Below are 58,005 nucleotides of genomic sequence, written 5' to 3'. Positions count from 1 at the left end.
ACAAAATATATACAAATCAGATACAAAATATACAAAAGACATTGTATAAAATTTGTATGAAAATTATATTTAAGTTGTATGGTATTGCAGATGTATTTTAACAAGTAAAAAAAATATATGAAAGTTGTAAATAAGTGTATACTTCATAATTAATTGTATGGAATTTATTTTTAGTATGTATGAAAGTTGTAGATAAGTTTATAAATAAGTTGTATATTATATAGTTAGTTGTATAAAATTTAGTTTAAATTTATATGATGTTGTAGATGTATCAAATTTATACGAAATTTATTTTTAATTTATATGCTGTTGTACCATACAAATTTATTATTTCTCTGTTCTACTTACGTTTCAACTCCAACTAATCTCGAGACCATTGATATATATATTATGTTTGCGATATTCACCGCCGTAATTTAAGTTGGGTACATGGCTATTGTTGGGTCCTTCACATTCTTAGAATAATTATACCTTTTGTGATTATCTGAACATATATAAGAAACAAACAAAAAAAAGATTTGTTGAATGATGAGGGACAAAGATGGAATCTTGACAGCAGTGATTTTGTGTTTTGTAGGCACTAGTTAACTAATAAGAAAGAAATAAAGAGGAAAGTATTTGCCCACGGCGCATACTGTTGCTTTTTCTTTTCAACAATTTAACGAGATCAATCATGAATAGGGAATTTTGGGTGGGGAGAGAGGTAACAGAGAATAGGAAAATTAAGGGAAGGAGAGAAAAAAAAAATTGTGTAACTAATTTTTTTAATTTAAGGTATTAATAATAGATTATATATAAATAGTAAAAAAAGTTTAGGGCGGGTAATATACAAAATATGAATAATTTTAGTAAATAAATTTTAAATATTGTATAAGAAGGAAAAAATAAAAAAAAAAAATAGAAAAAAGAGGAAGAAGAAAAAGAAAGAAAGAAAGAGACAAAACGAAAGAATCCTAAGCAAAACGACTTCTCTTTAAGGACGTCCAAGTTCTCTTTCTGGGTCGGTTTAGACCTGGATTCGGAGGCCAAATTTGGATCTCCACCGCCCCCTCCAACTCATCTTCGATTCTCCGCGTTCCTCCTTGCGATTCCGTGCCGCTACCGCCACCGCTATGGAAACTCCTGGTTCAAACCTAGACGTTGTTTCGTGTTCAAGCTCAACTCAGACTTCAATGAAACCTCCACCTCCGAAATTTCTAAGCAATTCGGACCCAAATTCGTCGCAAGAGAAGTCCAAATCAGACACCCCTGTTATTCCTCAAAGCTCTACAGAACCTTCTGGAAGTGGTGATGAGTCCAGCTCGAGCTCTGTTTCCTCCCAAAGTAGTAGTAAAGACATCAAGCAAGAGCAACGATCCTGTGCTGCTGCAGTTCCCTACACCATTCCCACGTGGAGTGGGCGTCCATGTCATCAGTTTTATCTTGAAGTGCTTAAAGATGGCTCCATCATTGATCAATTTGACGTGTACGTAATTCTGCAGACTTCAATTTTTTCGTTCCTCATAAGCTTTTTCTTCTGCTACGCTGGTATTTAAGTGCCATGCTTGTTACATTATCAACTGAATTGGAAAAAGGAGAAATTTACTGTGTCCCCTCCAGCTACAAGTTTTGTGAATAAATTGAATCTTTTTCTAGATACATATTTGCAAAAATTGAATCTTTTGGTAGAAACTACTTGAAGGTGTTATGGACTTTCTAATCAAGTGCTATTTTATTTTTGTTAGTTACTTATAATAAAACTATTTAAATTTGGTAGCTAGAACATTCTGTAAGTATTTCTGCAGCTCTCTTACTATTCATCCTCTCATATGGAAAGGATGGTTCATTTGCATTGTCTGTGAAATTCTGTTAGACTTCACTATTTTTATTTACTAGACTTTTATTTTCTTTAAGGGTATCTTATCACCTTTCTACTGTTATCCAGGCACAAGAAGGGGGCTTACATGTTTGGTCGTGTTGATCTTTGCGATTTTGTCCTTGAACATCCGACCATCTCTCGCTTCCATGCTGGTATTCATTCTTCACTTCTACCACTATATACATGACTCTCTTTGCAGTTTTGGTAACCTTCCTTTTAAGATTTATCACTAGAGTTAATTCTGTAACCACATTCTCTTTGCAGTTTTGCAGTTCAGGGGAAGTGGCAATGCTTATCTTTATGACCTTGGCAGTACACATGGGACATTCATTAACAAAAATCAGGTACTTTAATGTATCTTGTTATACTTTCTTTGTTATTCCATTTAGCTCGCAATATATTACAGCTAAGGATGTTCAGATGAATAAAGAATCTTTTATAAGAAAAAAAAATTAATAAATAATTGCATGTCTTCAGCTTATGCTTCATGATTTGATTTGGTTTGTTGCTCTATGTTCCGCAGCTCTAGTTTTTAATCAATTTAAGCACTTCTCAAACTCCTTTTTAATCCACTACTAATGCCAATTGATTGTAATAAAAACAGAAATCTAGGAGAAGTTTGTGTGGTAACTTGGTGCTTCAGTGGAAAAAGAAATTGCCGATAATTGATATCTATTCAATTATTTTTTTCCGGCGATTAGATGTTACCCTGTCATTTTTAATGGAGTGATTTCATTTTAAAATCAGTAAAGAGCATATTCTAATGGCTGCCCATTTGCAAATTACTAGGTGGAGAAGAGAAATTATGTGGAGCTGCATGTTGGTGACGTCCTTCGATTTGGAAAGTAAGTCATAGCTCCTGCTTGTTTACTCCCGTGAAAAGAAAAATTGCATCCTCGTTGAATCCAACAAAAAGATCTCGCCGAATCCGTGTGCAATGTTTGCTTAGAACATAGATCTTTTCTTCTTTTATTATTGAACTCAGTATTCTTTAAAATTTTCTGGTCTTCTCATAGTATTGGGTTTTTATGTTTTTCATTGTCCTGGTTACTTTAAAAGGTCTTTCTTTGTTTTATCTTCATAATTGGAAGCAACAGGTTTTCTTATTAGTGGTGTTATAATGTTTTGTCATCATTCTGATGTTCTTCACTTTTTACAGCTCGTCACGGTTATATATATTTCAAGGACCAACTGACCTGATGCCACCGGTATGACACTTGTGCTACTGCATCTCCTTTCTCTTGCTTTGTTTTCTCTTTATTTCCTTAAGCATTTTATACAGTTACTCCTGCTTGTCTTGCTTGTGCAATGTAGTATTTTTTGTCAAGGAGTTCTACGAGAAATGATCAATGAACCAAATGATACGTACTTAACTACTCTAGGGAAAAAATTAAAGAAAAAGAACCCTCCCATTAGAATTAATGTCCTGTTTCAAAAGCATTACTTTGTTTTTATTTTGAAGGAAGCTGACCTGAAGAGGATAAAACAAGCTAAGATCCGGGAAGAGGTGCAAGACATGGAAGCATCACTTCTCCGTGCAAAACTGGAAGCATCTCGTGCCGACGGGATCTCATGGGGAATGGGTGAAGATGCTATCGAGGAGAACGAGGTCAGTTTGTTTGTCTCATTTTCCTTTAAGGTATTTGGGGATACATTGCTTTTTGGATAACAGTTATGAGTCGTTTTGCTCTTCGCCTTATTACAGATAGATTTCTAGGAGATGTTTACCCCATAGTAAAGTATACACATAACGATGAATTCTCCACCTACAGGCTTTTATCGTTGACTTCTCTCTTTTTTTCTAAAAATTTCCTCTCTTTGTGGTGCTGGGCAGAGGTGCAAAGTCCAATTCCCAAACAAGTCATTGTTTTTCTTCGTTTTAAAAAAAATGTTTATGTATCAAAAATATTCAGCGACACCTTCGACAATGTAAAGACACATAGTCAACTTATGATAAGTAATACTTTCAAGGAATGAGAGTCATTGGGTTGAGCAAATAGCTGACTGCTATGATTGCTTTCACCTGTTATAGATGAAATATACTCTTCATCCGAGTGTTGGTCCCTTGCACGCTGCACAATTTTCCTGCTATTATTTGTTTTTTTGAATTCTTATAGAATGCAATGCATCCTGATAGAATGCTAATAAATTGATTTTGATGCTAGGATGAAGTTGACGAAATAACTTGGCAAACTTACAAGGGACAACTTACAGAGAAGCAGGAAAAAACACGTGAAAAAGTTGTGAAAAGACTTGAGAAGGTAGCAGTTTACTTAAGTTCTCTATGTTACTGTTTCCTTCATGTACTAGTGAATTTTTATATTAGCTATTGTAGATCGAGGGAATGATATTCATAATAGAGGTTGACTGGCAGTATATAAATCATCTGGTCTTAATAATTTGCTTAATCACTTTTTCTTTTATCAGTAAAAAATAATTTTATTCAGCAAAAATGCACCATGAAAGTTGTTTGCTGTCTCTTTGTATCTGTTCATATCCGAATAATGGTTATTACTCCACCCCCACCAAAAAAAGGAAAAAAAAAAAGTAAAGAGCAAAAGTCAGGCAGATCACATTGTTGAAGATGTTTTACACTTTTAAGTACCGAAGACATCAGTGTTCTTAAATATTCCTGTCATGTTATGTCTTGAGGTAAGTTTTAAAAGCTTGATTCACACTGGCATCAGGAAAGGATAAAAGTGGACAAATAACTACATTCCTCTGTTTTTTTGCTTTACCTTTTAATGTTGTTTTCCCCTTCTTTATGTTGTATTATTTTTTTGCTGCTATTCTTCCCAAATAGATAATGCTAAAAGGATATCCAACTTGTAGATGGAGGATTTATGTTGAGGAGTTTGTATGACATGTCCTGCCAAGATCTTAATAATTAGCCTAGAGAAGCTGAGAGTTTCTTTATTCCATGTATAACAATCATGACTAGGCGTGAAGTGTAGAAATGTGTCTAGGTCCGCCTTCACTGTATAAATTTGGCATTACTTGGTGCTGCTTTTCTGGTGAGTAGAATCTACCTATGCAAATTTATCTTGGAGTTGCTTTGATCTCTTGGCTGACCTAGATGAGCTGAATTGATTGAATGTTTTTGGTTGGGAACTTAGTTAGTACTAGGCAATAGCATCCAGGGTGTAACCTGGTGGTAAATAAAGTGGGTGCAAACCTTGGAAACATTCAAATCCCAACAAAGACAAAAACACTAGCTAATTTTTTCCCATCCGCTTAAGCCTTAGTGGATAGAGTTTACCAATACTTGTGCCAGTAGGAGGTAGCAGGTACCCGGAGGAATATGTGAGAAAGCACAGCAGAAAATATATTATTGCTTATTTTTCTATGTTACAATAAGCCCTATTTATATTTATACATAACAAATAACTTACTCCTATTACATAAGGGACTAAGACTAATTACATATATTCACATAACTACTCTAACACTCCCCCTTAAGCTGGTGCATATAAATCATATGTACCGAGCTTGTTACATATGTAGCTAATACGAGGACCAGTGAGGGACTTGGTGAAAATATCTGCAAGTTGATCAGTCGACTTTACAAACTTCGTAGAAATATCTCCCGAGAGTATCTTTTCTCTGACAAAGTGACAGTCAATCTCAATGTGTTTAGTTCTCTCATGGAACACTGGATTTAATGCAATATGAAGAGCAGCTTGATTATCACACTCAACTTATCTGGCTCATCTCACCAAATTTCAACTCCTTGAGTAACTGTTTGATCCAAATTAGCTCACATGTCGCCATAGCCATTGCTCGATATTCTGCTTCTGCACTAGACCGAGCAACTACATTTTGTTTCTTGCTCTTCCAAGACACCAAATTACCTCCTACTAAGACACAATATCCAGATGTAGAACGTCTATCAGATGGTGATCTTGCCCAATGAACATCTGAGTATCCAACGATCTGCTCATGACCTCGATCCTCAAACAATAAACCTTTGCCTGGAGTTAATTTTATATACCGAAAAATGCGTACAACTGCATCCCAATGACTATCACAGGGAGAATCCATAAACTGACTCACAACACTCACAGGAAAGGAGATGTCAGGTCTAGTCACTGTGAGGTAGTTTAATTTACCAACCAGCCGCCTATATCTTGCAGAATCGATCGCTAAGAGGCTCCCCCTGTCCTGGCAGAAGTTCAGAATTCGGATCCATCGGAGTGTCAACAGGTCTATAGTCTGTCATTCTTGTCTCCTCAAGAATGTCTAAGGCATACTTCCGTTGTGAGATCACAATACCTGAACTAGACTGAGCGACCTCAATACCCAAAAAATACTTTAATCTGCCTAGATCCTTGGTCTGAAAGTGCTGAAAGAGATGTTGCTTTAACTTAGTAATACTATCCTGATCATTGCAGTAATGACAATATCGTCAACATAAACGACTAGATAAATACAGAGATTTGAAGTAGAATGCCGATAAAACACAGAGTGATCATCTTCACTATGAGTCATGCCAAACTCCTTGATAATTATGCTGAACTTACCAAACCAGGCTCGAGGAGACTGATTTAGGCCATAGAGGGACCATCGCAACCGACATACAAGGCCACTAAGACCATTTTTTCATTAAAAATATCCACGTGCACCTAGAATAATCATCCATGAAACTGGCAAAGTAGCGGAATCCCAAGGTAGAACTGACTCGACTAGGACCCCAAACATTTGAATGGACTAAAGTAAAAGGTGACTCTGCTCGATTATCAAGACGCCGAGGGAAATGGGAGCGCGTATGCTTACCGAGCTGACATGACTCACACTCTAGAGTGTACAAGTGAGATAAACCAAGTAACGTTGAAGTTTTGACAAACTGGGATGTCCCAACCGTTTATGTAATAAATCTGGTGAATCAGTAACAATACAAGTTGTTGAAGGAAGACAAGATGTGAGTCCATGTGATTTAGCAAGGATAAGGTAATAAAGTCTATCTGATTCACGTCCGGTACCAATGATCCGTCCCGTACTGCGTTCCTGTATAAAAACAAGGTCATCAAGAAATAAAACATCGCATTTAAATGATTTGGCTAAGCGACTAACGGCGATGAGATTAAAAGGACTACTTGGAACATAAGATGATACCCTCATTTTTTGTGATGCTGATGTGACCCAAGTAAAGTATCTAAGAGTGATCCTCATAATTTTCGAAGCTATCTCTGAACTCCATATCAACTGGAGGAAAAGTCAGATTTTTCCAGTCAATGAGGTATCTAATATCCAACTTTTGGCAGGAATTCTGGGAGGTGAAATTGGTTTTATCCCAACCATTTATTTGGGGATGCCTTTGGGTGCTAAAAGCAAATCCAAGGATATGTGGAATGGAGTTCTGGAAAAATGTGAGAAAAAGCTAGCAAGATGGAAATCTAACTACATTTCTTTGGGTGGTAGATTGGTCCTCATTAACTCTGTGCTAGATGCCCTTCCCACATATATGTTGTCCCTATTTCCTATACCTGCCAATGTAGAGAAAAAACTGGACACCTTGAAAAGAAACTTCCTCTGGCATGGAAACAAAGAGAAGAAGGGCTTTCATCTAGTCAAATGGAAAACATTGACCCTCAACAAAAAGAAGGGAGGTCTGGGGGTCAGGAACTTGAGAATGCAGTATAAAAGCCTATTGATGAAGTGGCTTTGGAGATTTACCAGGGAGGATCAAGCTTTGTGGAGCAAGGTAATAAAGGCTAAATATGGAAAGGAAGGATTCTGGATGACTAAGCAGGTAAACAATGCTTATGGTACCAGCTTGTGGAGAACAATATGAACCTGTGGACAAATTTTGCTGACAAGCTTCAATTCAACGTAAGAGATGGAAGGAAAACTCTTTTTTGGGAAGATAACTGGTTAGGATTTGGTTGTCTTATGAATCTTTTTCCAGACATTTATGCCCTGAATCAACAACATAGAGCTACAGTACATGAACTTCGGGGTACACATGCATGGAATCTCACCTTCAGAAGACCTTTACATGATTGGGAGTTGCCCAGAATTACAGATTTCTTTAACACTCTGGAGCTATGTAATGGACTGCAGGAGGGAGATGATATACTTAGTTGGAGCCAAAACAGCAGTGGGGTGTACACAGTCAGCTCAGCCTCTAAACCAAGATAGTGGACAAGTCAATCTATGGCCTTGGAAACACATATGGAAAGTCAAGATACCATACAAAGTGGCATGTTTTTCTTGGCTGGTAGTTAGAGAAGCAGTTTTAACACATGATAACCTGAGGAGAAGGGGAATGTCAATCTGCTCGAGGTGTTACTTATGTGGCCAAGAGGTAGAGACAATCAACCATCTGTTTCTACATTGTAGAGTGACTAGTCAGTTGTGGGACTTATTCATCAACCTCAGAGGCATTAGATGGTCAATGCCAGGAAGAACACCTGAACTATTGCCAAGCTGGAATGAAGGGGGGAAGTGCACTGCTTCCAACAAAGACAGATGGAAAATTGTCCCTGCAACTATTTGGTGGACAATATGGAAGGAGAGGAACGCAAGATGTTTTGAGGATTCAACTAGTTCTATTCAGAAAATCAAGATGAATTGTATTCTTCTTTTTTGTTTTTGGTGTAAAGCAGAATATAGTGACGACTTAGAGTCAATTCTACAGGTCCTAGATTCCTTGTAAGAAGAGCAATGATTGTAATAGGGAGCTTGTAGGCTTTTGTAAACTCTTTCTTTTGGCTTCCAGCACTTCCTTTGTGCTGAAGATTGATTAATACAAATATACATGTTACATTATCAAAAAAAAGGACTACTTGGAACATAAAGAACTGAATCTAACGGTAAGGAAGGAAGTGGGCTTGCTTGACCTATTGCAGTTGCCATGGTTTGAGACACATTGGCCATTGTGATTGTTGGAAGAGATTGAGAATACGAAATACTAGTGAAAAGAGATTTGTTACCAGAAATATGATCAGATGAACCTGAATCAATGATCCAAGAATCGGAGGATGAAGACTGAGAGACACAAGTCACGCTATTACATGTTTGAACGACGGAATCTGTCTCTGAAGATGTCTGTTTACAAGCTTTATACTTAAGGAACTCAATATAATCTGGTAAAGAAACCATCCAACTATTCATAGTATTAGATCCCATGTTGCTACAATTAATTTCTCAAATTCTTGACTAAAAGTTGTAGGGTTAACTTGAAATAGTGAAAATCAGTAACCTTTTTGAAAACTGAAGATATAATCTGGGAAAACACTGTTCATAGCAGAGAAAAGGAGCACCATTTTACTCCGGAAACACTGTAGCTCGCGCGGAAAATTCCAAAGTTGTTGGAATCTGTCGGAAATAGTACTGATGGACTCGGAAATTCTATGCGACCAGGCTGTCTTGAGGAAGCTTGGCCAAAAATTGGCCGGAGAAGCACGCGCCGGCGCGTTTGACAGACGCGCCGGCGGAATCGCAGATCTGGGTGGCGCGTGGGGCGTCTGTTGCCGGAGAATCTTTTTGGGGTTTGGTTGCCGGAGGTTTCTGAGTCTAATGGTGGTGTTCGTTTGTGCACAACACTCACCAAATGTGAGATGACACAAATCAGTCGCTTAGGTCACCGGAAAATTGCACGGTGACTGAGTTATTTCTTCCACGATGTCGCTGGAAGGACGCACAACGATCTTTTCTCACTAATGCTCTGATACCATGTGAGAAAGTACGGGAGAAAATATATATTATTGCTTATTTTTCTATGTTACAATAAGCCCTATTTATATGTATACATAACACATAACTTACTCCTATTACATATATTCACATAACTACTCTAACAGAATAATTGAGGTGCGCAAAAGTTTACGTAGACACCACTATTATTAAAAATAAAAGGTAGTAAGCAATATTGAAGTATGGGTTGAAAAGTTAGTTTAATGAGAACATGACATCAAAGTTCATATTTGATTAGTTAAATGTATTTGAATTATTGAAATTTGTGCAAGTTGTATAAGATAATGTTATTAGTGGATTGGAATGATGTCAATTACTTTTTGTCGTAGTCATATAAATTGGGACTGATGGAGCCCATCATTAGGACATCTTCAGGAAGCTAATCCATTGCAATTTTATGCTCTTCTTATTATAACTCCTTTGGTTTCAGATTGCTCATATGAAAAAAGAGATAGATGCTATTCGGGCTAAGGATATTGCTCAAGGTGGATTGACACAGGGACAGCAAACTCAAATCGCTCGTAATGAACAGAGGATATCAGAGGTTGATAGCTCCTCCTCATTTTCTCTCTATTTTTGACCTTAGTACTCCTATTTTTTATTCTCTTTGGCGATGTATATCACATGTTCATTTAACTCTAGTGTTTTTGACCTAGCAATTTCTTAAGGTAGCTAAGGCAATTCCTTTAATCCGTGTGCTCAAAATTCTTTCAGCTAATGGAAGAGCTTGAAAACTTGGAAGAGACTTTAAATGAGAGTATACTTGAAAGTCTCGGTGCACGTACTGGAATGACATCCCGTGGAAAGGAAAAGGCGCCTGAAGAAGAAGAGATTTCGAGGTACATAATTTGCAGATCTTCGATTGTTTTGACAAACTTCATTGTGTGGTAATGCTTTATGTAGTGCGTGTTGCTTGAAATGATCTTTGTAAACTTGGATTTAGTACCACTCTTGGGATTGTTGACTACAAAGACAGGAATAAAATTCAAGTACGAGGTTAGCACGTTATTTGCAGACCTTCAATAATTTCAACAAACTTTATTTGGTAAACGCTTTCTGCAGTACTTGTTGCTTGAAATGATCTAAATAAGGTTGGATGTAGTACTATATTTGGGATTGTCATTAGCGAGTAGAGTTAGCTAGCACATTAACAAGGTGAACTTTGAATTTCTTTACACACAGTGAGGAGGATGAGTTCTATGATCGGACACAGAAGCCTTCGAAGAGAAAAAGTGGTGAAAATCAGTCAATTGAGACAGCTGATTCTCTTCTTGATAAGAAGGATACTATTGTCAGGCAGATGGACGACAAGAGAAGATTGCTTCTAGATGAAAAAGATGGTACAGGTCAGGAATGTGAGGTTGAAGCTGGAGATGAACTGGATGCTTACATGTCTGGGCTTTCCTCGCAGCTAGGTGCATATTTCTTTTATTAAACTCCTAAATTGTCTTGGTTTTCTAACATTTTTGTCTTATCACATTGGAGGTATTATTTAGGTTTCTTTTTAAGGTTCCTATAAATTTGAGATTTCACTTAAATGGTTCGAAGCTTGTGGAGTATCTTGTGGTATCTTATCATGCACTAATCCTTTACTTGTCTCTTCTGTTCATCATGGTAGTATATCTAATGATTGGTACTATTAAATTCTTGACAAGTTTTTGTGTGTGATATGCTTAATTTAGGAATATGATTTAGCATTTAACAAAAAGAAATGTGATTGAATAGCTTTTATTCATCTTTCAACATGCATATCTGCTGAATGGAGTAGCTGGAATTGCATATTTTTAGCTGCGCATATTTTTTATGTATGTGCATTAAAATAAGCAAGAACCATTGCTCACAATGAAAGGATGGGTATCCCATGAATTGCATTCAGGTTTCTTCGTTGAAATAGATGTTTGTTAGAATTTAACATGGGCTTTTTGTATCTGATCCCAGCTCATGAGAAGAAGGAAAAGCTTCATAAGGAACTCTCCACCCTTCAGTCAGAGTTGGACAGGGTACTCTACTTGCTAAAGATTGCTGATCCTAGTGGTGAGGCTGCTAAAAAAAGGGATCTGAAAGTACAAGAACCAAATACCAATTTGACCAAAACCATCACACTGAGTGTCCATGAGCAGCCGCCACCAGAAAAGAACAAAAAAGACAGAGTAGAACCTAAGGACTTAATGGAGAAACAGGGTACTGTTGATGCAAACTGTACATCGAGTCAAGAAACAGCGAAGGAGATCGCCGCTGATATATCTGATGGTAAAAAAACAGAGAAGGAGATTGGCGCTGATATATCTGATGGTAAACATGTTGTATATACTGCTAGTAAGCCCCAATGGCTTGGTGCTGTAGAGGAAAAGAAAAAACAAGAGACAATTATTGAACGACCGACAGAACTTCAAGAAAATGATCAATTTGTTGACTACAAAGACAGGAATAAAATTTTGGAAAAACCAGATGTTACACAGTTGACTGCTGACTCTGTAATTGAAAATGCAGCTCCTGGACTGATAATAAGGAAGCGCAAGCAAGTGGAGAAGTCTGATGCCACTGAAAAAGATTCTCAACAATCCTCTGGAGCTGATCTGAAAGCAGAAGATGCGGTTGCTCTGCTGTTGAGACATTCTCAAAGATACCACGTTTCTGATGATGAGGTGGAACATAGTGGACAGGATGTATCCCGCGAAAGTCAAATCAGGAACGATAAGAAGAAGCACAAGAAGGTTCTTGGTCCAGAGAGACCATCGTTTCTCAAGAGTGAGACCGACTATGATTCTTGGGTTCCTCCTGAAGGTAAGTCACCTCTCTTCATGCCTAGCTTAGTTGCTTACTAATGGATGTTTGAGTTTTTGGCAATTTTACTTGTGCTTGCGACACTTTTTACCAGGGCAATCAGGTGATGGACGAACCTCACTGAATGATCGTCTTGGTTATTGAATGGCTGAGATTCCAATGTGCAACACATGCTGTGGGATGGTGTATCTGACTAAAGTCAGCTGCTGGATCACCTAACTGAATATCATCTGCTGCTTGATTCGAGATCTTGCCAAAAATTTCAGAACAGGAATGTGTCTGAGGGGAAAATAGCACAGGGGCTCACATCTGAGCGGCTTTATACTCGGCTGGAACACCAATCTTGATATTGCGGGCGTTATTTTTCCATGAAAGATTGTTGTTTGAAGAGGAGGAAAAAATGGAAAGAGGGTGTTTTATGGTGTTTGAGCCTTTGAGGGGTGGGGTGGGGAGGGGAGGGAGGTTGGTGAGCAATGAGATGCTGGAGAAGAAGGGGATTGTAATCCAGCTCTTGTACCTTCTGTTGGGCACCAAGAACCTAACAGCTTCCCATTTAGAACTGTATATAGACGATATTGAGTAGCAGAGATGCGTGTGATGCGATGTTCTGTGACCACTTGAAAAGGCATATAAGCGAATGTGTCCCTGATTGAAGTCAAAGTATTTGACCATAGTTAAAACTGAATAAAATTTATCCAAAGTTTATCTAGTTTAAACAAAACACATGTTTTATATTATACCCCATATATCCTATTTTTAATAAGTGAACTAAACATCTACTAATAGAGTATATTCGCTAAATAATCTTGTTATTGTTCAATCTTTGTAGTATAATCCTCGTATTATAAGTGTAGTATAACTTGTTTGTGTGCTCACAAATCATAGGACCTTTTAGGGGTTGATTGCTTACCGAGATTGGAACACTAATCTCGATATAAAATTTGGTGTTACATGTATCAGCTAATATCAGTATAACTTTTATACTAATACTAGTAGGGGGTGTTGCCCGAACTAAGCCCGAGCCCAATAGTTGTTTAGAGATGATGTTATAAAAAGCAACAATAAGAAAAATAAAAGAAGCAACAACATACCACAATAACCAAATATGAGCCAAGTCAAGCTGTTAAGCTTGAACTTTTACTCTATAAGAACATCTGCAATAGTCCGAAGTGACAGATATTTGATAAATACTTACTGAAGTATAGTACCAAAATATAATGACTGTTTTTGCACGGGAGTTCAACCGCCATGATAAATAATCACATCTCATGAATCCTATAGGCAGCTTATGCCTTCTAGAAGTTGCAAGACTCTGGTTGTATCAACAAAAGAAAACACAGTAGCCCAAAATGGAGGAGAAGAATAAGTTGTGCATCCAAACAGTAGACTGTTGTCATTACAAACAAGTTTTCTTTATGAACGGTAATAAATCTTTTGTCCATAGGGTAAAATTTAAAGTCTCATTCCCAAATCAGTATTCGAATGATGGTGGTTGAGGTGTATCAACCAGCATACACAGCTGAGGCAGCAATCGTCAGTGGATAGCAGACAGCGGTAGCAAAATTTATCAGTCCTAATGGAGCCAAAAACTGTATCATGTCTCTGCAACTGCATTGCTTTTCCTTGAAGTAAAATACGAATAGCTATATCATTTCTTACATTGTGTTGCTTAAAGAGAAATGTCTGCAAGGACCCAAAGTCAAGACCTAAATGCTATTACAGTTTGTTCTGCTCAGATACTAAGCATTATGTGATCTAAATGTGTCAGCATGGTACATGTCGGAACAATCTATCCAAATCTTCTACGATGCTAAGAAAGTTCGAAACGGACATTTGCTGCTATCTCTGAGAGAAAATGCTACTATATGCATGCCAACATCCTTGAGAGTTGAGACAATCTAGAAATGTGGCAATTCTGTCAGGTAATTCTCCATGATGATTCTATAACACCTTGCAGTACATAACAGTACTTCTAAATCATTTGCAGTCATATTGCAAAAATATCAAGGTGAAAGATGTGAATGATAGGCACGCACAGATTTCAAAACCTCAGAAGTTCCTTCTGTTCACAAAAATCAATAAGAAACTAATAGACTTCCACTGTTTTTTTTTTTCATCAACTCTTCATGAGCAAAGTTTGCATTTTAAATTCACATGCATTTCATGTAATTTCAGTAAGTATCTCAAAGCCAAGTCTTACAATTTTACAGAATAAAGTATGACAGATGACAATGTTTCATAAATTAACTTAACTGAATGGAAACAAATCCAAAATCGAACAACTGTGAACAGAGTTGCCATCAACGAAATACGTTTTCAATGTGCTCCTATGTTTTTCACTAATCAATCGGAGATTTGCTGAACAATTTCTTATTGTAATTATGATCAGTTTGATATGTCATAAAATGCACTGAACAAATAAAGTTTATAATTTTGGCGTATACTTGGATCTGGGATTTATTAGACCATGATGTTTTTGACAATGCAATTCCAATGGAAAAAACAAGAATTAGTTGTTTAATCCTTTACAACTTACCTATAATAGCTGATGAATAAATCACAAGTTAAATCTTAAACAGGCGAAGCTATGATTTTGATGAGGGAAAACAGAAGGCTACAAACTTCTATAAGATCACATTTTTCCTCATTTGAGGAAAAAGTAAACAAGCAGAACTCAACATGTCAAAACTATAATATACTCAATAACAACCAGTAAGCACTTCAAACGCAAATGTGATTTAGATTTTATCTATTCAGCCACTAATAACCGTAAAACTAAAGGCGCTCGTGATGACAAAATGATGCCATAAATTACCTCTGTTGCAATGTGACGTGGTTGATGCTTGAATTCCACGGAGTCTGGAATAAACCTCAAATCTACTTGGTTTGATGTTCTTTCGAAAACCCCGTCGCAAGTTTTTTAAAATCTGCATAATATAATAGAAGAAACTTTAAAAAGAAAATCATGGGAGATATAATGAAAGACATATAAACTATGAAACACATAATAGAGGAGCATAAGGAAAAAAGGAGAAGAAGCAAAATATATTTCAAAAAAGGTTTGTCAATAAGTTTTCACCTTTGATCAGCGAAAAGTGCAAGAATCAGTCAAAGATACTTGACTCAGGGAAAAAGCAGAACAATATCGTCACCTAAGCCGACTAATTTCACAAGTACGTAATTTCTCATTATTACTGAGAATTTATTGGGTTAACGACCAAACAGTTGTAGAAGAATGCTAGTCCATAATGGAATATTGGCTTATCTAATCGTAACTCGAATCGAACCAAACAGAATCCAATTCATAGATAAACATTTAAAGTAATAAAGTTGTATCAAATTTCAGATAGATAGATAGATATTTTAACTATCATTATGAACGAATAAATACCTTTTGTTAGCATCCGTAAAAAGATCGGTATACCTGTCCCTTTTTAACCCCAATTATTTCTCCACCAGCTTATTTGCCCAGACTTGCACCAGGACAATCATACACTGAGAATGTTCCTAGGATAATTTGCATAGCTTGGAACTTCAAAACCCCCAAAAAAAAACGAAAGAAAGAAAGGAACAACAAATAAGAAAAGAAAACAATAACAATGCAAACAAATGTCCCCCATGAGATCGCCCATATGTTAATATTTTACATTTGACTTCCTCAAAAATTATGAGGAGTTTAATACTGAAAAATACATAATACATTAGTTATGCAAAGATGTATACCAAAAAGGTTCTATACATCACATTAGTTAGAGATCTATGATGCAAATCAAACTGCCCTTATGATCAAATCGAGGTGCAGTTCACATTTTTCCGATGATGGATTGAGATACAGTGCACATTATGACTAAAGTACGGTACAGATAAATTTTATGGTCTCAGGATAAATAACATCTATCACTATCTTACATGTTAAACAAATGCATGAACTTACAGTCGTCTCCCATATATTCTGACCATCTTTTATTTATTTTATTTTGCAAGTTCAACTGGAAAAGAAAAACTTTCTGCCTGAAACTCCCTATCTGCAAGTTGAACAAATGAATTTCAAAGCTAATCAAGACTTCTATGCAAAGCCCCAGTTCATAGCTTCTTTTTTTTCGGCTGCACCTATTCATAGCTACTTTTATGTTCACAATTGAATGCTCGGCACAATCTCTTAACAATATACTTTAGTATCAAAAAATGCACAAATTGTTATTCCAAACATTCTTCATACACATTAAAACAAACCCAGTAAATGATCAAGGAAAACTGAATGAAATAAATCTCCCAAACAATTCAACAGGCTGCAGGTTAAAATTTATGTATATAGGATAAGTTTAAGCAATTATAATTACCATATAAAAAATAAAAGTTCCATTTGACACCTTTCTAGGGAAAATTCAAATTTCCATATTGCAAAGAAGAAAAAAGAACAAAGAAGGTACCTTTACTCTACCCAAATCCATGTTAACACAAGCTAGTTTGAAATAACCGAGAAAGAAGGAGTCGAGCAATCCATATGTTTGAACTTCATAACAAAAACCTAGTTAAACCAAATAAGGACTATAAACTACTCCCTAATATCATATCAAAAGAAGATAATATCAATCAAGAGAACATTAAATTATTACCCGAGCAGGGTCATTTCAATCGAGCGAGCTTCTTTATCTTCAGTTGTTCCTACCTTCATATTAACTCATCATTTTCTCCGTCAACTTCAGTCACATATTTGCTTATTGTATGCATTCCCTAAGGTAATGGATTATTTCCTCCCAGGATAGAACGAATCACACACTGGTGTAGCGGTACTTCAAACCCCAGTGTTTCAACGAACACAAAGTTCGGTAGCAAATCACACTTACAGTTGCTTTGTTTGAAGTTAAAACAATGCAGAACGAAGGAGTAGAAACTCAGAAAATCGTATGGAAATGCTGAGAGGAAGGAGTGCAATGTATAGCCAAATCTGTTGAGCGATTTTCAGTTTGTTGGTCTTGTGTATTATGTGTGTCTTTCTTCAACAGCTGCTGCACATATATATAGCAGCCAGTGTTGAAGAAGACCAATCGTCCACCCTCCATGGTAGAGCAAGCATTAGCTTGTTTGTGGAGCAAGCACATTCATGGTGGGAAGAGCATTAGGCGGTTGCCAAATGGTCAATACACGGATTTGAAAATATCCGTTATAAATGCGGATAATCTTACGTTAATATTTACTATTAACAAATAAATTTGGTCCAAAAAATTAATCAATCAATCATTTGATCAAATCCAAATCCAAATCCGTATCCGTAGCCGTAGCCGTAGCCATAGCCGTAGCCGTAGTCGAAGTCGAGCCGAGCGAGCGACGACGACGACGACGCGAGGCTTGCTTTCTTCTTAACTCTTTAAGAGCTACAAGAAGAGCAATTATATATATACCCACCAAAAATCTTTTTCTCTTCCAATATGGGACAATGTCTCATTGTCAAGAGGGAAAAACTTAAAATTTTACTCAAAAATTTTATTTTCCCTCCATTTCCCATTTACCCTTATTTTAAAACTATTTCATCTTAAAAACAAAACCTCAACAATCCCCCACATGAATGGGGAATGGCTATATCACGGAAGTATGCATGGAAAAACTGTGTGATTTACAAGCAAGGATTAATCGCATCTGGATAAGTAGGTTTCCCTTTGAACTTTCCGCAGTAAACTTATGTCGGATATACTCGGTCAATCGGTAGATTTGATATCTTTGAACCGTCGATCTTTGGTGTATATCTAGACAACCATAAGTCACACAATCAACCCTTAACCATCTTTGGTTCTCATTGTTGTGTTCGTTTCAACCATGAACACTGCCTGGTTTCATAAGTGCGTAGAGAACTGGCCTTACAAAGTTCTCCTTGAAGCGGCTAACACTTTACACTTACATAGGTGATTCCTAAACGTGTCATCCTGTAGATACACTATTTGATATACCCCGTATCAAATTTAGAAATTATTAAAAAGCCTTAATGCTTTATCCTTGGTACTGAACATTGTCTCATCACGAGAACGGACTAAAATTTTATTTGACAATGTTGAACCGTCATTAATGACTTTGTTTGATCTCCTTGAACTTAGATCTTGGGATCTCCAGTCTTCTAGGTAGAGTTACTGCCACAATGACTTATTCTCGGCCATAGCCCCATTCCCCTTGATGATTTCTCAACTACCTCTCTAGTTAGGCCTTTTGTAAGTGGATCTGACACATTATCACTTGACTTTACATAGTCAATCGTGATAATTCCTCTAGAGAGTAATTGCCTAACGGTTTTATGTCTTCGTCGTATATGACGAGATTTACCGTTATACATAACGCTCCCAGCCCTTCCAATTGCCGCTTGACTATCACAATGTATGCATATTGGTGCCAACGGTTTGGGCCAAAATGGAATGTCTTCCAAGAAATTTCGGAGCCATTCAGCTTCTTCACCGGCTTTATCTAAGGCTATGAATTCAGCCTCCATTGTAGAGCGGGCAATACATGTTTGTTTGGACAACTTCCAAGATACCGCTCCTCCACCAATAGTGAATATATATCCACTCGTGGACTTAGAATCAGTTAAACCGGTGATCCAATTTGCATCAGAGTATCTCTCAATCACCGCAAGAAATTTACTGTAGTGCAAGTCAAAGTTCTGGGTATGTTCTAAATATCCCAAAACTCATTTCATTGCCATCCAATGAGATTGGCCTGGATTGCTCGTATATCGACTCAGTTTACTTATAGCACAAGCTATATCTGGTCGTGTACAATTCATGATATACATTAAGCATCCCAACATACGAGCATAATCCAATTGTGATATGCTTTGGCCTTTGTTCTTTGCTAATGCAAGATTCACGTCAATTGGAGTCTTTGCAACTTTAAAGCCCAAGTGCTTGAATTTTTCAAGTACTGTCTTAATATAATGAGATTGTGACAATGCCAGACCTTGAGGAGTCTTATGGATCTTAATTCCCAGAATTAAATCAGCAACTCCCAAGTCTTTCATATCAAACTTGCTATTGAGCATACGCTTAGTAGCATTTATGTTGGCAATGTCATTACTCATTATCAGCATATCATCCACATATAGGCAAACAATGACTATGTGATTTGGAACATTTTTAATGTACACACATTTATCACATTCATTTATCTTAAAACTATTTGACAACATTGTTTGGTCAAATTTCGCATGCCATTGTTTGGGTGCTTGTTTTAGTCCGTAAAGAGACTTAACAAGTCTACATACCTTCTTTTCTTTATCTGGAACCACAAACCCTTCAGGTTGTTCCATGTAAATTTCTTCCTCCAACTCTCCATTTAAGAAGGCCGTCTTAACATCCATTTGATGAATTTCAAGACCATACACTGCAGCTAATGCTACTAACATCCGTATGGACGTAATTCTTGTAACTGGAGAGTATGTATCAAAGTAGTCTAGACCTTCCCGTTGTCTATACCCTTTGACTACGAGTCTTGCCTTGAATTTATCAATAGTGCCATCATCTTTGATTTTTCTCTTAAAAATCCATTTAGAACCCAAAGGTTTATTTCCAGGAGGAAGATCAACCAATTCCCATGTATGGTTGTTCAATATGGATTCTATTTCACTATTGACTGCCTCTTTCCAAAATAATGATTCCGAAGAAATCATAGCTTCTTTAAATGTTTGAGGCTCATTCTCCAATAAGAAAGTCACAAAATCTGGTCTAAATGAAGTAGACGTTCTTTGACGTTTACTACGTCTTGGATCCTCCTGACTACATGTACTTTCTTTTGTTTCTTCCCGAGGTCATTTGGATCCTTCACCAAACGACTCACATTCCTTTTTATACGGATATATATTTTCAAAAAACTCATCATTATCTGATTCTATAACCGTATTATTATGAATGTCGGAATTTTCTGATTTATGAACCAGAAATCGATATGCTTTACTATTTGTCGCATATCCTATGAAAACACAATCAACGGTTTCGGTCCTATCTTTACCCTTTTGGGTTTAGGAACTTGCACTTTTGCCAAACACTCCCACACTTTAAAATAATTCAAGTTGGGCTTCCTTCCTTTTCCATTTTTCATATGGAATGGATTGTATTTTGCTATGGGGCACTCGATTTAATATTCGATTAGCCGTAAGAATGGCTTCCCCCCACAAGTTCTGTGGCAAACCAGAACTTATCAACAACGCATTCATCATCTCCTTTAATTTGCGATTCTTTCTTTCCGCAATCCCATTAGATTGGGGCATATAAGGGGCTGTTGTTTGATGAATAATTCCATATTCTAAACATATTTCTTCAAAAGGAGATTCATATTCACCACCCCTATCACTTCTTATCATTTTTACTTTCTTGTTAAGTTGCGTTTCAACTTCATTTTTGTATTGCCTGAATGCGTTTATTGCTTCATCTTTACTATTCAGTAAGTAAACATAGCAATATCGAGTACCATCGTCAATAAAAGTTATGAAATACTTCTTTCCACCGCGAGATGGTATTGACTTCATGTCACAAATATCTGTATGAATTAAGTCTAAAGGATTTGAATTCCTTTCAACTGACTTATAAGGATGTTTAACATACTTAGATTCCACACATGTTTGACATTTTGATTTTTCGCATTCAAACTTGGGCAGTACTTCCAAGTTAATCATTTTCCGCAAGGTTTTATAATTGACATGACCCAAACGTACATGCCATAAATCATTTGACTCAAGTAAGTAAGAAGAAGCTGAAATATTATTATTATTTTCCACAACCATTACATTTAGATTGAAAAGGCCCTCGGTGAGGTAACCTTTTCCTACAAATATTTCATTCTTACTTATGACAACCTTGTTGGACACAAAAACGCACTTAAAACCGTGCTTAACAAGAAGTCCAGTAGAGACTAAATTCTTTCTCATTTCGGGAACATGAAGGACATTGTTCAAAGTCATGACCTTGCCAGAAGTCATTTTCAGAAATATCTTCCCATATCCTTCAACTTTTGTTGTTGAAGCATTTTTCATATAAACTGTCTCTCCGGGTCCAGCAGGAGCATAAGTAGCAAAAGCTTCTCTAACTGCACAAATATGGTGAGTGGCTCCTGAATCAAACCACCACAGTTTAGGATTTCCCACCAAGTTACATTCAGAAAGCATGGCACACAAGTTATCAACATCATCATGGTTTACTACTATGTTTGCTTGACCCCTTTTCTTGTCTTTCTTCGGAGCACGACACTCCGTAGATTTATGTCCGGTTTTCCCACAGTTGTAACAGTTTCCACTGAACTGCTTCTTGCTTGGGTTGTATTTCGGACCAGAAGCCTTCTTCCTCTTTTTTTAATCTTCAACAATATTTGCTCCCATTATTGTTGAATTTCCACGGCCTCTCCTTTCAGCAGCTTTATTGTCCTCTTCAATTCTCAACCGAACAATGAGATCTTCAAGGGACATTTTCTTTCGTTTGTGTTTCAAATAATTTTTGAAGTCCTTCCACAATGGAGGCAGCTTCTCAATCATTGCTGCTACTTGGAATGCTTCGTTGATGACAAGACCTTCAGCAAGTAGATCATGAATAATCACTTGCAATTCCTGGACTTGGGTAATAACAGACTTGCTATCTACCATTTTGTAGTCCAAAAATTTTGCGGCAACGAATTTCTTCATCCCGGCATCTTCAGTTTTATATTTCTTTTCAAGCGCATTCCACAATTCTTTTGACGTCTCCACGCTACTGTATACATTATACAGATTATCATCCAGTCCACTAAGAATATAATTCTTGCATAAAAAATCAGAATGCTTCCACGCTTCAATCACCAGAAAGCGTTCATTCTCTGGAGTTTTATCTGGCAGATCAGGAACATCTTCCTTGATGAACTTCTGTAGACACAACGTAGTTAAGTAGAAGAACATCTTCTGCTGCCAGCGCTTGAAATCAATCCCGAAAAATTTTTCGAGTTTTTCTGCCGGTGCCAACGCTCGGCTTGTCGATGCATTGGCAGTCACCATCGGAACAGCTTGGTTTTCGCATTCAGTCGTCATTTTTTCTGTAAAAGAATGACACAAACAAACGTTTAATACACGTTTTCAAATAGGAGTAAAAATCACGTAGATTTTAATCTCCAACAAAACGCCACAAAGGCTTTACTCTCCAAACCAGGAGTACACAAAACCACAAAGGTTTTAGTTTGCAGAATAATAAGAATAACACAAATACAGAAATAAATATTAAATTCCTTAAGATTGTTAGTCCCGCCAATATTGCTGTATTTGTAAATAATAATTCTGCAAAATATAAGTTAACGTAATGAAACAGTAATTAATTCGAGCCCACTGAATTCACAGTGTTTCCTTAAGGAATTTAATCCCCTCCTAGTACCCAAGGTAATGGATTATTTCCTCCCAGGATAGAACGAATCACACACTGGTGTAGCGGTACTTCAAACCCCAGTGTTTCAGCGAACACAAAGTTCGGTAGCAAATCACACTTACAGTTGCTTTGTTTGAAGTTAAAACAATGCAGAACGAAGGAGTAGAAACTCAGAAAATCGTATGGAAATGCTGAGAGGAAGGAGTGCAATGTATAGCCAAATCTGTTGAGCGATTTTCAGTTTGTTGGTCTTGTGTATTGTGTGTGTCTTTCTTCAACAGCTGCTGCACATATATATAGCAGCCAGTGTTGAAGAAGACCAATCGTCCACCCTCCATGGTAGAGCAAGCATTAGCTTGTTTGTGGAACAAGCACATTCATAGTGGGAAGAGCATTAGGCGGCTGCCAAATGGTCAATACACGGATTGAAAAATATCCGTTACAAATGCGGATAATCTTACGTTAATATTTACTATTAACAAATAAATTTGGTCCAAAAAATTAATCAATCCGTAGCCGTAGCCGTAGCCGTAGCCGAGCGAGCGACGACGACGACGGCGCGAGGCTTGCTTTCTTCTTAACTCTTTAAGAGCTACAAGAAGAGCAATTATATATATACCCACCAAAAATTTTTTCCTCTTCCAATATGGGACAATGTCTCATTGTCAAGAGGGGAAAACTTAAAATTTTACTCAAAATTTTATTTTTCCTCCATTTCCCACTCACCCTTATTTTAAGACTATTTCATCTTAAAAATAAAAATTCAACAAATACATCATAAAGAGGAATTTTATCAAATACCTACGGGACAAAGGGGTAAAGATAAGAGCACAGAGGAAAACAACAGAGACCTTAGTACTAAACAGAAGCGGAGCAAAGAAAACCAGAGTAGATAGAATTGAGATGTAAGAAATTTTCAAGCGGTGCTTTCTACCTGGCAGCGAACGTGTCAAGAGCACAAAAAATGACAAAGGTGCCCTCACGATGAAGCACACATGTTGATCATTACGTGCCTGCTTATCTTCTCTCATATATTAGTAGTAGATCATGATATAATTTAGTTTAAGTACTTCCTTCCATTTAAATTTACGTGAATCCATTTGATTTGACACAAAATTTAAGAAAAGAAAGAATACTTTTAAATTTATAGCGTAAAATGAGTCACATATATTTTTTGTGAATATAAATCATTGTATTTTTAAATAAGAAAATAAATAATTCTTTTTGATAATAACTAAAAAGGAAATAAGTTGGGGAGTATGATTTTTAAACAGCAGCCTTAAAAAAACAACCAAAGGAAAGGGTAAACCATTAAACCCTTAACCCCGTAGTCTTTCCAACAACTTGGGTTCTCCATAAGCAAAAAAAACTACTCCAAGATTTCCAGTTTCAGCAAACCAAATGGAATCACAAAGAGTTGAGGCCGTCCCTCGACACCCAAAAGAGAGCAAACTCCAAAACCCAGCTCATGTTCCATCCATTTCAAGAAAAGATTCAATATTTTCTATGCCTAACCTTCCTGCAGAACTCATCACAGAAATCTTGTTAAAGCTTCCGGTCAAACCCCTCTTGCGATTTAGTTGTGTTTCAAAATCATGGCTTGCACTAATCTCTAGCCCTGAATTTGTGAAAACCCATCTCTTATTATCCGCTAGTAATAAGAACTACACCCACCATGGAGTTATTTTTGAGGTATCTAATGATAACCACAACGTTAAGGACTGTTCTCTTAGCTCTTTACTTTACAATTCTGTTACTGAGGCATTTGACCTGGATTATCCTAGTAAAAATCCCAATCATTTTCCTCGGATTGTGGGTTCTATCAATGGTTTGATTTGTCTTGTCATTAGTTCGTTTGACGGTTTACCTGACTTGTTTCTATGGAATCTATCAGTTAGAAAGTACAGGAAATTGCGTAATTATAGACTCAATGTAAGCCGCCGTTACCATGAGGATGAATGTGTTGATTTTAATTTTGGTTTTGCTTATGATGAGTTCCAAGATGATTACAAGGTAGTGGGTGTTTTCCCTATTTACAGATATGTACATTTGTGTCGTATTGAGGTTAAAATATATAATCTAAAGAGTAATTCTTGGAGAAGTATTGATGATTTTAAAGGTAGGTTGTTGTTGGATGATCATTCGGGTAAGCTTGTGAATGGGAAGCTTTATTGGCTTGACAGGGGATGGAACATCGTTTCTATTGATTTGACTGATGAGAAATGGGCAGAGGTAGAGCAGCCCTGCTCTTTTAAAAAATGTGATTTTTTGAGTCTAGGAGTGTTCAGGAGTGATCTTTCTGCGTTTTGTAATGAAGCATGGACTCATGTAGATGTATGGGTTATGAAGGAGTATGGGGTAAAAGAATCTTGGGAAAAAATATTTACCATCAAGTCTCCTGTTGATTCTACGGGAAATAGATTCCACCCACTGATTTTAATGTCAAATGAAGGTGAAATTTTGCTTCAGTTTGGATCACGTTTCACGAATTACAATTCAAAGGATGACTCGATCAAATATCTAGATGTCACCAACTTTGCTCCATCTCTTGAAGCACAAATCTATGTTAAAAGCCTAGTTTGTCCCTTTTTACCACGAACGCAACAACAACAACGGAGCTGAAATAACTCAGATGAAGACAATCATGTGACTAATATCATGTAAGAGTTACACTCGCATTTTTCTTAAGTGCTACTAAATTCTAGATCCATATTACTTGGGAATCTTGTTAGTCATTTTCCTTTTTTGCACTATTTTCAAGAAATGATGATCTTTTGCAAGAGCAGTTATTTTGTTTATTATAGTTTACCTGGTTTCTTGGGACTTTGTTTCTCTTCTTGAGCAGTGTTTTAAGGAGGATGTTGTGCCTATAGAATCATAGATAGAGTTGCACCCATGTTGTTTTTTCTTTTATAAGGTCCCATAGGGTTATTTTTTTATCCAGAGGATTTCTTACTATTCTTCTTTAGGTGAAAGCTTAATAGGGCAAAAGGAGGAAACCAAGGAATCATTTCTGATTATATACTTTTAATCTTCTTAATGGTATTTTGTAGTTGTAGCATCTCCAGAAGGCCTTCTTCATCCTTCGTCTTTAACTCCAGCAAATGTTTCTACCGAGCTTTGTATGGTTCAACTCTGTAAAGTTCAATAAGGTATAGTATGAAACACTCGTGCATGTAAAATAAATTGATGCTGCAAATACCTATTGCTTTAAAATTATCACTACGTTAGCATGCCTTCAGAAATGAAAGAAGCTAAGATAGAGACAATGATTCACCAAAGCATCAGTCAACATTACTACAAGACAACTAGTTACTACAGGAGCATAGTAGTATCACTAAATACTCCATCATGAATAAGAAAAACCTCACTAAAAAAAACCTAAATGGACAAAATTCAGTTCTCTGCTTCAATACTACTTCAGTATAAATATGCCTTTTCTTTGGGTGCTGCAATGGCTGGAACGATGCCTAGCTAGTTTCTTACCAATGGATGTTGTCGCTCTTGGGCAATTTTAATTGTGACACTTTTACCAGGGCAATCAGGTGAAGGATGCACCTCACTGAATGATCATCTTGGTTAATGAATGGATGAGATTCCGATGTTTGACACATGCTGTGGGCTGGTGTAGCTTGACTTACTCTCTGCTGATGGATCACCTTAAAAAATATCATTTGCAGCTTCGAGTTCTTATCTAGCAAAAGTTCCAATGAGAATGCTGGAGAAGGGGATTGTAATCCAGCTCTTGTACCTTCTGTTGAGTATCAAGAACCTAACAACTTCCTATATAGAACTGTATATAGAGATGTTGGGTAGTAGATATGCTTGTGATGCAATGCTATGTGAGACTGTGACCACTTTACAAGGCATATAAGCTTATTTTCGTCCTTGATTGAAGTCAAAGTATTTAACCATGGTAATTCCCGATTCAGGTATTGTTATTTCTTGTGTAATAACATGCATTGTTATTTATTTTATATAGATAATATAGATAATTCATGAATTATTATTCATGTATAATTAAACAGTGAAACAGACGACTGCTTACGAGTTCCATTTCGATGGACGTCCTTGAGATTGTAAAGAGGCACAGAATTTTTTCTCCATGTGTTTTGGTTCCTTATTATTTCTTTTCCTCGTTTGTTTCATTTGTTTTCTAAACACGTTTAGGCGGAAAGTTAACGCTCAAAATTCAATGGTGCCAGATTCTTGTGTGGTATGCCAGTCTCTATCTGTCACTCCCCATTCATTTTATTATTGTAACATTAGTCTTGATAATTGCCAGTTGCTTTAATATAGAGCATCATTCACATATTGGTAAGGAACACCAAATAGAACGTGGAGTATATAATCTTAAAATACGGGTTCTTAAGCAGAAAGGTAGAACAGTAAATATTGAGAAATTGATAACATTAAAACTTATTATAAACACAGCTCGTTTATAGGTTGCATACAAGCACGGAGTATGACGAGAATACAGATTTCTAGTAGCAATTGCTAGTGCATAATTACTGTCATTGCATTATAACTAATATTCCTGGCTTTGCCAAAAAGTGGTTATATTGGAGCTTAATTTGATCGTTGGCTAGCTAACACAGACCACTTGAACCAAGTGCTAGTTAATAGACTTGACAGGTAAATGAAAACTGACAGAAGTTGGGTGTCTGTCACACAATATATAGATGGATATATAGATTATAGTGAAACGAATTCGTGTAAAATCAGGGGCACTTGGGGCCACCTTCCTTGGTTTTCCAGTTATTGTAGCAAGGGCAGGTTTGTTTGTTGCCATAGGTACCAGGGGGCACACACAGACACTTAGAACAACATTTCTGGCAGAAAAACATGCAGGGTTTCTTGAATGAAGTCTGTGAGCAGCGATACGTGCATTTCGGTAGACAATCTGTACAATCCAACCAAAAAATAAAGTTAAATAACGTAAATTACCAACAAAAAAGAGAACATTAATAATGTAAATTAAAAAAAGAAGGTAGAAAGGAGCCCCGAGAAGGGAAGCCTTGAGGCAACGTATGACCAGGAGGTCACGAGTTCAAACCATGAATTGCATAGTATGTATGAAACATAATCAATGACCGTCACGAGTTCAAACCATGAATTGCATAGTATGTATGGAACATAATCAATTTGGTCATGTCCCTTCCCGGACCTACATATAGGTAGGAAACTTTGTGTGCCGAGCTTTTCTTTTTTTTTTTAGTTTTTCCTTTTTTGTTCTTTTTTTAAAAGAAAAAGTTCCGAGTGAATATTAGACATTTTGATTGAAGTAGGATAGTAGCTGCACATATGTCATGTTGAAGTGTCTATACCTTGAGGATGGAGGCTTCCCTGACTAACACCATACTGCAAATTAAGCAGACATAATAAATAGCAAATTAGCCACGGAAATTAGTTAAAAAGTTTATAAATCATAAGGTCCCAAAACAAAAATGGATCTTACCATTTGGTAATTTCTCTGTGTTTGCAGCTTCGAATCAAGCACTAGTTTGGCCCTCGAAACCTGACCACACAAATTATTTATTATTATACCATAAAATTATTGAAAGAATAAAAATGCATGCATGAACCGCATGGGTTCAGACTTCATTTATATATATTTTCAACTATATGTATATAATTCGAGTTGAAAATAATAAGGTACATTGACAAAGTAATTGCGCTCACCTGATTTTGGGCAAAAAAAACTACCAAAAGAACGAACAAGACAATGCTCAGTTTCCCAGCCATTGCTATAATTTGTCGTAAGTGTCTGAATTAAAGGAGAATAATTTGAAAGAGTTACGAGGAAGATAATTGTGAAGAGCATTGAACGAGTAGACTGCTATTTATAGAGTGGAATTGAACTTCTCTACTAGATTAAGCTCTTTAGCTAGCACTTGCTGTTGTCACACTCGAACAGTAACCCCTCTGCACTTTTCATTTAATTCAAAAGATATTCTCATATTCGAGTTCGAAAAGGTTCTCTTTTTCTTTCATTTTAAAATAAATCAAGACTATTGACACATAATCTGAAAATATATATGTTAGGTACCAAAATTGCCCTTATTATTATCAACAATTAAAAGAGGTGGTAAGAGCTCCCATATGTCCTTTTCATATTTTTCTTTCCTCATAAAAGGAAAGCTTTTATATGAAGTGGTCGTCCTCACAAGGCATGCCATTAAAGAGTAAATAGTTTCCAGAAAATAGAAATGTACGCGACATGAAAAAGTGAAGTATCGGAGTAATATGAGTAAAACATTTCAACTTAATTATTCTTAAGGTCATTATCGTCTTTTCAACCTTGGAATGCACATGAGCTGTTCTTTCATTTTTTGGGGATAAATAAAAAGAAAAGTTGAAAGCTAAGAAGTTTCTCCAAATAGTCATGCAAATAAGATGGAAAGGAAAAGAAAGGAACAAAAAGATAGAAAACACAATACTTCTACATGGCCAATTCCTTTACCCTTCCCCACTTAGTATCAATCTTTTGTCAATGATAAGGTTCGAACATGTGATGTGCGCCTAACTCGTACATCATGCGCTCTTACCACTAGACTAAAGCTTTATGGAAAATCAATAGACCATTTTAACGTTAATTTTAAATAATCGTTGAAATTCGGTGAATTCATCTTCAATAGACTTCCTCTTTATAACTGAGAAATTCCAAAGCAGCATCGCTGCACGGTTCAAAATTCGGTGAATAATTAGCTCATTCTTCTATCTTTCTTTACTTAATATCGGGTTTCTGTCAGTGACAAAGTTCAAATTCGTGATCTACGCCTAACCCATACGTTACATATTGCGCTCTTACCACTAGACTAAAGCTCTATGGACAATCAATAGTCCATTTTTACGTCAATTTCAAACAACCGCCATTTTTCTCCTCTCAAGTATCTATAGAGTTTGTACCCATTGTCATAAAAGAGTCCGTGCAGGCAGCACTAAATAATTTAGGGGAAACAAACAAGCTGGGATGAGGAAATTTTCCAAAATCTCACATCAGCATGTGCAAATGAAAACAATGAAAATGACAGGGTTCCCTTCTGCATGTGCTTTCACATGCCCTTTTTAGAGGTACACAATGCCAGCTTTCAATTGCCCACCAGACACTACTGTTAGTAACTAACACCAACAACGTAACAATGAACAGCAAATCCCAAAATATAAATGGACTTCCAACTATAAAAGATCTTCTATATCCAACTAACTAATAAAGTGCCTGAGTCACAGGATATATCTACAATTGTTTTGAGTGGCTACTATTCTTCCCACTTTATGCTTACTTTTCTTTTTTTGAAGTATTATACTCCAACCATCAAGACAAAAGAGAAGAAGAGTAAGCTACACTTTGATATTATAAGCTTACTATGGAAAAAAATAAAAATAGTCAGATTTATAATTGGTATTTGAAAAATAGTCACAGTTTCAAAAGTAATTGATTTAGCCATTTTTTCATGTAAAGATAAAATTTGAAGAAAAACATCCTTAAAAATTCGAAAGTATTCTAGCATAATGTCGGAGTTCGAATTTTTTACATATGAGATTCCAGCATAATGTACTAGAGTTCCAGCATAATATCCTGGAAGTTTATACGCAGGAGCTCTATAATCTTGCATATTATGCTGGAACTTTCAGTGTTTCAGCAAAATATTGGCTATTTTTCAATGACTTTATAAACGCTGGCTATTTTGCAATACCAGTCCGAAAACTGGCTAGCCTGTGTTATTTTCAAGTTTACTCTTCTTCTCTTTTGTCTTGACGGTTGGACTATAACACTTCATAGGCACATCCACGTGATGGATAAACATTTAAGGTTTTTAGTACGGAATTCACAATTCCTTTGATATTACTATGTGTTTATAATATTTACACACTAAAAATTTATGATTTTTCACAATCACATTATATTTACGTTTCAATGTCGAAAATATTGAGCTTGGTTGAACTTTGTGGCTCAAAAGCTACTTCCGCCACTGTTTAATGGGGCCTTATTAGCAGTCTCTACTTTCCCCTACAATTTGCTCAGCCCGTGATACATTTCTTACACGATCCAAGTTCAATAATGCAGCCCAAGTTTTGCATTTATCTCTTTAAATTGTGGTTGAGGGTGGGTCCTGGAAGAGAGTTGGGTGTATTCATAGAACAATAGAAGAAGTTCGAGCTTTACAAGCTTGTGCAAGTACCATGCATGTATATTATACATCCTTGGCCTACTCGATGTGAATCCTAATTAACTGAGTAGCAAAGCTGGATCTAAGATTTCTAGTATATGGGCGCACCACTAAAGAAAGGAGAAAAAAAAGTATTAAGTGAGAATTGATCCTTATTCCTTTGAATAAATAACACAGTATTTACCAGTACACCATTCAATTTTTGCGGAACAAAGATGTAAGCAGATAATATTAAACCAATTCTAAAATATATATATATAAAATACGTAGTTCGGCAGAGAGACCATGGGTTCGCGTGCCCTGACTAGCAAATTTTAGATATTGGATGATTAAAATTAAATTAAAAAAGCATATGCACATATCACCATTTGCTTGCAATTACAAGCAAGTCACTTCACGGTTCACATTTAGGTACTTTTTTTTTGTTGCCTAAATTGAGTCAAAATCAAAACGTCCAAGAACCAGAAAAGTATACGCGAGAAAAAAGAAAATGATAAAACTTTCAAGTACATGGACGAATTACTCTTCTCTGTCTGAGATTACTATTTTGAAGCACCGCAAATTTTGTTCAAGAAAATACATAAAGAAAAGGAGTCTCCGATTGTCTATGAACTCGCATCGAATCATATAAATGTGAGATAATATTATTCCCAAATAACAATACTACCCCCTCTACCCCCAATGGAGAATAATTAAACATTTCTGGAAGAATAAAAGAGAGAAAGCATATCCAAAACACGATATTAACAAATTTTGTTAGCATCTATACAAAGGATTCACCACCAGAACATATCGCGACAATATTTTCTCAACTACTATACATCTTTTTAATCTCAAACACATGCCTCAAAGCTTGCAAATTTCGCTCCATCGAAATCGAAACTTGCTCTCTCATAATGGTGGTAAAACACAAACTTTTTCTATTTACAATTTGAAAATACAAAGAATACAGCCTGACGAGCAAGATACATGAGCTGCTAAATACTTAGGAAGAACAGCCTGCAAAACCTGGAGATCATTTGCATCCTTGCACCTCAAAAGCTTCTTCAGAAGAAATTAGTCCCCACAATGATCATCTATATTTCTCGACAACCATTCTTGGAACATGTGTAAATTACGAGACATATCACATATTCTCCATATTCTGTTAGAAACTGGCCAGGGAATCTGGATGCTCATTGCATACATGCTTGGACTGGAAACTTATGCCCCGGCAGCACCAGAAAGTGCAGGCTACACGATCAAGAAAAGAACCAGAGCGTCCCAAATTTGAGACCCTAATCATGTTCATATATACAATAGAATCTGCATCTCATCAAACGCTATGTTGCACAAGATGACACCGGCCAGTGCAGTACTTCAAGGGGTGTGAAGTTATACATGAACCCAATCAATTGAAGAAATAGGGAGATTCTAGGACATCTCGCAAATCAAAGTCCCCACGTTCAGGTAAAGGTGGGAATAGCAATGTAGGATAAGAAGTTTGGAAGCTCTCCAACAACTGCCCAAAGATGGAAAGAAACAAATATGAGCAGATAATGAAGTAATATTTTCCAGATTTTGACACATGAAACGCCTTGAACTAACATTAGATGGTTCAATCCTTTGATCAACGGGACAGGTTCTCATTCTTGCAACTATTTCGGAAGGAAAAAGAAAGAAGAGAAGAAAAAAGATCATAGACTTTGGATTATTGAAATGAATAAATCATTAAACTTCACCAGCTCCGCTTGATAACAAGGAAGAGCTGCAATCAATCTATAGAGAATTATTTCTTCCAGTGGTCAAAGGCTCACAGGCAGCAACAGAATTAAGTTATAATGCCCTCTTACATATTTGTTTAAAAGGTGGAGAGTGGATTCTTAAGGAAGAAGAAGCACTTGGAAATTAATAATATGATATATTCTACTTTTCTAATAATGTTTACTTACTTTCTCAAGAATTGGAGTTTCATAAAGCTCTACAAACTTCTCTCTCAATATCCTGTTCAACTTATCAACATCACATGCATGCGTCCAATACGAGTCATGAACACCTGCAGCAAAAAAATGCTTAATTGTTTTCCTTCTACAGAACCCGCTTAAAGTGGGGCGAAAAAGAGAACTAAAAAAACCTGCAAAATTTAAGCCTGCCCTTCTGCATGCAACTGCAGTCATCATCATATGTGAACCATCAAGGGAGTGAATAAAATTTGGCGGAAAAGCTGTCCTTTGCCTCTTGACCATTACCTGCAAAGGGCATAGAGTTTTAGAAAATTTTCAACTGGAAATTTACCAAGTTCAATCTCATAGAGGAAACACTGAAGAATAATATGCAAATGAAAGTACAAAATGAGCACTCATTTGTATCCCCATTAGTTCCCACCTTGTTGATAAAGAGATCGAATATAAGATAACACGAAGCATGAGGGCAAAGACAAGAAAAGCACCTTTTCTGTTTCCCGTTGCAAAGTCAAAATCTGGAGAGACGTCTTAATCTGCACAAGATTTACCAAATAGAGATTTAATGACATGAGTATTTTGCTAGAGCATGGTGACCAAAAATGAACAACATAGTAATACTCACAAGATGTCTTCCAATTTTGCGGTAAGGCTGAACAACTGGAAGTCCAAGAGGAGTTGTCCATCTGACTGGTTCATTTTCAGAAGCTATTATCTGTAGAAACTTCGAGGTCAATGAAGGTAAACTGTAGCAGGAGCTAGATTCTAATGCACCTTCATCATTGTGATCAGATATTTATACAAGATTTCCAGTCTCAGTTTTTTTGTATCATTGAACAAGCATAGTCTTCTATAATCTGATAAGCCTACTTCAGATGGAAAATCTTTGACTGACCTTAAAATGCCTCATGGAAGAATTAGAGAAAACTCGGAACATGTATCGACAAAAACTAACACTGGATCTCGGGCACTATACCTAGTATAAGTTCCATCTTTAGACTCCCCCCAGGACTAGTACTGACACTGGATCTTAGGTTCTATGGAGTGAAAGAAATAGGAGAGCTTTTAAGGAAATAGAGGACACAATTGCACAACTCAAGACATATCACTTGTTTTTAGTTAGTCGTGGAGCCACGTGATCCCAGTTAGTGTTGAGAATTAGGAGCATTTCGTTGAAAACCATGTCGTGATGTAGGTTCTACCACTTTCGGTATACCAGACTTCTCCTCAATTATCTCTGTGTATCCATTTTATCAGGAAAAAAAAACTTCCACCAATTTAAAATCTTTGCAATCATGTGTCACGAACAACAGGAACATATAATCACAGACGTACATGTCCATACAGGTAGCTTTTTATCATCATCAGAATGAAAGTAGAAAAAACAGGGTCGACCGAATTAACACAAGTAATTTTAACCAAGATAACTAAATGATGACAATTGAAGAGTTATTACACAGTAAGAGCTTTGTCCAAGAAGTTAGCCAGTCCAGTAATTGACACCATAGTATAGCAACATTTTAACTGCTCAAATGACCTAAACAGGAGAGAGCTGAACTTAAAAATACATATCGGTGGTGATAATGTAAGAAATTAGGCATACCTTAGCACATTCTCCAAGCCAAGTCATGATGCTGCGTGCAGCTTCAAACATCTCCCCTAATGCAGTTAATGTGACCTAATGAATGCATCAAAAGGTGCTGGTTATTGACCAAGATAAGAAGTAAGAACTTATTATATGATGTAATGAGCGTTTATTTATTGGCAAGTTTGTTAGCACTCTATAACCATCACGACACTGGCAATGTCCTTTTAAAGATCTTCATGTGATACAATACATCGATTATGCTTAGAGAAAGCAAAGAAAGCATGTGACAGAGGGCTATGTATGGGTGTGAAAACACACAAATTGACAGTCATTTTCAGGCAAAGCAAAAACCAGATCCAACTGCCACCTGAAGTCTAGCAGTTCTGATTCTTTGGTTTTAAGCATTTGAAGAGTCAATTCTCAACTGATAACAGTTAAGCCAGTAAGGAGCTATTAAAGGAGTATAAATTATAATCTCCATCTTGCCCTTACTTTTGCAGCATAGCAAGCAGCACCAAATAGCTCAGAATCATCAGCAATTGCTCCACGCTCCTTTAACCTCCTCTTTATTTGATCACGAGCCCCAATGTAAGTGACCCCATAGACTGATGTCATCACAGTCTGCTTCACCAACTTCCTGTCAACCTGTCAAACCACTGCACTTCAAACTGCCAACAATTGCAGAAATAGGGAGTATGCTGTTGGTAATAAAACAACAGTGGCCTTAACAAGGTGAACAGTATGATACCTGATTAACTAAAGCCCTCGCACGCACAGCGTCTGGAAATTCTGCAGGATCTCTCTGTGCATCTCTTTTCATAATATCAAGGACTCTGAAAAAATAGCAACATCAAAATATTGTTCACTGTGCCTTATTCCTCAATACTAACTTTAAATGTTTAAACTTAATTAGCCAGAATTGGTATACAAAAACGAAAATATTCCAACTCAATGCTGCTTTTGACAGTTAAGAACTCTGAACCTATAAGCATTTGAACTTGTTATAAACTCCGAAATGAGTACAAAAATCTTAAAAAAGAAAGAGCTTCTAGTTCTAATTCAGCAATGATAAGACCAGTCCCATGCATATGACGAGCATTTTTTTTTTTTTAAAAAAAAAAAAATTACGTGGTGTTCGGGCCAGCTTGCGCGCACCTCGACTAATTTCACGGGATACCTGCTACCTCCCACCAGAAACAGGTATCCAAGGCTTGGACAGATGGGAGGAAATCACCTAGTGTTTTTGTCTCCGCTGGAATTTAAACCTGAGACCTCAGGTTCTCAACCCACTTCATTGACCACTAGGCTACACCCTTGGGTAGCCATAACGAGCAAGCTTTTTTCATCTTTTTTCTGATAAGGTAAGATTTTAATAATAAAGGTACCAAGATGGTACAAAAGCAAACACAAGCTTCATCTTCTTTAAGTTTTTTCATATGATCACAACATGGCGAGAACTCCATAAATAATTTAATGACATACATTACTCCAGAAAGTTCAGTTAAGCATTCTAGATTTTGTCTTACACTATCTGATGCGCGGAGCTGTCAATTTTGAAGCCAAATCATGTCATGTTGGTTTGTTTGAGGCATATGGGTTCATTTTACAATACAGTTCCTTCTCCCACACGACTATATAAACTACCTAAAGATTTGTTATGGCAGGAAAGGTCAATCTGCACCCACTCCTGACGTTATACTCTCTGGTCAGTGGTTTGTCAAATGCTAATGATTAAGTGTTCGCATACATTATGCTTAAACATGGGATAATTGTTCGCCTCACATGAAAGTGAAGGTCAAGACAGAGAATAGGAGCACCTCAAGTCCTCAAGTCTAATTATGTCTTAGAGGGAAGAGGATTGAAAAAACTCACCTAGCTGCTATGCCAGAGTAAACATCAGCAGGTTTTTCTCCAGCAACCAAATTAACTGCAGCAGCTCCCAACTGAACCGATGATTGTCAACAGAAGAGTTGATTAAGTAGATGCCAGAGATCGTAAGACTTAGAGAATGAAATAGAAGTGAAATAATTCGTTTGGATTATCTCACAGAAAGAAGGAAAATGAACTCTATGCTTGAATTGATAAGATGAGAAAACAAAGCAAATGGCATTCAATGTAATCAAAAGTTAATAACTAAATAATCACTCAAGAGATGCAACATGTACGATTTTTTTGAAATAAGAATGTCAGCACCAAACTTCATGCTTTTTATAACCTCATCTCTTCCAAGGGCAGCATAATGTTGTAAACCATTGCAGGAACCATCCTGAAAAGTACAACAAAAGTTTATAAGATAAATTCTAATACATTCTACACACAAACTCAAAATACTACAGAGAGATTCAATTGCAGAAGAGGAAGGACTTCGGCAGCAGGTGGTCCAAAGCCATAAACAAATATAGTCTCTTCAGTTGAGAACTTATATCAAGTAAAATCACTCGAACAGCAGTTAGTTTGAGACATGAATAGGTGTCCAGGTGCAACTTGAGTTGTAGCCCAACTCCTTTGATCTACATATGAATTGATAACTTTCATCAACCTATATTCAAGAAACTGAGATACGACCAAAAAGAATAATCCTTTTGTTTGAACTTTTTCGCTAGTCTGGGGAACCAACTAATGAAAATCTGCCAGCTTGACCAAAATACGTTAGTTTTTTATGGAATTCAAACCCCCCAAAAAACTGCTTGAAATACATAACCCATCAATTGACGAGGAAGGTATTAAATAAAAACATTCTTAAATAAAAACATTCTTAAACCATTGCAAATCATGCCAAAACTAAATTAATAAAATCCAAATACATCAGTGACTTCCACATAAGACTATGTGCTCCCTTATAATCATACTGACATGCTTTTCATAACTCGAAGCAATGACTTGAAAAGAATTTGCAAAGTACGCTCAATGTGAGCCAAACATCAAAAGACAATTTTTTTCTTTTTTGAGAAATGGTAATGTGTAATCAGCATAGCACTAAGGAAGTGCAGTCAAATATGTACAAAGGGCTATTTGAGGCAAAGATAGAGCCCCATAAATATCCCTAGCCTATTCCTGTGGGGTTTTCATGAGTTCTAGCATAAATTCTGCAGTATTTTCATATACTTCTTTACATCAGAATGAGTATAGTGTTGAATTTGTCCTCAAAGGTTTCTTTCTCTTCCAAAATTTCAAACAGACAAATTAAATGTGTAGGACCCTATTAGTAGTTACACTTACCTGGTGCACAGGAATATGAGAAATGGATGTCTCTGGAGACGAGCTTCTGACGGCTTCACTAAGATTAATGCATACAGCCAGGCACTGAAAGGGATCCTCTGCATTCAACCACCAGCGCCTTCCTTCAAGTGGTTTGTCAGCAGAATCAAATATATCATCCATGTGATTTTCAGTAAAAGCTATTCTACCCTCGAGAGATAATTTCTCCACACCACCAGCAAATAGATTTGCCAAGTGTATCTTCAACCAGCGCAAGCCTGACTCTCCAAGAGGACGACCTTCGGCAAACACCAGGACACCCCGACAGATATCAGAACCAAGATGGTTTAAATGTGGATGCATCGGGTATGCACGACCTCGGAAATCAACATTGTGCGGGTAGAAGAAACCTTCTTCATCTTTCATTTTACGCGCGACCTGTCAAATCATGAGAAGCAAACCTCAGGAGGAAAATCAAACAGATACAGAAATTAAGGATCTGTGATTGCAACTGTGCCCGAATAAGTTTTCTATGTATGTTTCCAGATGTTATTGGAAGAATTAGTATCTTAAAAGATAAACGAGAGAAGCAATTGGAACCTACAGCGAGTTTGAGCTCGATGTCACATCGTTGTGAGTGCCTTTCTCTGTTCTCTTTCTTGACAGATTTTACTTTCCACCTCCACTTCGTGCGCAGTGCCTCATCTTCTGTATCTGGTTCTTCTGGCAAAGGGGCCTGCAAACAACAGAAATTGCAGCAATTGCCAGTTCCTTCATCACAAACCATTTACGCAACTTTCAAATTCATTTGCTTAACAATGAAAACGAAAGTAGCTTTTGAATCTCAATCCGATAGTTAAGAGTATAGAGTAACTAACATCATCACGGTCAACCAAATCAGCCAGACGACCGCCACCAGCCCATATTCTATCAATGACAGAAAGTACCCTTTTGTTTATCCTCCATTTGGTACTTCCCAGAGTATCAAGAGCCTAGATACAATTAAAAAGGACACGAGCCTCAAGTTTCATGATATGAGCAAACAAAGGAAACATACGATCCTCAGATTTAAGATTGAATAAATTATTGGTCCATGAACCTCAAAAACTGGTTGCAACTGGTTCCTAGAGGCTCTCTTTACTGCTTCACGTTGTTGTCTTGCTCCATGTGTCCGCATTACATATGAAGGCAGATAGAGGTGTCCACCCTTATCATAACTGAAGACAGATAAACAAGATTTAGATACATCTATTTATATGGAAAAACAAGACACACACACACACACACACTCTCTCTCTCTCTCTCTCTCTCTCTCTCTCTCTCTCTCTCTCTCTCTCTCTCTCTCTCTCTCTCTCTCTCTCTCTCTCTCTCTCTCTCTCTCTCTCTCTCTCTCTCTCTCTCTCTCACACACACACACACACACACACACACACATAAAATATAGAGACAAAAAATTACTATACCCTGTCCACTTCACTGGAGGCACCAACATTGGCATGTAAGGTATCACCATGTGCCTTGCCTACTTGCAGGATAAAGGTAAACAAAACACTGAGGAGAGTTCTCATATCTGGTAGCTCAATTAAACAAGCGTAGCTAATCAACAAAAGAAGCTTTTAAATGAGACATATACCTCCTAAAGAATAAATAATTACTTACAGTTCTTTCAAGCCCTTTGAAAACCAGTTCGTCACATTGGATAATACCATATCTTCTGCTGGCACTCCTGTAATGGAATAATACCACAATAATCATCAATTGGCTGTCACAAATAAAATCAATTGAAAGTAAATGGAATGAACCAGTACTTTGTTTCTTTAGCCACAGTTCTAACACTGTGTAAAAAGGCAGGTCGAATGTCAGGTGGATCAACTGCTAACTGATTAGCAGGAGGCTGTATATAAGCGGTCTGCAGAAGCAGCTCAATCAATCGGCTTCCAACCTGGTGGCAACAAAGGTACTGTCAAAACTTCATAAATAACAAAATATTGAATTTTCAACGACATCAACAAGGGTAGGCCCAGACCTTCGCTCTAGCATCTTGCCCCCAGGGCTTTGAATCGTCTTGACGTCTCACTATCTGGCCCACTGCACGTAACTTCTGCTTTTTCATCAGATTAGTGACTTTCTTGCGCAGTTTCTCTTGTTCTTGAGTGACATGTTCCCCATCTTCCTTTTGCTTGTCTTTCTCGGCTTTCTGCTTCTTTGTTTTCTCTAAAAAGTTGTGTATTCTAACCTGGTGCATGCGGAAGTGCAAGATCAGCTCAGGTACAGTCAAATAGAAGTCTATGTCAAACAACAACAACAATAACAGCCCCGTAAAACCCCACAAGTGGGGTCTGGAGAGGGTAGTGTGTACGCAGACCTTACCTCTACTCCGGAGTAGAGAGGAGTAGAGAGGTTGTTTCCAATAAACTCTCGGCTCAAGAAGACGAAAAGAGACAGTAGATCAGAAATAGCAACATAAGCCACAAATATAATACCAGCAACGTAGGAACCAAAAAATAGAAAGACAAGCAATAACAATAAACAGTAACAATGGCACAGTACTACGAACACGAGGAAGTGGTATGGACACAATATGAACCACTAGCAGTATAAGACAAAACACTATCAGACTAGCCCCACACCCAGTACGAAGTAGAAAAACTCTCAACTACATCCTAACCTTCAACCCTAATGCTCGACCTCCACACCTTCCTATCAAGGCCATGTCCTCGGAAATCTGAAGTCGCACTATGTCCTGCCTGATCACCTCTCTCCAATAGTTCTTAGGCCGCCCTCTGCCTCTTCTTATACCCGATAAAGCCAGTCGCTCACACCTCCTTACCGGGGCATCCAGGCTCCTCCTCCTCACGTGCCCCGAACCATCTAAGCCTCGTTTGCCGCATCTTGTCCTCTACGAAGCTACGTAGGAACCAAAAAATAGAAAGACAAGCAATAACAATAAACAGTAACAATGGCACAGTACTACGAACACGAGGAAGTGGTATGGACACAATATGAACCACTAGCAGTATAAGACAAAACACTATCAGACTAGCCCCACACCCAGTACGAAGTAGAAAAACTCTCAACTACATCCTAACCTTCAACCCTAATGCTCGACCTCCACATCTTCCTATCAAGACCATGTCCTCAAAAATCTGAAGTCGCACTATGTCCTGCCTGATCACCTCTCCCCAATAGTTCTTAGGCCGCCCTCTGCCTCTTCTTATACCCGACAAAGCCAGTCGCTCACCCCTCCTTACCGGGGAATCCAGGCTCCTCCTCCTCACGTGCCCTGAACCATCTAAGCCTCGCTTGCCGCATCTTGTCCTCTACGGAAGCTACGCCCACCTTCACCCGAATATCTTCATTCTAATCTTATCCGGCCTAGTGTGCCGCAAAGCCATCTCAACATCCATATTTCTGCTACTTTCATCTTCTGGATATGAGAATTCTTGACTGGCCAACACTCACCCCATACAACATGGCCGGTCTAACCACCGCTCTATAAAACTTACCTTTAAGTTTCAGTGTCACCTTCTTGTCACACAATATGCCAGATGCTAGCCTCCATTTCATCCACCCGACCCATGTCGGTGCGTGACATCCTCGTCAATCTCCCCATACCCCTGGATAACCAACCCAAGGTACTTGAAGCTTCCTCTCTTGGGGATGACTTGTGACGCAAGCCTCACGTCCATGTCTGCTTCCCCCGACACGCCGCTTAACTTACACTCTAAGTATTCTATCTTAGTCCTGCTCAACTTGAAACATTTTAGCCTCAATGGTCTGTCTCCACACCTCCAACCTCGCGTTAACGCCGCCTCGTGTCTCATCAATCAGAACTATATCATCATCGAATAACATACACCATGGCTCCTCCCCTTGAATATGGTGTGTCAATGCGTCCATCGCCATGGCAAACAAGAACGGGCCGAGCATAGATCCTTGGTGTAACCCATAACAACCGAGAAATGCTCTGAGTCACCTCGCACTGTCCTAAAAAAAGATGTCTATGTCCTCTTCAGTTTATCCCACTGTTTCTTGAACTTGAAACGTGACACAGGGTAAAGCCAAAATAAGCTCTTTCACCGGTTAGCCAACATAACACCATAATACACTATCGAATATGCTTGAAATCTATCTTGTCTAACATATAAAGATGTCAACAGAACAGTTCAATTTATCACTTACATTAGATCTAACAAATAAACATTATTGAATATTCTTGCTATTAAGAGTAACCACACGCACCAATACAGTTTAACCCATCAAGCCAGAGTTAGTTAAACTACCCTGACACATTTACATCACAGCAATAATTAGCCATTTTGAACATCTTGTGCAAATTTAGAGGCTAAAGTATGACATATTGTGCAGTTATTATGACCAGACTATGTTTTTGAAACATGCAGTTCATTTTTTGATATTCAGACTTCAGAGCCTTTTTCCAAAAGCTATGCACTTTGGACTAATCAATGAACATCGCTCCTCCTTCGACCTCCTTGTTCTTTATTAAATTCATTTTCTTTACATCTCCTTTCCAGTTTAGAACCCTAAACTTCCTCAGATCTTTCTTACGAAGAACCTACAAAGGTAACTAGTCTGCCATTTAGTAGGAGTGACGGAATCTAAAAACAATCACATGAAAAATGTTAGCAATATCTTACTAAGGTAATCATATTTGTTTCAGCTACATCCAGCCAAAATCAAAGCAGGTGAACATTTACATTCAATTTTTTCCTGGAACTACACTGACAGTGTCAACAAGGCAAGCGAAATTTTCTAGCCCATAATATTCAAACTGGTAGCATTGACTTTTTTGTTTGCCCTATATCATACGTCTTTAAATTTATGCCAATTACGTCAAATTTACAAAGATACTATCATGCAAGCATTTGATGTCACTAGATTGCAACTTAGCTATTTTCTTGTTGGCATAGATTACTAAACAGACATATAGAATGCTGAAAAGACTTCAATATAATTTGCCTTCACATTTTTAGATGCTTAAAGAGTCCCTTAATTAATCAAGATGGAAGTCAGTCCGGCCTAGATTACTATTGCCTTTTGACCAAAATGGAATTTCTATTACATTCATATATATTTTCCATATGCGATTTAAGGATCCTCCCACTTTCACTTCAAGCTTTGGCAGTTCCACATGAACTACACCAAAGAAGAGGGGCTGAATAACACAGATGAAATACTTAGAGAAAATTCATAATGCAGCAAGTTTGATGCAAAAATTTGTGTTCTCTATATCACACAGAGAAATTTCATTTACTTACAACTGAGATTAGCAAACAGCAACAGATAAGCTCCAGACTAACTAACCTCCTGTTCGATTGCATCACCAATAACAAGCGCAGCTTGTACCACTCGTGCAGTACCATGGTCACCACCCGTCATCAACAATCCCATCAACTTATGCATTGTGATAACTGCCATCATATCTGCAGGTAACTGATACAAGTACTTAGCATAAGCTGCTTTACTCTTCCCTTGACTACATAATTCCTGCTCTTCAGCTATCTTATCGCGCAATGGCTCAAACCATCCTAAAAACAATGACTTCACATAAGGCAAATTGGGTGCTAATTTCTGCTCACACATATCAAACAAAAGCTCCTTATACTCCTTTGCTGCTTGTTCCCATGCCTCTGTCTCTACTTTAACTTGCCTCCTTTTAAGTGTTTGATACTTCCTATGGCCCATACCACTAGTCAACATCCTTTGCTTCCGCCGCCTAAAAGCAAACTGCTTTTTCTCTTCTTTCTTCAATTCTGTTAACAGTTCTTGAACTTCATCAACCACAGACACATCTTCTTCAGCATCAGTGGAAGATACTGCTACAGCCTCAGCTACACTAGCATAGCTCTTTCTACAACAAAAATCATTGCTATTCACTTGGTTTTTGAGTAAGGGTCTGCTCAAAAACTCATCCCCAGGCAAATATTCGCCAAGATTCTGAAACCCCATCACAATATTTGAACAAGAAATTGGAATTAAGGATCTAAATTTCGTATTGTCCTTAAAAACTGAATCTTGACCAAAACCAAGAAAGCTATAAGTACGATTCTTGGAGCTAAAAAGAAGCTTTTGTGGGGTTCTTGAAGAGAGCTGTTTGATTATATTTCTCCACATAATAGGGGAATTGTGATATCGGTTTATATCTAAACCTGTGGGTTTATCAGTGAATTGGTTTAATTTGATGGTAAGGGAAATGGGGGTTTTAGTGCTGGACATCAAATTTGTTCAGAAAAATTTAGGTTGGAATAAATATAGGAGAGAAGTGAATTGATGTATCAGTAGAAGTGCAGAAATTCATGAGACTGAAGTCTGAAGGGCAAGTAGAGGGAAAATAGGGGAATTAGATATTTGATCTTAGGGAGGTGGCTATAGAAGTAAACCGACTTTATAAACCCTCCTTAAACCTTTGGGTCCGATGTGGCTAATCAGCAAATCTGTAGCCTATGCCCTCTGGTTACTTTTTGACACTTTGATATATTTCATCTGCTTTACGGGCTAGCCCCGACCAAGCGACACGTGTATGCCTCTTTCAGAATTTTTGGACGAAAAGTTTTTCTTTCACTAAGAGACAAAAAGAAAAGCCATAATTTGGATTTTTAATGCGTTTTGGAAGTGAGAATTTCTTTTAATATGGTTTAGTCAGTTTTAAAATGTTTATCAAAATATATTGATTTTGAACCAAATCTTCTTCCGCTTAACAAACACTAACAGATTCAAAGTGAACTTCTCAATGCAAATATGGTATCAGATATGTGGAAAACCAAAAAAACAAACACTAATAAAAATTTTACAACGACAAATTCGATGTAATCCCACAACTAACAAAACTTTTAAAAACTACAATATTATAACATATTTACTTTACAATTTAGGAAAAGAAATTCTAATGATTTGCCAAAACAGCTGAAAAGTCCTTGTAAATGTAGATAAATTGAGGAGGGTTTTTTACAAAGCCAACATATGTATTGACGACTAAGCCAAGATCGAGGAAAACATGTAGATGATCCTCAACGTGGCGGATTTCCGTATGTGTTACTCGTTCACAGAGGTGGTAAATGGTTAAAAGAAAATATTTATTCACCCATATTATTCATTAAAAAATAGATTAGATAATGAATTTTTAAAAAATTGGTCGAATATAGATAAAAACCATATTATCTACCTAGAAAATGGTTAATCAATGAATAATTAATGTGTTTAACTTTTACATTTGTAAAACCTCAAATTGGGGGTTCCTCAAGTTTGGGAGACTAGTAATTCTCTCAAAAGTGATCATATTCAAGAAACCATGGATATCCATATTATCCGCCGGATAACACATTTTTTTATCCGTCTCAAATACGGGTCGGATCAGATAATTTATTCGTTTTAAATTACCCGTTTTCGACCCGACCCGCCCGTCTGCCACCCGTCTTTCAATAAAAGTGTTAGTTATGCTACAGTAGTAATTTTGAAAGTAAGAATAGATATAGTTTATTTTTATTTCAGCGGCTGCTACAACGTCACACAAGGATTAGGTGCCTTCTGAATCCATAACAAAGTTGGGTTTGCTTCCAAGAGTAACAGGTTAAGAGCATATCTCCAGGGTATTCTAGTATAACATTTCCCATTGGCACAGGAACGGGGACAGAGGAAATGGTATAAAATAACCAATTACAATTTGAATAGAAGAAAATAATTTGTTTTATAGCACTGATCTCCTACGTCTTAGCATATAGATCTCCTATGAAATTGGTCATATAAATAAAGAACACTTGTAATGGGTCATATATATATAACCATCCAACCCGAAGGGAGAAAACCCAACCAATTTTCCCTGGTTACCACCCCATTCATCCGAATTGTAGGATCTCGTGTGAGCTATATCATGCTAAGACCATTTTGGTTTGCCGTGGTATCTACAACCAGTGTTTGCATTGGAAAGTTCAGTCGAGCTCAGAAGCATGCACATCCTTGGTAGAAATTCCAGCAACGTTGCCTGGTATGAAACTGCCCTCTGAAAGCAATCGGATAACTGTAAGCGAAAGTGTTCCACAAAACTCTATACTAACAAAACATGCAGGTTCTGGAGATCCGTCTAAGCGAAAAATGGGCAGAAGTTGAAACAAAAATCGTTACAATCTCTACTAAACCAAATGAAGCATGGATTAATCAAGTATTACATTCTATAATCAACCAAAACACTGTTTATTTTTTATTCACACCGGCTAATCACAAGGGAAATTAAGTGGAAGGATGTGGGATCTCCATGCACTGGTACCAGCAAAACAGTGGGAAAATGTTTACTTTGCAAATGATCAGTGACCTGCATTCTTCCTACAAAGGGCCAAATCCATCCCTAAACAACAAAGGAGATCCTTTCTGCGATTTCTGCAGTTTATTATCTAATCACCAGAAATTACTCTTGAGGTGGTTCTCAGCCAGCTTTTCAGAGATTAAGGTTTTATCTGAATGCCTTATTTCACAAATATTTTAGAAATTTTTGTGATAAATTAACACCTTTTGCAGTGATTTATACTGCACAATGATGTAAACATATAGCAACCACAAGAACCTCAATTGCACTTAATTTCAGTGATTCATTAAAGGTTTCAGCTGGATGATTCATCAACAAGACTGGAGGCACCAAACTTCAGATTACAGACATAACCTTCGGGATCAAATATATGGAATTGTTTCCAGAACAAAAAAGCAACATATACTCCATGTAATTGGTCTTACAGGTGAAAGATTTCCCATTCTAGCATTTTGGCAGGAAAATCAAATTTTAGGCAATCAAGAAATAAGACAAACATAATAGATTTTGGCCACTGAATACCAAAAAGGAGTATATACAGCATAGGTTTGCCAACTTGCACTTGCCAGTTGCCAAACAACTTCTTCAAGTAATCATCAAAATTTCAAGCATTCTTACTCTTTCATTAGAAGGGCTTTGCTCATATCAAGATTATACGAAAGGACAAAAAAGGCACACCCCCACAGCCAGGATAATAGATAAAATCTCTTTGCTTTTGAAGCTGTTGAATTGCAAAAGATGTCTGATAAAGGGAACACATTGATAAAATGCATTAGAAGATCAGATCCATTCTTCATGACTGTGCACTAAAGTAGGTAATCAGACTAACACTGAGTTATTTGAGGTGAATGAACCTAGCCCAAGGACTTCAAACATCGACCAAATGGCTAGCCAATGTATTACTAGGAGAAGACATAAAGACACCAAAATTACGAAGCAAATCAGGCACGAGAAAGAAGAGAAAAAACATTTAGTTTTTCCTAGGAACATATTGCATACACGATATAGTCCGGAGAAGGTAAAAATCGAAGATGACACCATAAAACCCAAATAAACAACCAAATTGCTCAAAAGTCTAAGGTGGAGTTGACTATCATTTTAAACTAACCTTTACCAGACATTCAGACCTTTGCTCCCACAGGCTTGAAACAGTCGATATTGCACAATACAGCAGATCTCATCATGTCACCAAAGCTGCCGCCAGTGGCATCCATTAGTCATGAAAGCAGTTATTGCATTTTATACAATATCAGGCTATTATGAATTAACATAGAGGTAAATTGAAGTACTCTTAGCAAGTGGTAATCTAACCGGTCAATGCTGTTTCTAGATTTCTCTGGTTGTTCCATATTATTGTTCGCCTTTTCTGAAAGATCCAAACTCTTGCTTTTCTTTTCCTTGCGGTCCACGCTAGATCTGGATTTATCTCTTCGATCTGTGCTTGTTCTAGGCTCTCTCTTGTCTGCACTTTGCCTGGATTTCTCTCTCTGATCTGTGCTTGGACGAGGTCTGCAATCTGTGCTGCTTCGAGGTTTATCTATTTGGTCCATACATAGTGCAGATCCATTTCTAAAAACAGTTGATTTCTCAATAGCTGATATGAACTTCTTCAGATGTTTTATGTACTCAGGGAAGACCTCCAAATCACAATGGTTACCATTTTTAACCCACAATGGTTCATATTTCTGCTTGGATAGCTCAAAAAGTTGTTTGCCATGGGAGCAATCAACTACATCATCTGCAGTGCCCTGGAAATTCCCCAAAAAAGTGCATATATATCAGCTAGAAATTCTGAATCCAAGAGTTAACATTATATCACATCCGGAAAACAGAATAAATTGGCCTTCAGAGAAGGTACATCCAGAAAACAGGATACTACTATAATGCTGTAGAAAAATTAATTTTTGGCGGAGTTTGTGATTTTTTGCATTACAACGAATTATTGATGATAAAATATGAAAGGGAAATCAATTTTTCTACATGATACTACTCTTAGCCTTCGTAAGACAATAACTCATATTTCCCTGTCCTATTTTGAATCGCCTGCATTGACTTGCATGAAGCTCAAGAGCAAAAGGTCTGATTGAGCTATTACATTTGAATTTTCAAGACATCTGCGGAACGAAATGGCTGAAAATGTAAAAAGGGAATAAACATGTAGACACAAATTCAAGATAACACAAAGTGGGGTGTGTGTGTGTGTGTGTGTGTATATATATATATAAGTTGACTATTTGAATGTGGTGGACTTATCCCATTTACCGAAAAGAGGTCATATGTCAACCAATACAATATTTAGGGAACATGAACAGCCAACCAAACAGAAAGCATGATATAGAAATCTATTAAGAAAAGAAAAAGGTTATAAAAAATCTAAAACCCAAAAAGAAAGAGGAAAAACAGAGGTGAAGATTAGCATGGCACGGGTGGAGTTGAGGCTCGTAAGTGGAAGCTAAATGGGAGAGATCTGGAGGCAGAATTCCAGACATTAATCCAACCTCTAATCTAGGTCCTCCATAAACACAATCAAGCAAGGAAGATTTTACCTACTCCAATATGCATAATCAGAATGACCCTAGTTTATATCCAAAGATCACAGTTTAACCAGTGAATTGGTTTTGAAATTTATGATACAACACTTCAATTTAATCTAAAGAAATGTAGAAGAAGATGTAGAAAGTTGAAGAAGAAACATGGATACTCACATGAATAACAAGGACAGGACATTCTACCAATGGTATTTTGTCAACATTCTGCATCGTAAAGAAGCAACTAATTACACAATGAACTCAAGTCCTTCAACTAAACTTTACAAACTGCTAGAAATATTATGTTAACCTTATATATGTCAAACCAATATGTCCGCTTCACTGGATACATTACACGAAGTCCGGAGAGTATTGGGCTGTGAAGAACCACCGCTCTCAATCTTGACAATCGCGATGCCAGATCCAATGTGGGTCCACTCCCAACTGACTGTCCGTATAATATGACATCTTCCTCTTTCACCCCATATGTCTCTTCAAGACATCTATATGCAGCTTCTATGTCAGCATAAGTGTTCTGCTCACTTGGCTATAGGAAAATAACAATATAAGAGTTTAACACTTTAACCTCAACAAATCTCCATTCTAATTTATCATCCAAATAAATCTTTAATACCTTGCCGGTAGACCGTCCATACCCTGAATAATCATATCTGCCAGAAGAAAGGTTTAAGGTAATTTGAACTTCAAAGATGTATAAGCCCACTAACGTGGTTTAAGATCAAAATTTTCGCTGTTCAAAAGGACAAGGATAAGCAGCTTTTCCAAAACTTACAGTAAACTTTCCTCCAAGTTTTATTAAGATTTATGCAATCAGCTAAAAAGGACGAAAGGAAGCAAAACACAATGGAAACAGCCAGTGGGCATCTCTCACTTTTTGGAGATCATAAAAGTTCTAACAAGAGGTAAATTTCAAAGACAATACATGGGCAAGGTCTAAATGTTACTTGTACAGTCCACGTAGTCCAGATGTAATAAAGTTTATCTCTTACAATAAAGAAACAAGCTTTCTCGGCATTACTTCTCATTCACCAGATCTGACTGGAAAAATAATCCTAGCTTTCATCAATCTATCATCTTAACTTCAGCTGTGCCATAAGAAGACAAGTTCTCAACTGGTCTTCTCTTCATATGAAAGAACATACAGAAAAGCATCAAGAATAATGCTCCTTCGTTCCAAAGTATTTGATACCATTTAATTCTCATACAACTTCTACAACTTTGAAGAAATAAAATAACTTTCATTAATTATTTTTTTGATAAAAACAAATGACAGTTATTTATTTCTTCAAAGTTGTATGAGAATTTAAAACTTCAATGTGATGTTTTCTCACAAAAACTAGCTTTTTAACCATTATTAAAGCATTTTCTTCAACTACTGCTACTATTATTCACATACACAAACATATACATTTAAGTCAAATTAATATCCTAATTTCAGTATCCAATCAATAAGATGGAACAGAGGGAGTATTTCAACTTCAATCGTACTACGAGAGTATAAGTGTTCAACCAAGTCTCTCTTTGTATCAAAGAACATACCAAAAATTCAAGGATATTATACAATTATGACACTTAAGAATTTCTTTTATGAAGTAACTGAGATATCACTAAAAGCATGACATTTAAGAATTTCTCAGATGCAATCACTAGTTTATTAAGCCGAATCTGAAGTTGCATCAGCTGTATTTTTCTGATGCAATCACTAGTTTATTAACCCAATCTGAAGGTATATCAACTGCATTAGGCTTTAGGACGTTAATTATATACTCCTATTATTCATTGGGAAGGGTAGACACAAACAAAGTCCCAGACATATAAAAAGAAACTTATAAACTAACCAGTTGATGCATACACTGGATTCTACAATTGAAACAAAAAAAGTCACTGTTTCATTCTCATCGGACAGCAAGACATCTACTTTTCACACCAAAAAGTAAAGAAAAAAAAGAAGAAGAAAAACAGCCACAAATAACTGCAGTTAATAAAAAATATTATATGAGCATGAGAAAGTATACCCCATCAAATTGACCCGGAGATGGTGACTAAGTTCAGTGAATAACTCGTACATTTGCCCCAGATCAGCAGCGTTACCGTGCGAGTAAAGCAGCGTCAACGTCGCCGCCGGATTCTTTACGTACACCGCCACAATCGCCGTTCCTTTCTTCGTCGATAGCCTCAAGACGTCGACGTTTTCCTTCGCCGCCACCTCAGTCATCTTCAATTTCCCTGTCGATTCTTCCACCACCACTCCATAAGACGGCGGATTCGGCGGAAAAAAGGCAAACTTTGCTGCCATCGATGACGTCACTCCCCCCATTATCACTTCCCCTATCTATAACTATATCTATAAACACACACACACACACACACACAGTGTACTATATGAAGCAGTGATCAGCGTAACAGTGTAAGTGTAGGATCCACAGACTTTTAGATTTGTAACGCTAGGGTTTAAAATCGAATCTGTTAACTTATGCTAATAATCTCAATTTATGTGATACCGTATAAATCTACGGCGATACATATAGATTTGGCTGTGTGCTGCGTTTGAACGGAGAACGTAGAGAAAAAGGAAAAGTGGAGGGATTTCCGGCGTTAAAATGGAAGAGACCACGTGTAATAAAAATGCTGGTTGCAAAATTATGCGGTACACTGCCGTTGTACGGAGGACAATGTACTACTCATGTCTTCGCTTGACACGTGTTGGCTTGGGTTTTACAGGTACCGTTGATGGTACAGACATGTCTCTTTTACTGCCATGATGGAGAAATGAGTGATACACAATTTTTAATGATAAATTTCTAAAATTTAAAATTTAAGTGTGATTTTTTTTATTTTCCCTTTATTTGTAATAACATGATTTCATAGACAAATGTACTGACATATTTTACAATATAAAGTTTTAATTGTTTTTTACTATATATATAAAACAAGTTTGCTAACGCTAAATAACGGAACTCGGCTTCTCACTGACTAAACTTTAAATACTATACGAGTTGGAACGGGATTCCCTTAGCTACTTTGTTACATATATTTTGTATATGTATTTCCATCTTTAAAAAGAGTATTACTTAATCATAATTAATTGCATGTTTTTAATTCGTACTCTTCTGATTAAATTATCTAACTTGATGCAACAGCCAATATTGAACGTGAACAAATACTTTTGGTAAAGGAAGTGTGAATGATTTTGTAATAATGGGGTTAGGAAACATGGGATTTTGGAGGGTTCGAAAACAACGATTTTGAACAGTGTTTGGATTAGACTGTCTAAAAGGTTATCATGTCTGTCTAAAAGTCATTTTCGGTTGTGCAGAGCTTATCGTGTGGTGTATACTTTATTTTAATGAAAATGAACTCTATCCAGCTTGAATTTATAGTCACGTCTCAGTCCACTATTAATTCAATCCTATTTGAATAAAATGATGTATACCAACTTTGACAATTTCAATGAAATAGAAACGCATTTATTTGTAATTAAAAAATAAATAAAAAATTTAACAACAACAATAACTCAGTATAATCCCTACTCTTGGGATGACTCGAACTCATAATCTCTTGGTTGGAAGTGGAGGTTGCTCACCACTCTTGTCAAATAAAAGATTTAAACAGAGATTAATTAATTGTTCTTTGGTAAATCTTGTATATTGTTGTGAACTTGTACCACTGAATCTAACATGAGCATAAATATCAATAACTTATGACCATGATTATTGTTTTTTTATATTTTTTGAAATTGTGATGTCGGAACCATCTTGCGCACGAGGTTCGTGCTACCTTCCGCCAGCACATGTACCAGTAACTCTGTCCACCAAGACTTGGATATATATAACTAGGTGATATCTTCTCATCTGTCTAAGCATTGGTGTATACAGTTACGTGGTACATATTGCTAATGAAAAGTAGCAGGTATTTAGAATTAGTCGAGGTACGCGTAAGCTGGCCCGGACACTACGGTTATATATAAAAAAAAACTTGAACATATTGAAAGAGATCAATTGTTATTTTTTTGCATGAAATTTGAACGCTAGGCAGAGGCGGATTCAGGATTTTGGCAGGATGGGTGCAATATTAAGAAGAGGTGGATCCAGAATATAATTTTTACGGGTTCAACCTTTAGTTCTTACGATTGCGTACCCATTGCACTTTTGGAATTATAAGTTCAATTTTTTTTCAAATAATGACGCCAAATCTTCAATATCCATTTTCCATGTTGAAAATATTGAGATCAGTTTAACCCATTGACTATATGCTACATCATACACTGCTACTAGTTTTAATATACACATTTTGTTTAATCATATAAGATTTTACAGCGACAAAAGAAGAATAGAAATTTCAATGTATGAAAATTTTGAAAGAATTAACCAAACAAAAAAATAAATAAAAAGAAAAAGTACTTAATTAATACGCAAAAAATAACACCAGACACATTCATCTCCCGTGGGCATCTAATTTTAGAAAAAAAGGAAAAAACAACAAGATTGACATAAAATTTGAACTCACAACCTCACCTAGAGAGGCACAGTCAATAACCATCACATTATATAATACTTTGAGCATGGGTGTGCACACATATATTTAAGTAAGAACATAATTATTTGGTTACGTAGATTTAGATAGAAATAGACTTTGAAGTAAGAACATAATTATTTTCAAATACCAATTTAGTTTGATAAAGCAAATAAAAAAGTAGCAGTTTTGTTTGGTTACGTAGATTTGGATAGAAATAGACTATAGCATATACTATACCTGTTCGAGGGCTTAAATGATTAGCTATTTTTCATGAGCACGTTAACATAAAGTTAAAGTCAATGTCAACATCAAGTGACTTGCGGTTTATCAATTGATTGGTTAAATAGTTAATTTAAACTCGAACGTTTTTAAAATTGACTTGGATATGCTTTGAGGAGTGCGTTAATTTTGAAGTACTTCATAAGTCCTGCAATCAATAGAAATGACAGTGTATTGTCTCGTGTGGATCATGCTGCAGCCTTCAAATTCCACTAATCAGAACGTTTTAATTGACTCGAATATTCTTAAACAATCAGAAGTTTTTGTTTTCATACTAGCTTTGATTAAATGCACTATAAAGTGGAATTAGAATCCTTTTTTCCTTTTTATCTTAAATTTGATCAATTGGACAGCAAGATGGAGTTTATGAAACTTGTATACGGTCAAAATCAAGTTTGTCTTTTGTATAATTAGTCAAGATTGGAGCATGATGGACCGAGGGTCGTCATTATAATATCAAGTTGTGATGTGAAGTTGGGTTATCGAGCTCAAGATCTATGGACCGATCAATACCGAGCTCGAGTCAATATCGAGATCGATACTCAGAGACAGATTGATATCGAGCTCGAATCAATATCGAGCTCGAGTCGATATCGAGCTCGAATCAATATCGAGCTCGAGTCGATATCGAGCTCGAGTCCCAGAGACCGATCGAGCTCGAGTCAATATCAAGCTCGAGACCCAGAGACCGACCAATACCGAGACCGACCAAGATCGAGATCGAGCCAAGAAACAAAGAGCCGTTGTAGCCGCACTAGGGAAGAGAATCTCGGCGGAAATCAAGGAAAAGCTAATTAACTAATCTATCATGGGATCCCCACTATGTATTTTTAATTATTCCAAAGTAGGATTCCTTCATTAGATGAAGAGTGGCTATCATTTGTGAAAGGCAGATGGAAATACATTGATACACCATCACATTCAGAGATTGTTGAGATTTACACACATATAGCAAATATTATCCTTTTTTGGGCTTTGAACATTGATTTATCTTGTTCGTTTATCAACCATTCTTTACTCAAATTGGGTTTGTATTCATTCTTTTTTTTACCAAGTTATACCACGTATCCTTAGAACTACGTATAAATTCAACTCTATCCGTTTTTCGGGTAAACAGTTTGGCGCCCACCATGGAGTTAAAGATAACGGTGGTTGTTTGGTATGAATCTCTGCAAAACACACCATTTTATACTTTCTCTTAGAAGTGTCTTTGATTTCAGGTTAAAAACGACGAACCCTCAATTAATGGCCCTACCTATCGACAACAAAGCTGGCCTTCAAGATAAGAACAACAACCTGACGACCGGGGATGAAAGGCCACTCGTCGATCTCATTGGAGCTCGGGCCGTAGATTCAATTGACGTTAATTCACATGTGGCCATCGAGGCGAACCAACGTTCCGACCCCGAAAACAGCATTCATGGTGGAACTTGATTTGCAGTTCGAAATACCCAAAATGTTGGTGAAGACGGGATCGGCCTGTGTATGATTTTCGAAATATTGCAAGCTCAATAGGTAGCAATAGCTCAGTTACAGAGCCAAACCCAAGCACCGAGCAGGGCCGAACCCGATCCACCCCGAGAAGTCACCCACAAAACGGGGCCAGTTATAGTAAGGTCAAATGAACAAGAATTGGGGACTAATCCTGAAATTATTAGAATGCTAGAGTAACTGACAAAACGAATTGAGTCAGGAGAAAAGAGGATTGAAGCAAATGACAAAAAAATAGAAACTTATAACTCCAGGGTTGATCAGATCTCGGGGGCACCACCGGTATTGAAAAGCTTGGATTCCAAAAAATTCGTACAAAAGCCTTTCCCCCCGAGCGCGGCTCCCAAACCGATCCCCAATAAGTTCAAAATGCTCGAAATTCCTAAATATAATGGGATGACCGACCCCAACGAATATGTCACCTCTTACACATGTGCTATTAAAGGGAACGATCTAGAAGACTGTAAGGCCCCGTAAAATATTTTCCAAGAACTCAAGGTTTGTGGTGCCGAGGTAGGCTAGTGTGTAAGGCCTATTTTGTGTGCAGACGAGGACTATTAATTTGATGGATATCAATTGGATATGATAATAAGTGTATGAGACATATTATTAGTGATGTGTGGTCTAAGGAGAGCCCTAAGTCTAAGTCAAGTTGGAAATTACATGGTGGACTAAAGTTCCAAATGAGTACGCACAAGACCAAACTTTGGACGAGTATATCTACATATATATATATAAGTAGTTATATGATATAAAGCCTATCAAATGAAAGATCATCGAGTCTAGTTTCTAACGCTTCAAACCGTTTGTCGTTTGGACATTGCTACAAGAAGTTATGATCAAATTACCAAAGGCTGGCGGAGGAGCCTGCGGATGCGAAGCATCCGAGGTCGCATCTGAAAGAGAGGCTGGCAGTGAAGTGCTGCCATAGCGTCCAGGTACATATCCGAGCTTCAAAGAGGAGTGAAGTGGGTATGCGAAGCATCTAGGTCCGCATCTGAAACCTAAAAAGCTGGGCCTATAAATACAAGGTCGGGGGAGGGGAGTATTTTGAGTATTTGGGGGTTAGGGTTCATGAGGTGAATGGGCGATTTTGAGCTCAAATCAAGTCCAATCATTCAAGGTAAGTTATTAATGATATTTTGGGTTGATTATTACTCAATATACATGAGTTCTAATATCATTCTTACATCCAAATATTAGATTTCTTTATCAAATCCTCTTGAACACAAAAATCACCAAAGTTGTGATTTTTCAAGATTGATCTACTAGAGGTAATTCCAATGCTTTAAACTCGTTTATTATGAGTAGTTAGAAGTATTTGAAGCATTTGTTACGAGTTTTAATGGTTGAAAGATTGGATTATAAAACTCTAGTTCATGGCATGAATAGTACTTTTGAGAAAATAAGAGAGAAGATGAATGGTAATCTTGACGATGAAATTTTTGAATACAATGAACCTATGGAATTATTTGTTAGCAAAAGATGGAAGTGATCAACTAAGTAATCACCCGAATTGTATATTTTGCAAGTGTTGATTATGGAAGACGATGAATAGTAACTTGGTGGCAATGGACAATTGATGTAGTATCATTAATGACTCTGAATAGGTATTAAAACATAAGAATGAAGTTGAATGGTCTAGCATGTAAAACTATTTGGCGATTTGAGTTGTTGGAGGCTTATAGCCAACTTGTGAGCCATATATGGATGTTGATAAATATCTTAGGTCATATTCTGATGTAATTAGGATATCTAATTGTAGATATCGACTTGTTGGTGATGTTGAGCATTTTAATCAACATTAGAATGATGGAGGAGGATTGAAAGCTTGTGAATGTCAATAAAGTGAAAAGCAAGGTAAGTTGATTAAAACTTATTCTTCTTGAGGGACTTTCTCTAAAAGCATGTTTCGAGTTAATACTTAAGTTGTTTGCAAATGTGCTTTCTTGCCTGTGGGGACAAACAAGTACGGATGTCTCCATGTACTAGAATATTATGTTGCATATGTAGTGTCATGCCGTTTTATAAAATTTTATTTTAAATCTTGTTGGCAAAGTGACACTCAAGGTAAATGTTATAAGTTTTTATCAAAACTTACGTATTGACAAGAGTATACATATTTGAGTGCTAAAGATAAGTTTTCATGGAAAGTATTTCTTTTGGAAATTGACAAATAAAATTGCACTTGTAGTATCTTTTAAAGATTGATGTTAAATTGCTAAAGGCTTTAACATGTAAAAGGTTGTTTATTTAAATTTTGTTCAAAGGATTTAGATTTTATATAAATGCTATGATTTGATAAAAATAGATCATTTGAGGCTACTATGCTATGAATTTATTTTGAAGTATCAATTGTTTTGGGAGTTACTTGTGTTCACCGAGATTGACTTCGGATATATCATGTTCGTTGTCATGAAACTACACGTGCCAGTGTAGGCGTAGATGGTCACTTTGTGGTATAGACTACGGCAGAGTGCTCTCCCTCGAGAAAGTACTATTTTATGCTATTATTAGCATGGCTAAGTCGATTCATACGGCACTACAATAAGACGACCTGAGCAAGTAGGGTATATGATACTTGCCGCTAGGTACATAACCTAGTTGACCTTCTTGTGTCGGTGATGGTATGGTACTCCCAATGAAAGGTAAGGATGATTTTCTTATGTTTAGGCCTAAGGAGCTGAAAGTGATTTCGATGACTTAAAGTAAATGGAATGATTCTGTACGATTTTATCCAAAATCTTGGATTGATGTGAATGTTTTAAAAGTTTATATTGTGGGTTATATTTCAATTGGTTGTTATTTAAAATAACAAGGGTCATGAATTGATAGAATTTCTTATCATTTTTTATCAAATATTGGTGCATTGTTTTTATAAAGTTTGTCCCAAGAACTTGAGTCAGAGAGAGTCTATGACACTTATTGAGTACCGATGTGGTGTACTCAGCCCTTAGGGGCCCCCCTCCAGGGCCCTGCTTACTTTACATGTTTCAGGATGATGTATGATACGTGGCATGTGGTCAGGCCAGGATGACTCTCTTTCCAATGTATTATGAAGCACCACTTTTATTTCGTGGTAGCTATCATGTTCTTCCTTATTTTATTTTGTTGGAACTACTCCAACTGTTGGTTCTATTCTTTGGTATAGAGGCTCCATAGATAGTTGTGAAAGATTGTAATAACGGGGTTGTACACGACATACATGAAAGTATAATTATTTTACTTAGTCTCATTATTATTATCGTGAAAGGCATCATGT

General features: G+C 36.9%; 5 protein-coding genes and 1 long non-coding RNA gene across 10 annotated transcripts; 2 read left to right on the top strand and 4 right to left on the bottom strand.

The window, feature by feature from the left end:
* Window positions 1–965: 965 nt before the first annotated feature.
* On the top strand, window positions 966–13,058 carry LOC107771829 (uncharacterized). Its single transcript, XM_075234743.1, has 12 exons — window positions 966–1,465; window positions 1,925–2,010; window positions 2,123–2,202; window positions 2,648–2,703; window positions 3,018–3,066; window positions 3,321–3,467; window positions 4,024–4,119; window positions 9,984–10,097; window positions 10,268–10,392; window positions 10,736–10,968; window positions 11,492–12,337; window positions 12,432–13,058. The coding sequence occupies exons 1-12, from the start codon at window positions 1,113–1,115 to the stop codon at window positions 12,479–12,481; spliced, it is 2,235 nt and encodes a 744-aa protein (XP_075090844.1). The 5' UTR covers window positions 966–1,112; the 3' UTR covers window positions 12,482–13,058.
* A 450-nt stretch (window positions 13,059–13,508) lies between these two features.
* LOC107816825 (uncharacterized) lies at window positions 13,509–17,297 on the bottom strand. 2 transcript variants are annotated; one of them, XR_012701373.1, is made up of 5 exons: window positions 16,954–17,297; window positions 16,768–16,850; window positions 15,729–15,844; window positions 15,153–15,264; window positions 13,509–14,235 (listed from the first exon to the last, which is right to left on the bottom strand). It is a non-coding gene; the product is annotated as an uncharacterized LOC107816825 (long non-coding RNA). The 2 variants fall into 2 exon arrangements; XR_001655048.2 differs by having other exon boundaries at window positions 13,510–14,235; window positions 16,768–16,865.
* Window positions 17,298–23,934: 6,637 nt separating this feature from the next.
* Window positions 23,935–26,799, top strand: LOC107765808 (F-box/kelch-repeat protein At3g23880-like). Of its 4 annotated transcripts, none has more exons than XR_012701372.1 (3): window positions 23,940–25,355; window positions 25,749–25,847; window positions 26,241–26,799. XR_012701372.1 is itself a non-coding variant. In XM_016584509.2 (2 exons), exon 1 carries the CDS (start codon window positions 24,097–24,099, stop codon window positions 25,315–25,317), a length of 1,221 nt encoding a protein of 406 aa, XP_016439995.1. In that variant the 5' UTR covers window positions 23,935–24,096; the 3' UTR covers window positions 25,318–25,355; window positions 26,241–26,799. The 4 variants fall into 4 exon arrangements, 2 of the variants coding, with proteins under 2 accessions (XP_016439995.1, XP_016439994.1); XR_001643514.2 differs by having other exon boundaries at window positions 26,232–26,799; XM_016584509.2 differs by lacking the exon at window positions 25,749–25,847 and having other exon boundaries at window positions 23,935–25,355.
* Window positions 26,800–27,081: 282 nt separating this feature from the next.
* LOC107765809 (protein GAST1) lies at window positions 27,082–28,536 on the bottom strand. The gene is made up of 4 exons (XM_016584510.2): window positions 28,378–28,536; window positions 28,154–28,213; window positions 28,023–28,056; window positions 27,082–27,598 (listed from the first exon to the last, which is right to left on the bottom strand). The coding sequence occupies exons 1-4, from the start codon at window positions 28,438–28,440 to the stop codon at window positions 27,417–27,419; spliced, it is 339 nt and encodes a 112-aa protein (XP_016439996.1). The 5' UTR covers window positions 28,441–28,536; the 3' UTR covers window positions 27,082–27,416.
* Window positions 28,537–31,609: 3,073 nt separating this feature from the next.
* Window positions 31,610–43,969, bottom strand: LOC107765810 (DNA-directed RNA polymerase 2B, chloroplastic/mitochondrial-like). Its single transcript, NM_001324889.1, is given in 19 exon segments — window positions 31,610–32,367; window positions 32,798–32,901; window positions 32,980–33,094; window positions 33,295–33,342; window positions 33,432–33,521; window positions 34,410–34,484; window positions 34,887–35,039; window positions 35,143–35,227; window positions 36,267–36,337; window positions 36,610–36,660; window positions 37,614–38,030; window positions 38,197–38,328; window positions 38,471–38,584; window positions 38,692–38,809; window positions 39,056–39,114; window positions 39,252–39,318; window positions 39,401–39,534; window positions 39,619–39,828; window positions 42,918–43,969. Coding segments are annotated over 19 exon segments (3,066 nt in total). The 5' UTR covers window positions 43,830–43,969; the 3' UTR covers window positions 31,610–32,256.
* A 1,092-nt stretch (window positions 43,970–45,061) lies between these two features.
* LOC107765811 (uncharacterized) lies at window positions 45,062–51,115 on the bottom strand. The gene is made up of 7 exons (XM_016584512.2): window positions 50,474–51,115; window positions 49,072–49,108; window positions 48,748–48,984; window positions 48,615–48,662; window positions 47,221–47,657; window positions 47,018–47,103; window positions 45,062–45,609 (listed from the first exon to the last, which is right to left on the bottom strand). The coding sequence occupies exons 1-6, from the start codon at window positions 50,773–50,775 to the stop codon at window positions 47,031–47,033; spliced, it is 1,134 nt and encodes a 377-aa protein (XP_016439998.2). The 5' UTR covers window positions 50,776–51,115; the 3' UTR covers window positions 45,062–45,609; window positions 47,018–47,030.
* Between the last annotated feature and the right edge of the window lie 6,890 nt (window positions 51,116–58,005).

The sequence above is a fragment of the Nicotiana tabacum genome, chromosome 17, assembly GCF_000715075.1.
Source record: "Nicotiana tabacum cultivar K326 chromosome 17, ASM71507v2, whole genome shotgun sequence".
Lineage (NCBI taxonomy): Eukaryota > Viridiplantae > Streptophyta > Magnoliopsida > Solanales > Solanaceae > Nicotiana > Nicotiana tabacum.
Note: the sequence above shows the minus strand (reverse complement) of the source record. Positions and strands in the feature narration are given on the sequence as shown.

What these genes read in the sequence shown, in the direction of transcription:
- LOC107771829 (XM_075234743.1), top strand. Translation starts at nt 1,113, where the DNA reads ATGGAAACTCCTGGTTCAAACCTAGACGTTGTTTCGTGTTCAAGCTCA. An exon ending in ATCATTGATCAATTTGACGT is followed by an intron (nt 1,466 to 1,924) that starts GTACGTAATTCT and finishes ACTGTTATCCAG; the next exon opens with GCACAAGAAGGGGGCTTACA. An exon ending in CATCTCTCGCTTCCATGCTG is followed by an intron (nt 2,011 to 2,122) that starts GTATTCATTCTT and finishes TTCTCTTTGCAG; the next exon opens with TTTTGCAGTTCAGGGGAAGT.
- LOC107765811 (XM_016584512.2), bottom strand. Translation starts at nt 50,775, where the DNA reads ATGGGGGGAGTGACGTCATCGATGGCAGCAAAGTTTGCCTTTTTTCCG. An exon ending in ATGGACGGTCTACCGGCAAG is followed by an intron (nt 48,985 to 49,071) that starts GTATTAAAGATT and finishes ATTTTCCTATAG; the next exon opens with CCAAGTGAGCAGAACACTTA. An exon ending in GTCCTGTCCTTGTTATTCAT is followed by an intron (nt 47,658 to 48,614) that starts GTGAGTATCCAT and finishes GGGAATTTCCAG; the next exon opens with GGCACTGCAGATGATGTAGT.
- LOC107765809 (XM_016584510.2), bottom strand. Translation starts at nt 28,440, where the DNA reads ATGGCTGGGAAACTGAGCATTGTCTTGTTCGTTCTTTTGGTAGTTTTT. An exon ending in TTTTTTTTGCCCAAAATCAG is followed by an intron (nt 28,214 to 28,377) that starts GTGAGCGCAATT and finishes TTGTGTGGTCAG; the next exon opens with GTTTCGAGGGCCAAACTAGT. An exon ending in CACAGAGAAATTACCAAATG is followed by an intron (nt 28,057 to 28,153) that starts GTAAGATCCATT and finishes CTTAATTTGCAG; the next exon opens with TATGGTGTTAGTCAGGGAAG.
- LOC107765808 (XM_016584509.2), top strand. Translation starts at nt 24,097, where the DNA reads ATGGAATCACAAAGAGTTGAGGCCGTCCCTCGACACCCAAAAGAGAGC.